Below are 72,089 nucleotides of genomic sequence, written 5' to 3'. Positions count from 1 at the left end.
TAGTTTGAAAACCTCTGTGCTAAATGGAAAGCAGAAATCTGGGGGGCACAAATATGCTTGTTCTCCCTGGGTGCTAAAATGCCTAGTTATGGCGCTGATTTTATATATATGTAAAATATAGCCTATAAATAAAATAACTGACTTACAGCAAAATTTGCTCCTTCTGCTCCCTAGATGGCCTTTTCAACCCTCTCCAATCCTCTATCCTCTCCATTGCAATGAAACTGCTCTCACCAATGTCACTAATGACCACCTGCTAGCTAAATCAGAGAAGCAGTCTGTCTTGATCTTTCTGCTGCTCTTCTCTCATTTCCCATATTTCTCTAGTTTACCTTTTACTGTCTCTTTCTAGATGCCACATATTTTGCTTCTCACTGTCCCAAACCTCAGAACCCTTGTAGAATCCTTCAATATCTCTTGCCTTGATGATTGAAACAATATTCTCTTCAGCCTCCACACATCTCAGCTCTCCCCATTCTATTTTATCCAAAACACCATAGCTAAAATTATGTTCCTCCCCTGCTGTTCCAATCCCATCACTCACTAACCCCATTTGGACCCCTTCACTCCTTTTTTCTCTGTTCCATCATATTAAAGCTACCAAGTCCTCACTGTCAGGGCCCTACATAATATCACCCCAATCTTTATCTAACCTATCCATCCTTCACTCATCACTGTGGTACTACACTATCTTCCAAAGATTGAATAAAGCCGGCAAAGTTTAAAAACAACTTGTCTTTTGTTCTTTATCTCCCATCCCTGAATGTGTAGTAAGAGGATTTTTTTCATCTCCTTTACTCTGATATTGTCTTGTCTTGGTTCAAGAACACAGGAACTGACCTACTGGATCAAACCAACTGGGTCAGACCAGTAGTCCATCTAGATCAGTATCCTGTCTCTGACAGCGACAAATGTGAGTTGCTTCAGAAGTACTGCTCTATCAAGTTAATATTTTTTCTTCTCCTACCCTCACCCCTTATTTTTATATATTTTATTTTCCTCTACTCTTTTCTCCTTGTCGTTCCTTGCTTGGGGAGACTGTTGTGAGGAAGCTAGAATGAAGAGGTGAGTTTTGCCTTCTATCCTGAAGATGGTCATATTGTTATCATTCTAATCTCTTATAGCAGGGTGTTCAACAGCCGTGAGCCATCTGCCAGAAAATCTTCATCTCTTCTCTTGATTTTCAATCTCGTTGACATTTCCATTGCGCCTAATGATAGAATTTGTCAGGGTATTTCCTGATCAAGAGAGGGAGTAATTACAGAGCTATTTTGGGCCCAAATCCTTTGGGCTTTAAAGATCAGGACCAGGATTTTGAATTTAATCTGGACTTCTATGTGGAACAAATGAAATGTGAGAAGCAATAGAATGATATATTGTTTAGCAGGTGTGGTGCCACACTTGAAACCCTCTAAAGCTTCTTCAAAGCCAGTACATTTGTTCCCATTGTACTGATCAAAACTGGGGTCATAAATGGCTGGATCATGTTGGCCAAGTACGTCCCTCAATACAGGACAATAGCTTCTTGGCTCTCTGTAGGTAGAAGGAGGCATCTGTGGAAGCTGTTATTATTTTTTATTATTTATTATTATTTATTTTAATTGTGATATTAACCAATATTGGGTTAACACTTTACAAACACATATATTTTTTTGTCACCGTCCTGCCTGAATTGCTTTTCAGAGCAGGGCACTGGTCTTTCTCTATCTTGAGCAGTGCTGTGTTCATTTGCAGTTTTATATAGAATCACAGAATTGTAGGACTGGAAGGGACCTCAAGAAATCATCTAGTCCAGGCCCCTGCACTCATGGCAGGACTAAGTATTATCTAGACCATCCCTGACAGGTGTTTGTCTAACCTGCCACCCCACCCTGGTTACAACCATGTATAAAATAAATGCTAATAATTTATCAACTTCATTGCCATAAACCTGGTTTTAAAATGTTTTTTCAATGTATTTTCATATTTTTTAAACCCTATGAAATCATTTGTTCACTGTTACTGCATTAGGATACATGATAATTTTATGCTAACATTTTTAGGAAGCATTACTATCCTTCTAGTTATTATTACTATTGCTTATTATTGTTATTATTTATACTTCTGCAGATATTTCCCTTTGTAAATCAATCTTTCCCTTGGACTTCCATTAAAATACATATTTAACATCCTACCAATCTTCATATAATACATACTTATGAAATTCAAAACCTGTTTACTTTAAGCAGAGATCTTGTCAACAGCCAGCACTAGCACCGGTTCAACTAAATCGTTTTAAAATCACATGTTCAGTTAAACCATTGAACTTTCATGGGTAGACAAGCACAGAGAAACTGCTGCTTCTATTATTACAGGTGGAATAGTTTTTTAAATTGGCTGTCAGTTGAAAGGGGCTCTTGGAAATGTTAGTTGCTTAGTACAAATTCCATCTTCAGACATGTGAATGAAGATCTGATTGATTTCACTGAGCGCTGCAAGCATGCACTGAAAGGCAGAATTTGGCCCTGTTCTTTTAAACCTTTTAAAAATATATTTCTCTAATTATTCAAAATCAAATAGGATGCAGAATGGGGACTCTGAAAGACAGAGAATGAAGAAAGATGGCTATTGTTTAAAATCCGTTTTTTACTTTGGGATTTTGGAATTCTGCTATTCAGAGGAAGAACTGTGAAACATCTTTAAATAAGAAAAAGACCCATTCATAAAGTGTTTATGCACATAACTTAAACATGTGACTAGTCTTACTGATTTTTATAGGTCTACTAACATACTTAACATTAGGCATAAGTTTATGTACCTTGTTGAATTGGGGCATAAATCCACGTGCTATTTGGGAATTAAACTTGAATTCTCCATATGGGAAGGGAGAAAGCATTTAGTTATTTTAAATAAACCAATTTGTAAATTCAGTTGGGACTCTACCACTGGTATAAGTAGGTAACCATATTTTTGTAGACTGTACATTTTAAAATATACCCACTTTTTCTTCAGTGCATTGTTAATTTATGTCTTTATTAATTTACTTGTACTGGCTAGTATAACACTTCTAAGTGGGTCACCGACTTCATGAATCTGTCTCTGCTGTCCATTACCAATCCAGAAGATTAGAAATTAATTTTAAAGCACATTAATTAACTGATGTCCAGATATCTCATCCTCTTCCTATATATTTTCTCTGTGTATGTAGACACGTATTAGAGAGGAGTGATGGAGATGATTAATGTTTTTTATGTTTTGCTATTAATAATTTCATCAAACTATGGTATATCTAAATTCTATCAAGGTTAAGTGAACAGTCAATTATCAATATTTTGATAATAGTAATTCAGTTTTTTAATAGTAGCACAATATTCAGTCTGGATTATATGAAATAACTGGCTAATATTGTAATTTCTTGGAATTGTCTCAGTTGTGTGTGGAGAAGGGGGGTTGTTTTGTTTTTGCCTCTACCATAAATATAACTGTACTAACAATGGGCTTGATTCTCAGGTGCAGCTCAATGTACATGATGGATACATAGGTAGTTGTATGCTGTTTTTTTGCATACCCAATCCTGGGGGAAGTCAAGGTCCAAAGTAACCTTGTAATGGCCCCCTAAAGGATGTTACACAAGCAATAATCACAGGAGTATAGAGCACTCTGGCCATACTCCCTTCTGCTTCTGACATGCCATGTTTACCCAGTGGTTTGGGCTCAGGAATGGTTCGTGCAGAGCTGGCTATATTGTCTTTATGCCATGTGGGGATTTCCCTAAATAAGGAGGATAACCAGTTGCTAATTTAAGTTACCTTTAAGTCCCCTTTACAACACCAGAGTCGTGTAAAGGTGATTAGGTGTAGTACAGGATCTCACACAATATTATTAATGACCTTGGAAGATTAGATTAAAGATAAATTAAATTTTAATTTTATAGATCTAATATCTTGCACCCAGTAAAATTAATAGTAAATGTCCTGTTAACGTCAAAAGGAGCAGATTGATCCCCATGTAAATAAATTCCGCATATAAAGCACAGTCCAAACTGAATATCAAATCTTGCAGTCATTTTGCATGACCTGCAGAACACCCACAATTCTCAAGAACTTCAGCGCACAGTGGATGATCAGTATCTCTCGGGATTTGGTAGATTTGTCTGAGTAAGGATTGCAGGATTTGGATTTGGAATGTATGAATTCACAAATACCACAAAATGCACATGAGATAGAATGAATTACATTGAATCACTGTTGTATGTCAATGGGACTTCTCACATGAATGTACATGAGTATCTATAGAAGTAGAGCCACATTTGTAAGTTCAAATACTGTGTCTGGAGACCCTTATGTATTTTTGGCACAACAGAATAAATTAAAAACTGACGGCCAGATTTACTGGTATACTCTGGCTTCTTTGCACTGTCTCCCGCCCTGCAGTGATACTCAGCAGCCATAAACCCTGCTTAACTATCCAGTTAGTCCAAATGTATGGCTGCTTTGTGCTACTGGAGTTGCGCAAAACAGCTAGAGCATACTGATAAATCTCACTCTAGTTTTTAATTAACAAGTAAACAAACATGGTAGGCAGGAGGTGGGAAAAAAGAAAGAGAATTATCCCCATTTTACATATAGGTAAACTGAGGCACATAAAAGTTGCAGGACTTGCCCAAGGTCAAACAACAAGTCAGTGGCAGAATTGGGAATAGCACTCAGGTCTCTGAGTGTTGCTTTATAAACCCCAGAATACACACATTACAGTGAAACCAATGAGATTGTCAGCTGTTCATAGTACACATAGGCCAATTTAGGCACAAAAAATATCTGGATGCACACAGTTTAAACAACTTTTGTGTTAGATTTCCCTAAACTTACATAAGATTTTACATTAACAATTTCCTCTCTTATTGTAGTCATTTTCATCATTCACATAAGTATTATTCCTTATGCTTAAGCATCTGATTATCCTTGTCATATGCCATCTGTGAATTATATTGAATATATTTGTGGTCCAATTTACATGAAAGGTCACTTTCTTGATTTAGTTTTCTCTTATGGCTTACTGCTGACTGACCTTCTTTTCCACTCCATGTGTATTTTCATACCATTATTTAATGGCATTTAAATTCTTTGCAGTTCCTCGTACATTTCATTTAACAGAACTAGTTATCAACAGCAACACCTGGTTTCCAGAATATTACACTTTATTGTTAATTTTGACCTGCTTCGTGTATTGCCAACTGTTATTAAATGGAACAATATTATATTATAATTTATATCACACATATATTGAAGTGAGTTGTAGCTCACAAAAGCTTATGCTCAAATAAATGTGTTAGTCTCTAAGGTGCCACAAGTATTCCTTTTCTTTTTGTGAATACAGACTAACACGGCTGCTACTCTGAAACCATATATTAGATATGTTACTCTGGGGCTGGAAGGGAAGATGAAATACACAAGCTTCTGGGTACACATCAATGTTTAAGGACATAGGCTGGATTGGACAGATAATGGATATCATGGGAGCTCTGTGTTCATATGAATTGCTGAAACTTTCATAGCTATGCTTTTTTTTAAATCTTTTGTTTCACTGACATTTTATTTTATTCTTTTTGGTAGTGACAAATTACAAAATGATATACAGCTTAAAATAACAATTCATACAAAAATCAAATTACAGCCACACTGCTAAACCCACATGCAAAAAATAAAAAGTACCAGCTGGTCAATTATTAAAAATAAAATATATCCCTTCCCAAAGACACTCAACACATATACCCTTCGATCTTCGCAAAGTCAGAGCAAGTAGATGGATTTTGCAGCAAATCCTCAAGGTCAATGGATTTTTCAATATTCAATAACACAATGGCAGGGGTCCTGGAACAATTTGTATAGTGGGGGTGCTGAGAGCCATTGAACCAAACTGTAAACCATGTATATGTTGGAAACCCCTTGAAGCCAGGGGCTTGCAGCACCCCTAGTTCCAGCATTCCCATTATGGATAATGGGAATATTGTAAAAGCATGACATTTGAGTCAACACCTTGACTCAGTAAGGAATAGAACGTCATAATCTGACATGTCTAAAATAATTGTCAATGCAGATGTGTATTTGCACAAGCAAATAAAATTGCATACATACAGGTTTTTTGTTTGTCTGTTTTGGTTTTTTGCAGTTGTAAGTCAGATGCCATATGCAATGCAGCGTAGAGATTTTCTCCCTTGACTGGCAAGAAAGCAGTTAATCACCTTCCCATGTTTGTCTTTACTGCATAGATACTCAGGAGAGGGTGGAGACAACAGTGGAAAAGAAAAGGCCCTCCTCCTAGCACCCTACATAAGGGTTACATTAGGAAGGGGAAGGGGAAGTAAGTAAACTCTTAACAGAACTGAAAATAAGAAGCAGCCTTGAGGCACCTGTTTTTATTTTCTAGTGGAAAACTGGGCTATTTATTTCTGTAAGTCAACATCAGGCCTGCAACTGAAAAGTAGCATTATTAAGAATTATTTTCTTTTGGGGCTTGGCTAGGGTAAATCACATTTTGTCTGGAAGCATGGGCTGTGAAAAATTGAGAAAGCTTCCTCTTGTGTTCGGCCCTTAAAGAGACAGTACTCTTTAGACACCCTTTAGATTACCTGGCAATGAAACTACTTCTGTAAAACACTTATCTTGTCTGATTGTTATTTTTCCCTCCTCATGAACACCTTTACCTCACCAGTTGATGAAAACTTAGCTCAGAGTCTTACAAAATCATTCTGAAAAAAATAATTTTAAGCACATACATATATTGTATGAAAGGAATTTTTTTCCTTACACAATTACCTGCCTAACTGAACATGCAATTGAGTGAAGAGTCTTTAAAAGCCTCTTGACTGCATGAACAAAATAATTTCTGACCTAGAAGAAATAATTCAGTTCAGCAGTACTTAATTTGTAATGAAAGAGGTGCTAGGACTCCAGCATTTTTTTTTTACTTTCATAACTGACGCAGCAAGCCTAGAGGTGCCAGGGTTATGAACTGCTAAGCCTAGAGGTGCTGAGGCTCAGCCGTGGCAAGCCCTGGCACAAATTAAGCACTTACTTCAGGCCGTTGCTTCCCCCTTGTTCACTAATACCCCTGATTCAGTAAGGTACTTAAGCATGTGCTTAAAATTAAGAACATGCATAGTCCCTTTGAAATTAGGGGAACTGCTCAGCCTTGCTGAACTGGGGCCTAGTATAAAGGAACCATAGAAAATAGATATTGAAAAGCACTACAAAGTCCATTCCTTTGCTGGAACATTGTTTGCCACAGTAAATATTTGAAATGATGTAGTTTCTATCACTTCCTTTGAGGAAACCATCACACAGTTTAAAAGATGTGTTTTGTTAATAGTCTCCTGATGCTCAGATTAAGTTTGCTTTTCCCTGATTTCATCCTAATATTTTTAGTTATATATCCCCTTGTTTTTGCACCAGACCATTCATCTTCTTCCTCAAAAATTTGATCTGTCTGAGAAACAAAACAAAGCATGACAGCATTTTTTAACTAAGCTATAATTACCATGCAAAATCAATTATACTTGGAAAAGTAATAAAAAGGGCTAAATTGAAAATGTAACTATATGCTTAAATAGATGACCCAGGCCCACCTTAGTATTTTTCATTAAGCATGTAATTTTGTATATTAATCACCACATACTGAAAGTTTTACAGTACATACTAGAAACCTGTGAGACTCTTTATAAGAATATGAAGGGTTTGAATCTGCAGACCTTAATATGTAAAACCTGTATTGAATTAAATGGAATGTGTGCGCATAAAGGTTGCATAATCAAGCACTGGGAATACATATTTTAGAGTGTGAGTCATACAGTGTGCACAACACAGTATGAAGGAAATAAAAAGGATAAACTACTACCATGTACTCCAGTCTTTCCATAAAGAAAGTTTAAAGATGTGAAAATGACTGAACTGGATTTTAGAGAGAAAAGGTGGGTGAGGTAATGGACCAACTTCTGCTGGTGAGGGAGACAAGCTTTCAAGCTACACAGACCTCTTCTTCAGGTCTGGGAACGGAAATCAGCTAAAAACAAGATCATACATAGCTCTTATGTGGGTGAAACCAGACATTCACTACATCCTCTTGAATGAACTCATACAGGAAAATGATAAAAGACAAAACCACCACATCACCTGTGGGTGAACACTGTTTGTAAAGCAATCAGTATATATCTGACCTATCAGTCCTCAACCTCAAAAGGAAACATGTACAACACTTTCAAAATATGAGCATGGGAGCTTAAATTCATTACTTTGTTAGACATTAAAAAATCATGGTCTTAATAAAGATACTGGATTAATGGCTTATTACAACAATCTGTAACCCACTAATTTCCCTCCCTTTTTGTCCTATGACTACAGGCGTGTTAATGGGCCACCTCTCGTTGAATGATCCCTTAGCATATGAGCTAACAACTTATGCTAAACTATCTGTTCTATCTTGTATTTAGTGGTGACACTCTTAAGGCTAGTCTACACCGGCAATGCTAAAGCGCTGCTAGAGCAGCGCTTTAATGTGGCTGGTGTAGTCGCAGCAGAGTGCTGGGAGAGAGCTCTCCCAGCGCTCTAAAAATACCCACCGCCATGAGAGGGGAGGCTCCCAGTGCTGGTGCATCGTTTACACTAGCGCTTTACAGCGCTGAAACTTGCTGTGCTCAGGGAGGTGTTTTTTCACACCCCTGAGCGAGAAAGTTGCAGCGCTGTAAAGTGCCAGTGTAGACAAGCCCTTGGTACCTTTCCCAGACCTGAAGAAGAGCTCTGTGTAGCTCAAAAGCTTGTCTCTCTCACCAACAGAAGTTGGTCCAATAAAAAAATACTACCTCAACCACCTTGTCTCTCTAGTGGGACCAACATGGCTACAACAACAATGCATAGACTGGATCTGACAACTTGTGATATTGATCTCATGGTGTCTTTGGTAATGTGTTGCACTTATTGTCATTATAGAAATCAACAACATTTGTTTGTCCACCACACTCGACCTACTTCTCTTAACTGCAGCTGTCATTTTTACAATCAAGTAACTATCACTCACTGATAATTGAGAATTCTCAACTGCTATTGACAAATATTTGTTTTTTGTAAGCTCCTCACTTACAGAATGCAAAACATCTTTTTTTTGGACCAGATACACCAAGGGACTTCAGTACCTAAACCCCAATGCTAGGCACCTAAATTCCAGATTTAGGCCACCACATGTGGTTCACAAAATACCCTGCTCAGCTGCAGCTGAACCCTAAATTCACTCAGCACTTAAATTTCTGCTGTAAAAGCTCCTTGGGTGCTTAAATGTCTGCTTCAAAAAAACAAGCACACTGCTCTCTCCAGAGGCCTGTCTCATACCTAAATCCCAGCACAATCCACAAACTGGGGGGTAGATAGGATTGCAACACCTGTCTTTCCCTACAGGGCCTGAGCCATTTGGTATGCTGTGCTCCATGCATGTCTCACTCCACACAAAATGGCTAGCAATGGGCTGGAGGGCCTCCCTTATAATCTTTAGCCCAATGGTTAGGGTACTCACCCACAGAGACCCTAGTTCAATTCTCTGCTTGATGTAAAGAAGGGATTTGAGTGGGCGTGGCCCACTTTTCAGGTGAATGCTCTAATCACTGGACTACAGGATATTCTAATGTTGGTCTTTCTCTCTTGTTGAAGCCATCTGACTTTAATTTAATTAAATATTAATTGGGCCAGAATGAGTAAAAATCACTGTCCAGTGGTTAGGGCATTCACCGGATAGGTGGGAAACAAACCCCTGTTCAAATCTCTTCTCCATATTAAGAAGAGGGGATATTCAACTAGGGTCTCACATGCTGGGTGAGTACCCAAATCACTGGGCTAAAGTTTATAAGGGAGGTCCTCCTCCTCATTGCCATTTTGTGTGGTGTTAGGCAGGTGCCTAACTCATTCTTTCAAGAAACAGCTTAGGAGAAGGGTTCCAAACTGTGGATCACAAGCACAAATAGGAGCCTCCCTATAGCCTAGACTTAGGCACCAAATTCCCTGAGTGGGTGGGCTTACAATGCTCCTTATCAGCATTTCTCAGTGGCTAGTTTAGACGGCTCCTCACTTGCTGTGCTGGCTTTTGTGAATCCCATTCTTAGGTGCCTCTCCCCATGCATTGAATAGGGAGCCCATCTGTCTAACTCAGGCTTTGTGGATACCAGTGTTATTCCAATGATTTTTCTAAGTGCCTACAAGTTAGATGGTGAGGTGCTGAGCATTGCAATGCCTAAGAGGATTTGGATGTCTGCATATACCACTACATGTGAAAAGTCACAGGTGTGTACTAGTACTATGTGGTGATTGTATAGGACTTGAGCCACAATCCACTGAAATCGATGGAAAACCTCCCATAAACAATTCAACCAACTATAAGAGGTCAGAAAATCATGATGGAGCAAACATAACATGCTTGTCTATTTTTGAACTTGGTGATGAAATGCAGCCCCCTTCTCTCTCTATCCAAATTGTGTGTGCATCATGTTGAAAATTCAATCTGAAATCATACGCAAAAATGGGAGGCTGAGTTCCACACTCCCGTCCTTTCTGCTTTTGTGAGAGGCACTTCCTTTCTTTCCTGCATCCCACCTGTCCTCAACGGGGAGGAAAGAGCTCTTTCTCTCCTTCTCCCTTTTGTCACTCTACCACCTTCTTCTTTACTTCCTCTACCCCCTGTAATCACTATCTCCTGTTCTCTCCATGGTTGATTTATTCCTTGTCACCCTATTCCCTCATTTTTCCTCTTTTTTGCCACTGTTCTGCTTGAAGCAGGGAAGCAATGTCCTTGCAAGTGTGTTGCACTGCCTTATCCTCACTCCCCAGAGTGACTCCAGATGGCAAGTCATCTTCTGCCCCATAGGAGACTGTCAGTAGTGCTTTCCCCTTGCTCTGACACTCCTTCCTGTGCTCTATGAATGGGACAGCGACTGTCCTGAGCAAGTGGTACTCTTTCACTCCCCATAAAGTGTGAGCTCTTTGGCTCTGCTGAACAACAGCATATCATCCCTCCTAGCAGCAGCAGACTTGGAAAAGCTATGATTTTAGCTTAAATGAATCATGAGCAGCAAGGGAAAACTGTCCAAAATCACATTACTGCAAGTAATTTGTGAGAGTTGGCTTGGCAAGGCTGTGCTGTCAGCGAAATGAAATTTGGTGTCTGAAATGGGACAACTCAGTGTAAAATGAGAAAAGGCAATGAAGTGCCAGGAGAGAGAGCTTATCAGGTTTGGGTTTAGTTAAACAAAGAAGAATTCAAGGGATATAGCAAATCTAAATGCATTATTTCTGCATCTGTACAGTTAGAATTGCTGTTTTGTGAGCTTTCTGTTTAATCTTAATCTTTTGTACTTTGCTGTGAACTATGTGTTTCTGGCAACTAACAGTTTTGGGTGGTGGTTTGTAGACCCATGTAAACAGACTGAGAACAGGCACGTGGAGCAGAGCCTCCAACCCTGGGCTGCTGCCACCTGCAGGGCTTCCCCAGCTGAACAAGAGAAGCTGCTCTAAGGAAAACTAGCGGTAGGAAAGCTTTCTAGCCTGCCACACCTCCCCTGTGGGTAGGGATGCTGGAAAAATTTGTACAGCGGGGGTGCTGAGAGCCATTGAACCAAACTGTAAACCATGTATGTAATGGAAACCACTTCAAGCCAGGGGGTACAGCAACACCTCCAGCTCCTATGCCTGTGGGAGGCTGTGCAGGGGAGTAGGTGAGCTGGGGGTGGTGGTGGCTGGTGAAGCCTTTATTAAACGGTGTGCCACTACACAAAATCCTGGTGGTCGTGGTGCTGGCAGGGTCAGCAAGCCCAAATGTGGGGTGCACCTTGTGATTTAAAAATGCAGGACCCATTAAAATGCTGCGGCTGCGGGCTTTCTTCATGCAGTGACCGCTTGTAACAATTCACCACTAGCAGTGCCGGGGAGCCCACATTTGGGTAGTTACTAAGGCTGTAAAATGAGGATATGACCCTCCCTACAAACAATGGGCAGGCGGGACTCGGGAGGGGGCTCCTATGATCACCCCCCCCCCAACTATTGCAGGAGCCTCCAGCGGCAGGTGCCAGCCACGCAATAGCTATGGGGCGGGAAGTACTGTTGAGGGGAAGGGGCTGCCCCCTGTGAACGGCTGCTGAGTGCGTGGGGTGTGTGGGGAGGTTGCTGCTACCCCTGCGACCGCGCTATAGGTGGCGGGGCTGAGATCCCCGGCTATTGCCGATAGTGGGGGGGGGGGAGGCGACGCACGCTGCAGGACAAAGCCCCAGCCGGGGGGGCAGGGTGGGTGATGAGGCCGTAGAAGGATACGAGCTACTCAACTCATCTCCCTCCGCCCCGAACTATTTCTTTCCCCAGATGTCACGCAGCATCTGTCCCACCACGCCCCCCCTCAACCGCCGTCGCACGCGCGAGGAGCAGGGGGCGGGGCCGCTGCCGAGAGGCGGGGGAAGAGGCGGGGCTGAGAGGGGAAGGGGCGCGGCTCGAGCGCAGGGGTTGGGGCGGGTCAGGGAGGAGCCGAGCGGACCAGACGGGCTGAGACAGTCACGGACGTCAGGGCTCGGCAGCGAGAACAAGGGAGGGGACGGGGCAGAGACGCGCCGTGCGGGAGCAGCGGCCGGTGGGGAGCGGAGGTGGCCGGGGAAGGTAACCGAGCAGCCGCGGAGGCCCCTGCCCGAGGAGCCGGGCTGGGGGAGCCGGGCGGCGGCTCCTGGTGCAGTCGCCGCCGCTGCGGGAGCCGCCGCCGTTGCTTCCGTCCGACCCTGCGGCAGAGCGAGCGGGGGCTGAGCCTGTGTCTGTAGCTGGGGCTGCCGCTCGAGCCGGGGTAGGGCGAAACCTGGCGTGTGGCCGCGGGGTGTGAGCCCGGGGCCGGGCGGGGAGCTGGGGAGGTTCAGAGGGCCCAGGGGCTTGGACAAGCCGAGCGCACCCGGGAAGGAGGAGGGGCGCGGGGCTGCTGCTGGCTGGGATCTTTGTGCCGGGCGCTGTGTGTTCACAGGCTGTTTCTGCTGCGTGGGGCCGCGGGGAGGGACAGGGCGTGTGTCTCCAGTGTGGTGTGTATGAGACGCAGACGGGGGGAGAGCTCACAGCTGCTCATTTCGACAGTCCTGGTGTAAAAATGTAGCTCGACCAGCCAGGACCTGGTGAAGTGACTCTTTAGCCCTGCCTCTGTATCAGCTGAAATGTAAAGCCCAGCACTGGGGACCTAAAGCAAAGAACCAAAAAAGAAAGAATACTGAACCCAGCCAGAGGGAATAGTACTGATAACAGAAATGTGCTGCAGAAGAATAAACCATAGGTTGTTAGCGGTGGATGTATTAAAATGGGATTCCAAGAGGCTGCTGTGTGCCCTAATGCATACAAATCATGAACAAAGAAGTGTGTAAAGAGAGCTGTGGACAGCACTGGTATGTAAAAATACACCTGGCAGTAGAGAAAGCAAGTAAAAGCATAATCAAATGAACAAATGTTGGTAGGGAAGGACGTTCAGGATAATAGGGTGCATGTGTCTCCTTAGGATCAGTGGGAGGCTTACTTTCCTCCGTGTGGTTTTGAGGTCACTTTAAAGCCAATCAAAGGATGTGAATGTGACTAATGGCAGCTCATACCCACAGCAGAAGTACGAGAACCTTGACTAAACTTATTTCTCCTCAGTAAGTTTGAGATTAACTTTAAGACTTTCAGAAATTGGTACAAATGGGGAATATGAGTTCTTGGTTTTAGCAGATGTATAGTAAAATCATGATGTGATCTCTTGCATCTGGAGTTAAAATCATTGTCTTGTTCTTTATTTCTTAGGTCCAGAGAAGAACTTTGTTTTGACATCTTGCAAGTGAGATCTCTGAGAAAGAGTTGAGGAAGAATTCAAGATCTGGAAGGAAGCACTTGTCCTACATTAAGGAGGTGTTAACATTTTCAGCTCTGCTACATAAGAGACCATAATTTGAAGCACTTCCCTGGTACTTGCCCAGATGTATGAAGTCTGCAAGGTTTGGTATTTATACTGACCAGTTCACAAGAAGTGGTACAGATCTACGTGTTTGCAATATAAATTTTACTTTTTGAAGAAAAAAAATATTCTGTATAGACTCCTCAGAAGCTATATTTTACTGTGGACAGCTTTTTCTCAATGTGAATCCAGAAAGATTAATGTTTGGAATTGAGAGGCATCTAATACATACTGAAAAAAAGTTTTTCAGTTTCTTCAGATGCATTGTCTCCTGTACTCTGGGAACATGCACAACTGTATAAACTACAGGTGTAGTCATGGAATTGTTACCTTTTGAGCCATATGAGAAGTATTATTGAGCCTTTAGTACCAGGCATCGCTTCGCCACGTAAGCAGTTGAACAGCTACACTCTAATCATGATAAAGCATTTGAATGGAATGACTCTGATTGTCTTATAAAGAGGCTGTTCTTTAACAAGAAGGGTTAACTCATTGTCACCCTTTGGCTGGTTCCATGCAGAAGATGGATCCTTATATCCAGACTTTAAGATGTTGAAGGTGTATTTCTGCTTATGACCAATCCCAGGGACAAAGGTCTGCAAAATGGCTCAAACAAGTTTGCTACAAGGGAAGCAGTTTTACTGTAGGGAGTGGGTTTTCCACAAGCTTCAGCACTGCCTTCAGGAGAAAGCTAACTGCAGCAACACTGCTGCCAACAAACCATCTCTTGTAGCAAATTCTGGGAATAATGCTGGTGTTGTCTCGGGGAAAGGAACTGCCTGGGGGGTGTTGTTGGTAGGAGGGCCTGGTAGTGGGAAGACAGCCCTCAGTACTGAATTATTGTGGCCAAGCTCACCTGCAAGTCTACAAAGAGGCTTGCATCGCCAAGCTCTAGCTTTCCACTTCTGCAGGGCCCAAGATTCTGACACACTGTGTGTGGGAGGGTTTATTAGAGGTTTAGTTACCCAAATCTGCCGCAGTGGACTCATCCAGGGATATGAAGACAAACTAAGAGATCCTGCAGTTCAAAGTCTCTTGCAACCTGGGGAATGTGAGAGGAATCCTGCTGAAGCATTTAAAAGGTAAAAATAAAACCATGTTGTGTTTATATAGTGCCTTTCATTCAAAGAGCCTAGAGCACTTACAGACAGGAAAAATATGCTTGTTGATGTTCATGGATTGCTCTCATAGCTTCTAAAATTGTCATGGGGGGAAAAAATCTAACTTCCTGTTCCCATAGCTCACATAAATCTTCTTTTCAAAATATAATTATGGATATAAAAAAATCCAGAGCTATAATTAATATTTTTGGAGGTATAGGGCCTTAGAGAATAGCTACTAAAGCCCATGGGGGAGGGGGAAGGCAGATTATCCCACATCTCCATAGTTCAGAGGAATTGCAAGAATTCTGCAGTATTTGGTACTTGCCACTGTCAGACAGGATAGTGGACAAGGTAGACCTTAAGAATTGCCATCCTGCATCAAACCCCGGCCTGTATCCCACAAGATCAGGTAGGAAAAAGATTAATTTTAACTTAACAATCTCACTTAAATATGCATAGATTGCACTAAATTCATATAACTACTTACAGAATTACCACTTTTTCACGCTATAAGGTGGTACAGAATCATAACTATTCTTTCAGTTGATATTTAAAAAAACTAGGGAATCCATACTCTGTGTAGAAATAACTTTTAAGATGTGGGCATTAATTTTTTTAGCAAAATCATAGAAACTGAATAACTGAGCGAAATCACTAGCTCAGCATTGCAGTATTCATTTTTTGCCATCAGTGCCCCTTGCAATACAAAAATGTGTTCAGCATACTGCTTGAAAGCTTTTTATCCGCAGAAGGAACATTGATGATCATGGTTTGTAAAGCAACTTACGGAAAGATCTTCAGGAGTGTATAATTGATCACAGCACTAGACCCCTCCTTTTTTTGGTATAGCTGCATAAGAGGTTAATTTAATGTAAACAATTAAAATGAAGGGGAAAAAACAGTAAAGGCAGTGACTCAATACAGTATTTGTAGTGGAATACTGGCATTTTTACCACTAGGTCATTAGTATGAAACTTTCCCAAGTTAACAGTAGCTACGTCATGGCTTTCAAGTGGCCTGTGTGAACGTTTTAGTGGTCTCTGAAGTCTAAGTGGATTAATGTCCACATTTCGAAAGTCACTAAAAGAATTTTTCCTTTGTCTCAGCCGAAGAGTTAGCTAAACAGCCACTGAGACTGAAGAACAGTACCTGATCACATTGGCAAAGTGGAATGAGGGAAGCTTGCATTACAGTACCTGTTCTGTTTTTGCCCTGTGGATAAATAGGATTTTAAGTCTCCAGTGCTTTCAAACCAACATTTTTCACAAGCATTAAGTTGATCATACCTTCTTTGCCTTCCTCACCCTCCCCCCCCCCCCCCAGTTAAAGTTTAAAATAGTTACTATTATAAGCTTGTTTAGATTTATAAACAAAATATTTTCCATTCTAGGCTATGAACTTGCAACAGGGTCTGCATGGGCAGAACCCTGCTTCTGCATGGAACCCACTGACTCTGCCCATCAGGGGCTAGTGCTGGTGCCTGATTTAAAGATAGGTATTGGTCACTTTCACTTCTGGTAGCTGTAAACGGAGAAATGGAATTATACTACTAGCACTGGGAGTACTAAGCTGAAGTGTGGATGTGAGAATTTGAGATTGTAAAGGTACTGAAAAACAAAGTTAAAAAGGCGAGAGAGATTAGGAGCTGCAGATGCTTAAAACTATTTATGCATAGTGAACAATATAATTGTAACCCAGAAAAATGAGGCTTTTCAAATGTATTATTTTTTAATTCCTTTTCTTCAAAAAGGTAAAATCAAGTAAACTAATTCATTCAGTTTAGTATATTTACCTTCTTTCTCCCACCCATTTATAATCTTCTGAAACTGTTCCTAAAAGTGGATGCACAATTGAAAGAGAAATGAGATCAAGAGTGTAGGAAAACTTGAGCAGGCCTCCTGATAAATGTCAGTCACTGGATGTAAAACTAAAAGAAGGAATTGCTGCTGGTAGTACTGCTTTTGGGCACTCCTCTTGATAAGCACATTTTCTATCACAAAATAGTTCGGGAATGAACACAGTTGCAGCTGAAGTTCTTTGCTTTAGATTGTCTGTCTTACCTTCACTCCTTGTTGCTGTTTCCTTTAGATGTTCTAGATTCAAAAGACTGTGCAAGGATCAAAGCTTTAAATTTAATTTAATTGCAGAAAATGTCAGATGAAACTATGCTTTTACTTAAAAAAAACAAAAACAAATCTGTGATGCTATCTGTACTTGTTAGAAGTCTAAAGTTTAAAATAAGACTACAACAGTGGCAAAGAGTTTTTTGGAATGAGTACCTGAAGTTAGGTTCATATGTTATTTTTAGACACTCCATTATGACTAAATCGTAGAAGCTTGAAAATTGGACCACTTTATGTAACTTAGTTTGTCTACCTTGGATCACTCTGCTGGTTTAGCTAGTGTGTTATACTTATAAAGTGCTTCTAATATTGATGCAGCTATACTGGCAGACCTGTGCTTTGTGTTGGTATAGTAAACCTACCCCCAGGGGAGAGACATGCCGGCACAGCTGTGTCAGTCAGGGATGACACCTCTTCACATCCCTGACTGAGCTAAATATGCCAGCAGAAGCTTATATTGTAGACCTGGCCTCAGTATGGATTTGAGCCTAACTTTAAGCATCCAGTGTTGAAAAACATGGGCAGTATTAATAAAAAATTACCCTCATGCTTCAAGCACTACATTACTGGTGCAGTATTCATTTTCTTGAAAAATATATTGGTTATTTAAATGACTTGTAAAGTCCTAATTTGGAATAGCAGTTTTTCATATTAGGTTGATCCCGAGTTTTTAAACTTTGAAACTATATAAACTTTCAAAACTATATAGACTGTTTATTTGTGTTTTCAAAGTTTAAATGTGAAATGATTGAAAATAGTCCCTGTTGGCCAAGGGAATGAAGACTAAACATGGTCCTAAGTCAGTGTTCCCTGCTGTTACACTTTCAGTTCTTGTATTGGATTCTCCCAATCCTCTTTGTCTTTTTACTATCTCCCTCCCAGATCTGTGCTTTTTGCCTCCCTGTCCTCTCAGATCACACTTCTGTACATGGTGCTTCACTAGTGAGCTTGCTGTAGCACTAACAGTGAAGCAAATGCAGTTGCCCCTTTCTGCTGCTGAGGGCTCAGGGTATAGACCCAATAATGGAGGGAGGAAAGCAGGAAGGAAGAAGCAAGAGTCTGCCTCTCCTTTTTATCCTATTTCCTTATCCCTCACAGAACACCTCCAATCTCAGCAGAGTAACATGCCTATGCTCTTTCTGCACACACATCTTTTCCACTGGTGCCAGCAGGAGCATTATGACAGTGACAAGATTCTGCTCTGCTGATACCACTAAGTGTTTTATACAAAGGAGCAACTCAGGTACAGATGTAATCTTCTGTGGGATTCCCTTGCTCCTGAAACAAGGTAAAACCCTTATTCTTTGTGGATTTAAAGTGCAGAGCACAGGTTAAATGAAAAGAAAATAGAGTTGAAGGTTGAAAAGGTTGAAGTAAAAGAGACCAGAAACTAATAAAATGAAAGGGAGGAGGGAAGGGGGGAACTAAAATTAAGAGTGCATAATATAGGGAATTTAAAAAGGCCCGAGGGGTGAAAATTAAAGTCAGTGGGAACCTGAATCTTCTAGTATATCTTAATGAAATATTTCCCCTCATGTTAAAATTCAAAGAGGTTTAGAATACTTTTACTACTTACTATATGGTGGTTGTTTGGATGGTCAGTGGCTGTGAGAGGGAAAGATTCAGTGGTCTCAGTGCTCACATGTCCACATTATGCAGCCGCCTTCTTTAACTGGCATAAATTAGCTTATTTACTTGACCATCTCAGCCAGTGTTGGAAGAATAGTTGTTTCCCTAACCATTCAATATTGTCATTCTAGGTCAGGCAGTGACGTACATTGGCAAGGTGGGGTAGTAGGCAAGTTTGTACTTCTTGTAATGCAGGTACAACAGTCACCAGTATACGACCAGACTCCACTGCTGTTAATATAATACTTTTCTCAAGCACTACTGTGTAGGTATTTAAAATGCACCTATCACGATGCTATGTGGATAGTAAATAATACTTTCACTTCTAATGTCCATAAAGTGAGTGGTTATTTATTGAATGTTACAGTGCAATGGTTAGCTGCAACACAAGTTAAAGTTGTGTTTAATGGGAGCTTATCTCTTTCAAAACAAAACATTGAAATGGCAAAAATCAAAACAAAATATAAACTTGGAGTGCTACTTGAATTGTGCATGGTAGTTTGAAACTAATTGATACAGAGTTCATATATCACCATCTTTGGCAATTCTCCTGGCCCCTTACTTTCCTTTGTACCTCTTTTTAAAGAAATTTCAAATACTCTGGGGTCTGTCCTTTGGCCATATTGCTCCTCATATGCTAATTTCTAGAATATCCATTATACAGAAGTAGTGTTTGCCTGTAGTATATTCTATAATATTTTTGCCATAATGGAAAATAGCTGCATCAAAGCAAGCCTGCTGAATCTTCATTTAGGATGGAATTGAAAGTGAGCAGGGGGAGAGAAATTCGTCGACTACACTTATAGCCCAGGAGAAATTTCCGGGAGCTGGGAAAGAGGACAACAAGAATTCAAGTCTTCTAACTTTTTAAATTCCCAGGCAGTTAACTACCTTTGTTATTGACTAAAGCCATGAATACCAAGATATGAGAAGATAAGGGAAGAGCTGCTCCGAGTCTGTGTTGCATGGAATTCTTCATGGAAGTTCCTGTAGCTGATAGGTTGTCATCTGTGCTAAACATAGAGGGTGGTTCTTCATACGCTTGCTTTTAAATAGGGATTAAAATTTCATGGAAGCATAACCTAGTGTGGCATGTCACAGCTCTTCAGGAGGGTTGTCACAGGAGCAATTTCAGCGTCACAGGTTCTCCCTCTGATTCCTATGGAGGTGCAGCTCTTCTTGATTCTGGGGAGGTATCCACTGAGGTATAGCAAAAAAATGTTTTTTAAAGGCAAAACAAGGAAATTAATAAACAGAACTACATTTAGTGACAGTTAAGGTTGCAGCAAGATATACACTATCCACCCAAAAAATTCATAGGCATGAAAATAATGTTAAAGGGAGAGACATCTACATTTTTTCTCATCTTCCCATATTCTAGAGTTCCATAAGGCTTTCACTTCCATTTCCAACAGATATATAAAGACTATATATATTTCTGTTTTGTCAAACATGCATTCTAATGCAAAACCTTAACAGTGTCAGCAGTGTTAAAGCAATAGAACTTCAAGTGCATGAAATGTGTGACCATGTATGCTGATCTGTTTTATACAAAAGCATAGGAGGTCACTGAACATTTTTCGTTAGGTGCAAGTTTGAAGTTGGGGTATATATTGCTTTTGGGAGTCGGAGTTGGAAATGAAAGCTTATGTAATACTGGAGTACATCACTTTGGGCAGCAGTAAATCATACGTCCAGAAGTTGCCATATACAAACTGTCATCATGTGCATGTAAATGTACAGAAGTAACTTCACCTACATTAGTAGCTGTGTTGTTCACTGGAATGACATGTGTTTGAAAAATGTGTAAAAGACTAGGGCTTTTGTGTTTCATGGTCAGAAATTTGATTTAAAATCTTACTCAATCTGTGTATTCAGTCAGCTTTCTTTAGAGACAAAAGTTTACTATATATTATTTTTCCTCCTGTTAGCAATATTGACTCTGCAGTGCTATCAGGGAATGAGCTGGATTTTTTTCTGGCTGCTGTATTGTCAACAAAGTTCCAATTTCAGGATGACTTTTACATCCCTTTTTAAGTGATGAGAACATGCTTTGCTTTCAGATTGAGTTTTACAGGTCTTGCAGTTTGGAAAAAAAAAAATCTACTTATTTACTGAGCAAAAGTGGAGCAGAAGTCCACTGAGAGACCCTAAATATACACCACCACCACAGTCCCTTCTTTTACTGTTGCTTTTCTGAGCATAGTCCCATTTAAAAGCAAATGAGGAAAAATCTTTGGTTTTATTCTTTTATTTATTTATTTTATTGTTCAAGTGTATTAGTATTTTAGTATAACTAGTCAAATGAGAACTATGAAGAAGCTGTTCTTTTTATAATAGTAATTTGAATTTGAATTAGTATGTTTCATTGTTTGGACTGTAGTGTCTTAAATTTATTTATTTGAGGCACCTTGCTAGCATGGTGGAAATATATGAACTAGATTGTGCTTTAGATTGATGGTGCTTACTGTTCAATTTTTAAAATACTGATTGTGTAGATTTTCACCATTGAGGCAACAGCCAGTTCCCTTTTGAATGATTGCTGCCATTTCGGGTTCTTGCTGCTTGAACTTTGACCAGTGGGTGTCTGAAACTATGAAGCTCCACATCACTAGCTGCTGAGGCAAGAGTTTTGTCTAAAGATGATCCTGGCTGCTTTGAAGGGGAGTAGGATGGACCTTAACTATTTTACACCTCTCCAGTGTTTTGGGTCCACCTCCCTAATGCATAACTACAGTGCTGTCTACTTCATGCTGTTTCCCTGCTCTGCTGTTCACAGCTGTCAGCAGTATGAAGTGGACGCTATCTTTGAGAGTTTCACTGATGCTCATAAGTTCAAAATGATGGCTGTGAGAAAGGTCTTAACTTTGAGAGTAAAAGGTGAGGGCATGGCACATTGGTGTTCAAGCTTTTCCTTTTTAATAGAGCTAAGTTTAGTGAAAGACCATACTACCATCAAGGCTGGAAAAAATTACTAGATGTGTATTAGCCAGAGGCCAATATGGAACCAGCTGGACTGTGGTAACCAGCTAGATCTAGTCTGTGGATAGTTGCAATAGCCTAAAGTTAGGCTGCCGTGAAGTAGGAGGATGTTGATTTTTCTAACAGTGTGCTGTCTGCGCTGTGCTCTGTCATCTTTTGTATTTTCCTCTGGAAAAGTCAGGTAACCTGACTCTTCATACCCTGTCTTCTCTTACTTGAGCCTCCTGGCTGCTGCAGTGAGGGTCCACTACGTCCTTCACCCTCCTTCCAGGTCCTGGCTGCTGGAAGACACTACCACAATCATCCCCGGCTTCTGTGTGGGTGGGTTGTTTTGTTTTTTTTTTGGGAGGGGGGGTATTCTCTTTCCCTGTGAATAGCTCCAGGCAGTGTTTGCTGTGATCATAGCTTTCCCAAGCAGCGGCAGAGTGAAATAGTCATGGTTCTTCTCAGCCTTGCTGAGTCCTTTGGGTTCTAAATAGCAGCAATGAAACCGACCTGACTAATTTCGTTCTGCTGCTGTTTAAGAAAGCTCTGAACACATAATAGGCAAATATAAAAGGCCACTCTTTAAAAAGAAAGTATAAAAGTCCACATATGCATGCATGTTTTGTATGTAACAATACTTAAAACAGATATTCTCTTTTCTATAACTCCAGTACCAAAGAGTCAACCATAAAAAAACTCTTGATCCCTGGCTCTGAAATGCTATGCCAAGAACATCCACCTTCATCAAGTGGATATGATAAACTTGAATTTTAAAAATAAACTATCTACAATAAGACCTTCAGTCAAAATAAATCTGCATTGTTTTGAAAAAGTGTAAACATAGCAAATATTTCATCTCTTCCTACATATTAAATAGTTTTTGAAGGCTCTGTCTACTGTTACAACACAGGACCTTCTTCTCTGTTTATAGTAAACTCTGCTATTACCTACAAGATCAAAAGATCTTTTGAGATCTAGCTAAAAATCCAAAACTGACCAAGACTGCCTCAGTGAGAGAAATAAGGAACAAAGCAAAATAAAATAAGCCCATAAAACTAAACTGTAATTGTATCCTCTGTGGATATATACTTTGAAGGCTACAGTATATAAATGCTAAATGTTGTTATAAATCACTAGCTGTCTTAAATTTGTTAACTTATTACTCTCTGCAACAGTTCACATAAACTATCCTGAATACTGTTCTTCTCTGTGCTTAACCAACTGGACTAAATTAGAAATATGTAGTTACATGATCTAGTAATTCACTTCCTGGGTTTTGCACTAAAGAACATAGCATTTGACCCCTAGCTTTAATTATGCAGTAACTTTATTTTAAAGTAGATGTTATTGAAAGCCCAACATAATGCAATGATCAGGACACAGACTGAAGATAACTCCAACGCAGAGGTGAAGAAATAATTCTTTCACTGCAAGGAACCAGCACACAAGATTAAAGGGAAATTGACTAAAGTGGTAGTTCTGACTGAACCTTTTTTAACTTTCTGTTGTAAAATTGCATGTTTCATAAAGAAAATTCTTATTGTTTTAGTATACATCATTTCTCCACTTAACTGTAATGAAACCCTGCCTACTTTGCAATAGGTGGTATACTCCATTTTGAAAGGGTACAAACTAAAACACGACTATTCTGGGTTGCCTGTTAAGTTTTTACTTATCACAATTAATAAAACAGTGTCTTGTGTAAAGAATACTGTACTTCCATGTTCTCACTCTCCAGCTTGATGCTCTAGAGTATTAGAAAGTTAAGTATTAAGTTTAAGTACTTGGTGACATTTCTCTAGAAGCTTTTCTGTTTTAGAACCTCTGGTGATGTAATAGTGTTTATAAAAGTAAGTTGGATTCTTCTCTTTATGTATGGAATCATTGTGAACACATTGAACATAATACCATTTAAGACTTTAACCTATTCAGTTTGAATTGCTCTGAGATAGTTTCCCTTAGGGAATTTTAATTATGACAAGTTATAGACCTTTCTCATCTTGTATTTTAATAGACACCAATGTTTCGTCTTTCATCCACCTAGTGCAATCTTAAATCTTCCATCTTTTCCTGTGAAGTATTTCACAAGTCTAATAGCTCCTGCAGACTAGACTAGACTAGACTAGAACAGACTAGTGTATATTTTAGTGTTTTGAAACCTCTTTCATGTAATCATAAAAAACAAGACTAGTACTCTTATAATGAATTTCTGTCCACTTGCTTTAAGATGACGCTACTTAACTAGTCCTGATTTATTTTTTCCCAACAGCCAGGACTTGTGCCAGTGTTTTGAGAGTTACTTTTTTAATTATTTGTCAGACAGGTGACTCAGTGTTCAAATTCTTTTTTTTTTTTTTTTTTTAAACCACATGAAAGATTTAGAACAGGCTTCTGTGAGCTAGCAGGAATTGAGTATGTAAACACAAGCTCCTAGAACTCTGGGAGAAACTAGCATTTAGAACAGTGTTCTCAAACTGGGGTTTGTGACCCCTCGGGGTCATGAGGTTATTATGTGAGGGGTCACAAGCTGTCAGCCTCTCCCCCAACCCTGCTTCACCTCCAGCATTTATAACAGTGTTAAGTGTTCTTAATTTATAAGGGGGGGGTTGCACTTTGAGCCTTGCTATGTAAAAGGGGTCACCAATACAAGTTTGAGAACCACTGATTTATTGCTGAAAGCAAAAGTGGAGCAATACTCTGAAGGGGACCTAGCTCTTGTCCTGGAATGGATGTTAATGTGTGGAATGGCCATATATCAGGAAGACTGAGAAATCTGCCTGTGAGGTAGTAATAGCTATTAATTCATTCTAAATTAACGATGCTTTGTAACATCCACAAAGATATATTTCCTGCTTGAAGAATTTATTCTCTTTTCCATTTGTCTTTTAGATTAGGAGACCCAGAGGATGGTGATTATTTGTGTCTTTTTAAATAAAAAGTTGGAGTGGTGGTGGGGATGTTTGCATGGGAGGTGGCCTTTGAAGGTGGTGTAAAGGAAGTGGGTTTTTAAGAGGGTGGGATCCTGTCGCTACACTAAGATTCATGGTGTGGGTGGAATGGAAGAAAGCCTTACGATACTATCCTTTGCTTTCAAGGTGTGGCAGGTAGGATGTGATCAAAAGATCAGAGAGACTTGCTGGCATGTAGGTGTGCCACACCTTGAAAGCAAGGACAGGAATCTGTTTGCTTTAACAGGTATTTGATGGGTCCAGTGGGGGCTACTAGGGATTTTCAGAAAGGGGGAGGGTAACTGTGGTCCATGTATGGGTCAAGCAAGAAGATTTTGACAGTTGCATTGTAGATGTACTAGAGGGAGAGCAAGAGAGGAAATAGTGGGACCACACAAGAAGGGTTACAGTCCAAAGATTGTTCTATTGATATGTTCCTTATAAAACAATGAGGAAGGGATGTACATTTTTGGTATTCTATCAGTGATGAGCATGGTATAAATACCTAGATACCACATCATTCTGCTGTGTAGCTTCACAAAGAAGTGTCCTAGGAGACAGCAGGAGAGGGTCTATTCATGGGTATATCAGATGTTGGATGCAGTTGGTGAAAGTTTGTATTCTCACCAAACTCAAGAATATACTAGCTATTCCTTTCACCTCCTCTGCTATATAATTTTTAATGATAAGAAACTTAAAATGACTGGCATTTTAAACCCTGGGGAAGCAAGAAACTTTTTCCAGTGAATTGCCTTAAAATTTAGGGGACGTTATCTTGGGCATGAGGAGTGGCAATGGTGGTACAGGTATATTTCATACTAGCTTTGTCCTTGGAATAGTTAGTATCAGGTAAACTATCCAAGCCATTTCATTAACCTATTGCATACCCAGCAGTATGCCGTAATTTCAAAATCAACTCCATTATAGTATCCTACTATGCTGCTGCTTCCTGTTTGAGCCTTCGCTCTCACCCTTCATCCCACAAAAATGGAACTGTGATTATTTTCCAGAAAACACAAATTAAGGAAAATTCTAACACCTGCATTAATTTGATTCCCAAATATTTTATGCTGACATTTTTCCTTATTTGTTTACTTCGTCTTCCCTTTTTTTAAAGGAAAAACACTCCTGTCTTTGGTGACATAAGACACCCCATTTATAACTTATTTGTTCCTGTATATGGTAAAGGGGGGGGGAAAAGTGGTAGTACAATAACAGCTATCAATTGCCCTGTTCTATTGTAGATAATGCTAAAAATGGATCTTACTAAATAAACTATAGAATACATACCAAAGTTAAGTGTGCAGAGTGGACAGTAGATTCCATACAAGGATGTATGGAAAGTTAATAAAACCTTCATGTAAGGAACTAGCTGCTAGAAATAGAAGGGAGAGAAAGATAAACAAAATAACCACATAGACTGTGTTAGAGCAAAGAAAGAATGGAATATAAAGACTTCTCTGCCGCTAAGGGCTACTGAAATTAAAGATTGAAAGCAATCATTTTGACTCAGTAAATGAGGGGAAAAGATATATATGGTAAAGCAACAAAAAAGGGAATACTCTACCCCAGGTATACAACCAGGTACAAGATGAATTCCAGCAGAACTCTTTCATGTTAACCAGTATTTCTGGAATTGGACTTGTCAAAAGCTTCATTTTACTGTCCAGCCTGTACACTGAAAACCACAGAAGATATGTAATTAGGCATATGGTGGTCTAGACCCAGGCTGCTGTACCAAGGTGGCTGAAGAATCCCATGTCACACAGAAATAGTCTCCATAGCTCCCTGCCTCCTGAGATCAAATATATTGAAAAGACTAATCTAACATTAAACCCAGATTGTTAACCTGCTGTACCATTACTGAGTCACTTCGTGCGTATGCCTTGTGGTAGTGCCTTTTATTACGTGATTACAGAACAATCAGAAGTGTAATTACCTAGAATATAAACTCAAAATACATCTGTCAAGAGTCAGAGTGAAGAGTGTATTCTCCTCTAATAGTTCAGTGCCCCAGCTCCTCAGCCTCACCTCTCCCCACCTTTTCTGTGGTTAATATTTGCTTTGAAAGTCAATATTTATGATCTTCTATATAGAAGTCAGTCTCTGCTTATTGTCTGTCTGGGCAATATATAAATCCAGACTAGTCAGATTTGTCATTTGTTAGTTATGTTTCACAGTTTTGTAAAGTGACCAATCTAGAATGCATAAAGCTGTGGGAACTTGGATTCAGTTTAATGTTAGTATGTTCAACTAGATTCATAGATATTTAGGTCAGAAGGGACCATTATGATCATCTAGTCTGACCTCCTGCACACAGAATTTCACCCACCACTCCTACAAAAAAAACCTCTCACCTATATCTGTGCTATTGAAGTCCTCAAATCGTAGTTTAAAGACTTCGAGGAGCAGAGAATCCTCCAGCAAGTGACCCGTGCCCCATGCTACAGAGGAAGGCGAAAAACCTCCAGGGCCTCTTCCAGTCTGCCTGGAGGAAAATTCCTTCCCGACCCGAAATATGGCGATCAGCTAAACCCTGAGCATATGGGCAAGATTCATCAGCCAGATACTACAGAAAATTCTTTCCTGGGTAACTCGGATCTGAACCCATCTAATAGCCCATCCCAGGCCATTGGGCCTATTTGCCATGAATATTTAATTACCAAAACCATGTTATCCCATCATACCATCTCCTCCATAAACTTATCGAGTTTAATCTTGAAGCCAGATAGATTTTTTTTTTTTTTTTTGCCCCCACTGCTTCCCTCGGAAGGCTATTCCAAAGCTTCACTCCTCTGACGGTTAAAAACCTTTATCTAATTTCTAGTCTAAATTTCCTAGTGGCCAGTTAATATCCATTTGTTCTTGTGTCCACATCGGTACTGAGCTTAAATAATTTCTCTCCCTCTCCGGTATTTATCCCTCTGATATATTTATAGAGAGCAATCATATCTCCCCTCAACCTTCTTTTAGTTAGGCTAAACAAGCCAAGCTCCCTGAGTCTCCTTTCATAAGACAAGTTTTCCATTCCTCGGATCATCCTAGTAGCCCTTCTCTGTACCTGTTCCAGTTTGAATTCATCCTTCTTAAACATGGGAGACCAGAACTGCACACAGTATTCCAGGTGAGGTCTCACCAGTGCCTTGTATAATGGTACTAAAACCTCCTTATCCCTACTGGAAATACCTCTCCTGATGCATCCCAAGACCGCATTAGCTTTTTTCACAGCCATATCACATTGGCGGCTCATAGTCATCCTATGATCAACCAATACTCCAAGGTCCTTTTCCTCCTCCGTTACTTCTAATTGATGTGTCCCTAGCTTATAACTAAAATTCTTATTATTAATCCCTAAATGCATGACCTTACACTTCTCACTATTAAACTTCATCCTATTACTATTACTCCAGTTTACAAGGTCATCCAGATCCTCCTGTAGGGTATCCCTATCCTTCTCTAAATTGGCAATACCTCCCAGCTTTGTATCATCCGCAAACTTTATTAGCATACTCCCACTTTTTGTGCCAAAGTCAGTAATAAAAAGATTAAATAAGATTGGTCCCAAAACTGATCCTTGAGGAACTCCACTGGTAACCTCCCTCCAGCCTGACAGTTCACCTTTCAGTAGGACCCATTGTAGTCTCCCCTTTAACCAGTTCCTTATCCACCTTTCAATTTTCCTATTGATCCCCATCTTATCCAATTTAACTAATAATTCCCCATGTGGCATGGTATCAAATGTCTTACTAAAATCTAGGTAAATTAGATCCACTGCATTTCCTTTGTCTAAAAAAATCTGTTACTTTCTCAAAAAAGGAGATCAGGTTGTTTTGGCACGATCTACCTTTTGTAAAACCATGTTGTATTTTGTCCCATTTACCATTGACTTCAATGTCCTTAACTACCTTCTCCTTCAAAATTTTTTCCAAGAGCTTGCATACTACTGATGTCAAACTAACAGGCCTATAATTACCCGGATCACCTTTTTTTTTCCCTTTCTTAAAAATAGGAACTATGTTAGCAATTCTCCAGTCATACGGTACAACCCCTGAGTTTACAGATTCATTAAAAATTCTTGCTAATGGGCTTGCAATTTCCTGTGCCAATTCCTTTAATATTCTTGGATGAAGATTATCTGGGCCCCCCGATTTAGTCCCATTAAGCAGTTTGAGGTTTCGCTTCTACCTCAAATATGGTAATGTCTACCTCCATATCCTCATTCCCATTTGTCATGCTACCATTATTCCTAAGATCCTCTTTAGTCTTATTAAAGACTGAGGCAAAGTATTTGTTTAGATAACATTGGTTATTGAAGCAGCTCTATTGACTGGGAGCGAAGATTGATTCTGTATGGCTAAGGGAGCTGGCTGTTTACTAGAGGAGAATAAAAAGACCAAATTGTTTAATTTTGGAATGCATTTGGTTACAAAGTTGCTGTAAAACTAACTGCAGTTTTATACATTCTGTTGTATGTCAAAATGAGAGCACTGATTGGTCAACAACTTCTTTTTAATAATCTCATTCTTTTTATAGTGCCTTTTATCAGTAATTTCAAAGTTTTTCCAAAGGAGGTTGTTGTTTTTTCAGTTTTACAGAGTGGGAAACTGGGGGGAACACAGAGAACAGTGACTGTAACTAATTTATGGGTTGGTTTCCAATCATATGATCTTCTAAAAATAAACTGATAGGGCATTTTTGTTCCATGGACTTAACCTATTATTTGTGTTTACTTGATTGCTTTCGAATAAACATTAGATTTTTGAAAAACCTCACAGTTAAAAAATATTTTAGTTAATCCTAATTACCCTGAGCCAGCATGAGAGATTCAAGGGGATATTTAGAAGCTAGTTGAAAACAACCATGAAAGAAAAAGTAATGATAATTTAGTGTAAATTATTTTAGTCATCTGAGGTATAGATTTAATTTGTGCAACAAAATCAGTGCCACTGTGGAAGATCCAGGAAAAAAGGGGCTGGAAATCAAAGTGACAGGTTATGTAAAGTGATCATATTACACATCCACCATAAAGCAAACATGTCCTGCTTGTAAATATAAGAAGATAAGCAACCTACTCCAGCCCTCTAACGGGCACGAGGAAAGAATTTTCAGCTACGATGTGGTTACTATAGTCATATTTTAGTTGTTTTCTCTTCCTTTTTCTACTTATAATATGTAATCTGGTTACTTGCAAAATACTCCCTATGGCCCTACCACTACAAGAAAGCATATGTTTCCCTAAATTCTACTTCCTGTGAGCTCCACTAAATTTTATGCTGTGCTTCTAGAAATCATCACTGGAAGTTCTCAGTCATTAATGGTGTTTAGGACAACTGAGAATGGGGCCTCATTTTGCGAGAAGCTAAATTAATTATTTGCATCAGTCTTCACTGCAGAGGATGTGGGGGAGAGATCTACACCTGAGCCATCCTTTTAGGTGACAGATCTGAGGAACTGTCCCAGATTGAGGTGTCGGTAAAGGAGGATTTGAAACAAATTGATAAACTAAACAGTAATAAGTCACCAGGACAAAATGGTATTCACCCAAGCGTTCTGAAGGAACTCGGGTACGATGTTGCAGAACTACACGCTCTGGTTTGTAAATCAGCCTCCGTGCTAGATGAGTGGAGGATACTAATTTAATGCCAATTTTTTAGGAAGGCTCCAGAAGCGATCTTGGCAATGACAGGCCCGTAAATCTATCTTCAGTATCAGGCAGATTAGGTGAAACCATCAGGAAGAACAGAATTATCAGACAGATAGATGAACACAGCATGTTGGGGAAGAGTCAACACAGCTTTGAAAAGGAAAATCATGCTTCACCAATCCATTAGAATTCCTTGAGAGGGTTAACAAGCACATGGGAAGAATAATCCAATGGAAATAGTGTACCTGGACTTTCAGAAAACCTTTAACCGTGTCTGACACCAAAGGCTTGTAAGCAGTCAGCTAAGACGGAAGGTCCTCATGGACCAGTAACTAGATAGGAAACAAATGGTAGAAATAAGTGGTCAGTGGGGTTCTACAAGGATCTGTAAGGGGACCAGTGCTCTTCAACATATTCATAAATGATCTGGAAAAGCGGGTAAACAGTGAGGTAGCAAAATTTGCAGATGATACAAAATTACTCAAGATAAGTCCAAAGATGACTGGGAAGAGTTACAGAGGAATCTCACAAATTGGGTGACTGGGCAGGTAAATGGCAGATGAAATTCAGTGTTGATATGTGAAAAGTAATGCATATTGGAAAATGTGCCAACTATACACACAAAATGGTGGATTCTAGATTCGCTGTTACCTCTCAAGGAAGAGATCTTGGAGTCGTCATGGATAGTTCTCTGAAAACATCTGCTCGATGTGCAGCATCAGTCAAAAAAGCTAATAAAATGTTATGAACCATTAGGAAAGGGATAGATAATAAGACCAAAAATATCATAATGCTGCTCTATGAATCCATGGCATGCCCATACCTTGAATACTATGTGCAGTACTGGTTGCCCCATCTCAAAAAAGATATATTGGGAAATGGACAACAAAATTGATTAGGGGTATGGAACAACTTCCCTATGAAGAGAGATTAAAAGGATAAGGACAGTTCATCTTAGAAAAAGATGAGTAAAAGGGAGATAAAACTGAGGTCTATAAAATCATGAAGGGTGTGGAGAAAGTGAACTAGGAAGTGGTTTTTATCCCTTCACATAACACAACAAGGGGTCACCGAATGCAATAGGCAGCAGTTTAAAACAAACATGAGGAATTACTTCTTCAAACACACACAGTGAAACTGTGGACCTCATTTCCAGGGGATGTTGTGAAGGCCAAAAGTATAACTGGGTTCAAAAAAGAATTAGATAAATTCATGGAGGACAGGTCCATCAATGGCTATTAGGCAAGAAGGTCAGGGATGCAACATCATGCTTTGAGTGTCCCTAAACCTCTGACTGCCAGAAGCTGGGATTGGATGACGGGTTGGATCACTTAATAAATTGCCCTGTTCTGTTCATTCCTTCTGAAGCATCTGTCACTGTCCACTATTGGAAGACAGGATTCTGGGCTAGATGACCCGTTGATTTGACCCAGTATGACCATTCTTGTGTTTTTATGTATTGTGCTTTCCTTTGGGCTAACTGGAAATTTGGCATATCTCTAAGTAAGTAAAATATTATCATTTAACTTAGTTGTAATGTTTGCCTACAGCAGATGTAGCAATGGATTTTACCAGTGCAAAAACAAAATAATTGCTGAGAGAAACCTTAAAGCCACAACTATAACCATAGCCAAAATAAATGCACACAGAGAGATTTCCTCCCAATGGCCTACAGTCTACAAGAAATTACAAACCTGGCTTTGTTTTATAGCTATATTGCATGCGTGTTGAGGGAATTGTATACCAGCAGCCAAACAGAAAAAGTTTTGCTCTGTAACTTTAGCTGGTATGTGCTTAGTGATTTTGGGGGGCTAGATCCACTGAGGGAATTTAGCTTAGCATTACAGTAGCCAAGTTTAGGCACCTTACTGCCTAGTGGAATCCTTAGTCCTAAATTAGCTTCTTCAGGTATGGAATGTTTTAGACACCTAAGAGTGGGATTCACAAAAGCCAGCAAGCTGAGCAGGGAGCCATCAGGAAATGGTGAGGAGAGCCAAAAGTTGCTGAGTGCCTAACTCTTCTCAGGATTCCCAGCTGTGAACCCTCTCCTGTGTTTAGGCACCTAACCCAAATTCACTTTTCCATGTTGTATAAATAATTAAATACTCATTGGCTAGAGAGAGTGAGAATACCCTAACTGCTGGCTATAGAGTCATTCACCTAGAATGTGGGAGACCCAAGTTCGAGTCCCTGTTCCAGTGAATATTAATTTTTTGTACAAAGTGCAACAGTTTCAACAGGGGGGATTGAGAAAGACCCACCACAGATACCCTATAACTAAATTTGTTGATTAGATTTTTATCTAAATATTGATATCATTGTACACGTGCAAACTGATGGAAAAATATTTCCAGAGATGAATAAAATTTACAAATACCAAAGAAAGAAAAATGCTACTTGAGAACTTATTAAAGTTTGAATTAAGGCTACTTACTTTGTATATTTTGACATGGGATGTTGAAAATTTGTTTAAACGATTATACAGTTTTAACTTTTTGAATCTCAATATCTACTGTCATTAAATAATATTGTCTGACTCTCTGTAATTTTATGCTGCTAAGAAAATTTAAATAGTTAAATAAAAATTGGGGGGGTAGAACTTAAAAGCAGATATGATCAAATATTTTAAAAAATAAAAAATGAAACTCTGCCAAGCTTACCTATAACCCAGTTCTTTAGGGACTTTCCTGAGAGGTAGAAGACAGACAAAAATGGATTCGAACCTCCCATCCTCGGTGAGGTCTCTAACCGCTAGGATAAAAGTTTTTTGGTGGTTCGAAACCTTGGGTCAAGTGCTGTAGCTATCTATGGAAATCTCACATTGGTACCTTCTTTGCGTTTTGTTAAATCTGCAGTGAAAGTGTTCTTAAAATAAACAACACATGCTGGGTCATCATCCGGGACTGTTATAACATGAAATATATGACAGAATGTGGGTAAAACAGAGCAGGGGACATACAGTTCTCCCCCAAGGAGTTCAGTCACAAGTTTAATTAACATTTTTTTTTAACGAGCATCATCCGCATGGAAGCATGTCCTCTGGAATGGAGGCCGAAGCATGAAGGGGCATACGAATGTTTAGCATATTTGGCACTTGCAATGCCAGCTACAAAAGAGCCGTGCAAATGCCTGTTCTCACTTTCAGGTGACGTTGTAAATAAGAAAAGGGCAGCATTATCTCCTGTAAATGTAAACAAACTTCTTTGTCTTAGCAATTGACTGAACAAGGAGTAGGACTGAGTGGACTTGTAGGCTTTGAAGTTTAACATTGTTTTCTTTTGAGTGCAGTTACATAACAAAAAAAAAATCTACATTTGTAAGTTGCACTTTCAGGATAAAGAGATTACACTACAGTACTTGTATGAGGTGAATTGAAAAAATACTATTTTGTTTATCATTTTTACAATGCAAATATTTGTAATGAAAATAATATACACTTGGATTTCAGTTACAACACAGAATACAATATATATGAAAATGTAGAAGAACATCCAAAATATTTAATAAATTACAATTGGTATTCTATTGTTTAACAGTGCGATTAAAACTGCGATTAATTTTTTTTTAGTTAATCACATGAGTTAACTGCGATTAATCGACAGCCCTAGTAATTATATACATTTGCACACTAGGTTTTGAGAAGTTGTATTAATTCTGCATTGAATTAATGAATTTTTAATATGCACTTAATTTTTTTCAAGTGCATAAGTTATGTAGAAGTAAAAATGAATAGTTTCTGAAATCTGAGTATTGCATTCATGAATGTTCTCTGAAAATTCAGCCACCATCTTACTGCATCTCTGTTTTGAAAGTGTGTGTAATGTCTAGGGATCATATTTTTCCCCTGCCAAAACTCTTCTTAGGTCACTTTAGTACAATTACACATTCTCTTTCTTCCAGACATATTACTGTGTCTGCATTGACCTGAAACGAGAAGGGATGAAGAATCACAGTTCATTCCTCTTGAAAAACAGAATAAATTGTTTTTAAAAAAAGCCTGTTTTTCAGGCATTATTTCACTCTGTGAACAGCTTTCTGATTGAAGAATCTATTGCATAGGCCTGAGGTCATCACACTGATAGAAGAGGAGGTTAGCAAGTGGTTTGGAAGCTCATTTGAAAAGAGAGGGTAATAAATGGTTCCTTTACTACTTGCTCTTCTTCTGCTATGATCCTTTAACCTTGGAGGACTGGTTGCAACTCACGCTGTAATTCATCACTTTTTTTTTCTGGTGGAATTTAAATTAGGTTAAGATTCAGAAATAAAATAATGTTTATCAAACAAAATAAGTGAAGACTTCTCCCTCCTCCCAAACATGCAACTTGATAATTCTATTTAGTTGTGTTCACAATAAGTGAATATTAAAAAGGAAACTATGAGAAACCCAGATACACTTGTACTGTGTCTTGAAAAGATCACTTCCATTTTTCTTTTTGTTTTTTTATGTTGCTTTGAATTAGAATAGGGTTTTTTATCATTTAAAAACTGGAGTCATCACTATCAATTAATTTCAGATATGGCACATTACTTTGAAATGTAAAACTAACTTCACACAGAGAACTACATGAAATGAAAAATTGTTTTGATAGAAAAAGATCCAGTGCAAAAATTTCATCCACCAATGAAACATACATAAATAACTGACAGGGAAGAGGCAGTATTTTGGGACAGAGGTAGTAGAATATGGGTATCTGTCTTCTTTGTCTGGGAGCTTGGCATCCCTTAAAGCAATAATTTTGATCCTCTGGCTACTTTAATTTCTTTTCTGTAAATTGGTAGCTGTTTTACGCTTCCAACGTATTCAAAAGTTACTTACTTTATTTGGAAGTAACATTTGGGCAACTAAATGCTTCTGAAAGGGCAGCTGAGTTTTTGGTGGATAGGAAGGGTTAGAGAAGTTGTTCCACATAATCCCTGGGAACCTGATAAAAGGTAGGGGAGAATTAAAAGTTAATTTAATGTTAAATACACTGAAAGTATGAGAGAAAAAGGTGTATACTGTATAATCTTGTACTACTTGCTTTTCTGTAGGAGTATTTTTGGTAGTGCAGTGCACTGTCACACATTGAAATCTGGTGGAACATGCTACCACACTGTGCAGGAACTGATGCTTCTTTCACAGCCTCTCTTTTTCTCATCCCTCTCCTCCCCCCGCCATACCTTCTCAAGAGGAAAACCACTTCAGTACTGCTAAGGGAGACTCTTCACATCTGAAAAGAGGGCAGTGTTTCCCCATTAGTGGGGAGGAGTTTGCTATATTTTAATTTGACCACATGGCAACTAATCATTAAATTTTAGTTAAAACGTTTACAAGTTAAATTCATTTAGTAAAACAAATGAAAGGATCTACCTTTTGAAACTGGACTTATAATAGTCATATGACTTATTTACCTAGGGGATGTACCAAAAGAGCAAACCTACAAAAATATGTAAACATCTAATCGATCTCGGTACTTACATGATCCTAACCCATCACAGTGATATATCTCAGCATCCTGTTCAGAATTTTTTCACTGTAAAATTGAATTGTCAAAAGACCTCTGGGTAAAATTGTCAAAAGCAGTTTAGGCACTTAAGTGCTTCAGTTCCATTGGTAATCAGTAGATCTTAAGCTCCTACATCATTCAGGTGCTTGGAAATTTTTAACCTATGTCTTTGTGATGTAGAATGGAAGTGCTGAATAAATAGTTACATTCTAGCAATTATGAAGTATAGTTTGTGTACTATTGACTGTAAACAAATACACACAAATGCAAAGGTAGACTGTATTTTAAAGTGGAGTATACATGGTTTTTTAATAATGCCATTCAGTATGAGAACAATGTTAAATACATTTACATCTGGGTGCCTTAGATGTTTTTAGAGTATTTATTATTTACAATATATTTAGGCCTGAATCCTACAATTGGATCCACTAATGTGGACCCTTGCACGCTCAGGAATCATTGTTGCGAATTCAGTTCCACAACCTTGGGATCTTTGCCTCTTGAGTAGGAATGAAAAAACTACAATTTCATTATCCCAAGGAAATGCACCACCAAAATGACTATAGCACACCTGGATTAAATTATTTTTGGTCTTGACAGCATGAAATACAAATATAGGATCATGGTTCTTTATAAAACTAAACTTTTTGTAAAGTATATAACACTGACAACTTTGAAGGCTCAGGTATGCTTTTTTTCTTATTTGAGACTTTTCACCATCATCACTCACGCGTAGTTTGTGATAAAAAGTACTTAATATTAGTTGGTACACAATGTTAGTGAACTTTCTAAACTTTGAACAGAGAAACGTAGTTTGTAAGCTAAAATTCTTCTAAGGGCCCTTGAAGAATGTATATGCTTTTCATAAAATTGTAATTTACTGATGTTGCCAGAACACTAGCACTGCTTAGTCAAGATGAACATCACTAATTGATCAGATTGCCTTTATTCAGAATACCTTTATTTAATAAAAACCTTAGTCTACGTCAGTATGTTCTCAATTAAAAGTAACCGTCTAAAATCCTTTCCTCAGATAGTTTTAAAAATGGTAGTGTACTTTTAAAAGGTTGTCACTTTGACATGAATGACTATTACAATAACTTGTGTGTTGCGCAATATATTTAGAATATTGATTTTTTATTTTGTTTTGTTTAATAATTCTTACAGGTGCATTCTGCTTCCACTTTTGGGGATGAAGCCCCCCCAGCAGAGCCTCTTTCTGCTTGTAGATTCAATTGATGAGGGTTGTAATGTTGCAGAAGGTGAACAGACTTCTACAGGCATATCTGGAACTATTGCAGAGCTTTTAGCTGATCACTACGAGTTCTTCCCTCCTTGGTTGCTCCTCCTCTGCTCTGCTCGTAAGCAGAGTAAAACTGTGACAAAAATGTTTACAGGTGAGTACAAGCAATTGTGAATTGTTAGCTACCTATGCACTGTAACAAACATAATTTTACAGGAACCTTACTGATGGTTGAAAGTGCAAAGTATACATTTTATTGCTCTAAATTTGTTGCCAAAGAGTTAAAAACCTTGACAATCCTAAGCATATATTCCTATGTTGGGGGTTTTCTCTAGTGCTGATCTGCAGGTAATATATAGTATCAAAGTACTTCATTGGTAAATTAGATCTGCCAGGTAAGGTTGGCACAAAGCTGTCTTTCTTCTTTTTCTGGTCTTAAAAAGCTATGTCATGATTTTGTAAGTGTAGCGGTGGTATGTATAGAGTATATGTTCCCCCCTCATATACCTTCCCCTATACACACAGACTGCAAGAGTCTCTGAGATTTTTTTCATCTAACATCAAGATGTCATCTTATTTGAGAAAGCAGGGGCTAAACTTTGCAAGCTAAGTGCATGGGTGTAACTGAGTGCAAAATTAGGTCTTGGGAGTATATTTCTTGGCAAAGGTTATACAGTAAAGAATCTCCTACAACTTGTTCATCCAGTCCTTGCTGTGTCATAAGATCATTTTATCAGTGTGATGCTATTGTTACTGGGAGTTTCTTGAAGTTTAATAAAGGGAAGCACCAAGACTGCATTCCAGGCCTGTGTATAACGCCTGTGTGTTTTAAGGCAACAATTGGAACGAAAATGTGATTATGGAATATAGCCCCAAATCTCTGATAAGCTTATTAGTTTTCACAGTGGCCAAAGGATAATGTGATAACTGCATTTTGAAATCAGGTACTATATTAATCAGTGGCAAATATGAAAATGGTATTTGGGAGACTATGAGAACTAAAATTAAGAGAAGCTTTGGGTGGCTTCTTAGAGTTTCTTTGGGTGTATGTGTGGGAATAGTTTTTCAAACCTTGGCTGCTTAGATATTTAGCCATTGTCCAAAAAAGCAGAGAAAAACTACTTTCAGAGCAATTTTATTTCCATTCTTTTGACTCACACTGTGTTGCAGATTAGTCCTGAAAAATTGCTGTTCTGTTGTCTTCGAAGTATATTTCCAGATGGAGTTTCTAACAAGAAAAATCAGCAGAACTAATGTATAAGCTTTGAAATAAATGTCATTTGAATGAATTAGCTTCTCATTTCCTCAGAGGGTGGTTTGATGAATAACATAATAAGGAAGTTAGCTTGAAATGTTGCAACTCTGTGGAACCATTAAAATCTTTTCTTCTCTGGCATCTCTGGCTGTTACGTATAGCCAGAGAGAATGAAACCCAACATAATGACAAAACTTGAAATGAATGTGAGTATATTTGGAGAAGATTGTATCTCCACCAGAGAAGAATATTATAACTCTTAATAAATTGTCCAGTTTGTCACTAGCTAGAGTATTTATTATACCCGCTGCAGCACTCAGTGTTCATGTAGGGTCTGGTGTGGGCAGAAGGGGGTGGTTGAAGCTCCCTGAAGCTCCAGATATATAGCAATTCTGAGTAGTAAAACTAGGATATCCTGTGACATGAGTAGTAAAACTAAGTAATAAACACAAGTAGTAAAACTAAGATATCCTGCGACACGAGTAATACTTTCTGAGAAGTAAAACTAAGATATCCTGCAACATGATATGAAACATCAGCGATGGATCCATGCCCATCAACTCCAGAAGCACTGTCAGTCTTAGAGTGACATCTTGTGTCTTGGCTTCAGGAAGGCAGCGCACCTTCCTGTGGTCCACCTGTCCCTTTCAGAAAGTTCTTTCAATTCTTCTGAATATTGAATCCCTAACAAGTATAGTCTGTCTTTCTTGGATGTTGGAGATCTGTGTTCAAGCTTGATTTTCATACAGGTGTAGCCAAGCTGCCATCCACAGTTGTGTCCTGTACATCTCTCCATTCCCTTGGACCATCTGGCTCTTGAGAGGTTGTCTCTTCCACAGTTGTCATGTTGAGAACATGCTATTGATTGGAAACTTCTAGCTGTGTAGAATTCCTCCTGGTCCTCCTTTGGTGGCCACTGCCTTCCCTTTTTTGTCCATCTCCAGCCACGTAGAATGCTGCCGTGACCTTTTGCCTCTGGTGATTACAAACTGCCAGGACTCCTCTGTGTGTGTGTCTGTCTCGCCAGTTCCTTTTTTCCTTGAACCTGGTATACTGATATTTCTCAACCCTGGCTGTTTAGGAAGTCCTCAGCTTCTCTCATTCTCAGTAACATCTTTACTTGCCTCTCCAATCTAAGAAACTTTTTCTCCAGCACAACCACCAACTTGTACTTCATGAACAGGAAGTTCAAGATCTTACATGGGGAATAAATATTTTAATAGTGGGCTCTTCTTCAGGTGTTCAGAAGGGTATTCCGGGCATCACAGCAAAATGCCAGCTGGAACAGATTGTTTAGCTGGGAATACCTTGTTTCCAGATCTGAAAAAGAGCTCTGTGTGGCTCAAAAGCTTGTCTCACTCACCAACCGAAGTTGGTCCAATAAAATATATTACCACGCCCACCTTGTCTCTCTGGCTCCTTAGATTATTTAAGCACACTCTCACTGAGTATCTAGGAAACTGAAATGTCACATGATATGTTTTCATTTTCTTACAGGCTTTCTGTCTTGGTAAACATTTTCTGAGGTGGTTTTTCTAATTGTTGTAGCACAGATTGAACCCCCTGCCTACCTTTGTAGCCTGAATTTATCTTTTGTCTCTAAAAGAAATAACCTAACCAGTGTTGCCACACTTGCTTCTATCTGTCTTTTGTCTGTTAAATTTTGTTTGGTAATTTGTTCAGTGCCCAGCTTAGTATGTTGTTTGAAATAAACAATTACCTAATGCTAATTCTTTCCCAATGGTATGATGATTTAGAACTTTGTGGAAGATACTGTTTATCTTTCTTATTCTTACTTAGTGTGCTTTAGCCTCTTGCAGCCTTCTCAACATTCAAGGGAAGTTGTCAACCTGTAGGTCATTCAGTTAATTAAAAAATCAGTTTTGAAGCTGAGTATTCTCTTGGACATTATTCTACCACATGGTCTGTGTATTGGGAGTGTGTATTTGTGCATATTCGGACAGAGAAAGGTGAAACAAAAAACAATGGAACCAACCCATTTTTAATGTTATTGCAACGTGGTACAAGTACATTAGACTTATCCCTACATCACTTCGCTAAAAATTAAAGTGAATGTCCCCTGACACTTTTACACAATTGGCTATCCACAAAGTGCCTAGATTGTGCATACAAACCCTTATGCTGAATATATGTCAGGGTTGTGTGCTCAAACCCCAACTTGTGCATGGTCATAGCAGTATTTACATTTTAAATTGGGAATACAGAGTTTCTTGAGCAAGCACATTTGAAGTTTTTGCCCTTAGTCTCCAACTACTAGTATTTGTCTGTTTTTATTTTGTTTCACAATTCTCCCACCCATGTACATTTTCTGCTCTACTGTACCTCAGAGGTAGCCCCAAGTGATGGAGAGTTAGGCCTTAGGGCATTTTATCTACCTTCAGATCTACCAAGGTAGAGTGGTGGGTTTCGGTTTCCTTTTGAGTAATTGGAAGCAGCACCAATGAGAATTGATGGAATTCAGAATTGTGAACAAAGGTATCTATCTTGAACTTCACAGTAGTGATAGAAGATTAAGTGGTATTGGCAATGGGCTGGGGAGGCTTGGGTGGGGACATCATCAATAAGTGGACTTGGTGAATTCAAGGGGGTTGGGGACACCAAAGTTTGGTGAGTAAAGGGGAGGCAGTAGATTGGTATACGGGGGGTACTGGTGCAAAAAATTTCTGGAGAAGATACGTTTGGGTTGGGGACTCAGGAAGTGATCGTGGGCCTGGGGAAGTGAGGAGTGAGCAGATTTGTGGGCAAGAGGCTATAAGGATACAGATGGTGGACATGACATGAGTGGAACTTTGAAGGGCATAAAGGTGTGGCAATAGCTATGCTGAGTCATATGGGGCAAGGGGAATTGAGGGAAAATGGACTGAAGTAGAGGCTTGAGAAGTGAAAAAGAATATGGGTCCTTGGAAGAGAGGGAACACCAGCAGTTCCTCATAACTGATCTGCCCTCACTTGGAGCAGTGACTCCCTTCAATGGGGAGTCAATGTCAGTTCACTGAGTGGAAAAGTCAGGGAAGAGGCAGTGTTCCCCTGCCTACTTCTCTTGTGCATGCCACCAGTAGCTTTCCCCACATGGCTGCTCACCCTTCTCATGTAGTCAACATTCCACTTGTCCCCATGCATTCTCCCTGCTCCCATAATGCTCATCACCTCTCAGGTGCACCTCCCCTATAGTCTAATTATGAATATCTAACTACTGGGCAAGTGAATGGCAGTACTAAACATAGTCTTTTCACTATACTTACTGGGGTTGTTAGGAATTTTTAGCATTTCTTTTACAGATTCTGTAGTATGTTTTTAGGTCTTTCTAATGTGCTTGGTGCTGAAATTTGCATAGACCATAATAGGCTAAAAATGTTTTTGTGTATTTACTTTCCAAAGCAAAAAAAGGACTTCATCTGATAAGTGATAGAGGATTTTTTTTCGCTTTAAAATGAAGTTAACTGGTAAAAATATGGTGGCTGGCCTTCTAAAAATAAACTGCTTTGTTAAACGTGGCATTTGGCAGGTAATTAATCCATGATATCTATATAAGATTCCAGGACTGTCACTGTATGTCACTCTGAAGTCTAAAATGTCTGAGTCAGTGTGAAGCAATGGAAACAGGTATACGCATGGTTGAAAGCTTTTTTTGTTGAGAATATCACCAGCTTCAATCATCACTGGGATTTGTGGTCTGTTACCATCCCATTTTTAAGTTCTTAGCCATTTTTGGCCTTTTTTTACATGTGTGACTTTATTAATTACACCTATGCAATAGCATAGGCTTTCAGTTACTTAATAGACTTAATAACTATAGGTACTTTAAAACAAGGCAGTTTTATTTAAAGATACTTGGCATTGAGAAGCCAATAGTTACTGTTACTTTTCAAAACCTTTTACTTTGCCATTTAATTATTTAATATTTCTGCTCACAGATAAGTTGCTAACTGTTGTTTCAAAGAGCCAGATTTCTAGGTATGTATTTACTTAATTTTTGTTTTTTAGACTTTAGGTAGAAAACAACTATCCCTACATTTAGATCACAGTTGTGACAAAAGAACTAAGAGACGCAAGATAACTATAATTATTCAACAAGTTTTACTAAATGAAACATATTTTTTCCAGTATTCAGATCAACAGTTTTTTCAAATACAAATTGGCTTTTTGTTAACATTATTTGTTAGATAACAAACATGTATTATATTCAGAGTAGTGTAATGGTTTTCAGACCTGTCTGAGTTAGCAGCCAAAGAAAGAATAGCTTATTGTCACAGAGAGCAATTATATGAATTCAAAGCAATTTGGACCCTATTTCTAGCTATATTTGAATAAAAAATGTTGAGATGGCTCAAATAATGACAGTCCTCCATTTCCACTCCTTCATCACGCCCAACCTCCGTCCCCATTTAGGTTCTGGTTTTTATAAATTAGAATACATAAAATCATTTAGAAATTATTAGAAAGCTTGGAATTTTAGAAAACTGACGCAAGGAGAAATCTATGGGTAGCAGAGTTAAGAACAATAAGAAGGAGTATTTTAAATACATTAGGAACAAAAAGAATCCTAACCATGATATTGGCCCATAACTAGATGGAAATGGTAGAATTATTAATAATAATGCATAAGAGGCAGAAGTGTTTAATAAATGTGTCTGTTCTGTATTTGAGGGTGAAGGAACCGATTATGTATTCATATGATCTGACGATGATGAAACACTTTCCATCCCAGCATGTTAAACAGCAGCTACTAACGTTAGACATTTTTAAATCAGCTGGTTCGAATAACTTGAATTCAGAAGTTTCAAAAGAGTTAGCCAAGAAGCTCTCTAGACCATTAATGTTGCTTTTCAGTAACTTATGGAACACTGGGGAGGTTCCACAAGACTCGAAGAAAGCTAATGTTGTGCTAATATTTTAAAAGGTAAATGGGGTGACCCAAGTAGTGATAGGCCTGTTAGTCTGACATTGAGCCAGGGTGAGATAATGGAACGGCTGATACGAGACTCAATTAATAAAGAATTAAAGGAGTGTAGTATAATTAATGCCTATTAACATGGGCTTTTGGAAAATAGATTGTGTCTAACTCGATATTTCTTTGATGAGATTACAAGTTTGGTTGATAATGATAATGGTGTTGATGTAGTAAATTTCTGTATGGTATTTGACTTGGTATCACTTAATAGTTTGCTTAAAGAATGAAAATGAAACAACATTGACATGACACACAGTACATTAATTAAACATTGGCTGACAGTTCTGAATATAATTGTAAATGGGGAATCATCACTGAGCAGGTGTTTCTAGTTGGGTCCTGCTTAGATTGGTTCTTGGCCCTATACTGTTTAACATTTTTATTAATGACCTAAAAGAGAACATAAAATCATTACTGATAAAGTTTGCAGATGAGACAAAAATTGGTGAAGTGGTAAATAATGAGGATGTCTCACTGATACATAGTGATCTGGATCGCTTGGTAAGCTGAGCACAAGCAATCAATAATATATTTTAATACGGCTAAATATAAAGTTATACATCTAGAAAAAAATAATGTAAGACAGATTTATAGGATAGGGAGAGACTCTCTTGGGAAGCAGTGATCCTGAAAAAGATTTGGGGGTTATGGTGGTTAATTAGCTGAACATGAGCGCTTAGTGCAACACTGTGGCCAAAAAGGCCAATGCAATCCTTGGATGCATAAACAGGGAAATCTCAAGTAGGAGCAGAGAGGGTTTTTTACATCTTTATGTGGCATTGATGTAACTGATTCTGGAATAATGTGTCTAGTTCTTGTGTCCACAATTGAAGAAGGTTGCTGATAAATTGGAGAGGTTTCAGAGAAGAGATACAAGAAAGAGTAGAAGATTGAAAAGCATGTTTTATAGCTAGGGCCCTTTGGGAATCATGATTTTTATTTTTTAGAAAATTCACAACAGTGTAAATGGCAAAGTATTAAATTTCATGGCGTTTGCAGGGAATTAATTTTGCAAGTAATGTTAGTAACGTGAAAGATCCAAGCAACAGAGGCTTCCCAAGATGACTCCTAGGGAAAAAAAGACCCTAAAAAGCTTGATTTGTTTGGCAGGAAGATCTATTCCTCAGCTGGTCTCCAGATGCATATTTACAATTACCAGGCAGTATTCTTAAACTACAGATATATGAACTGGGGCAAGGTGTTGCCATGCATTGAGAACCTTCCACAAGATCAGAGGGAGGAGCTAAGATCCCTGGTATCTAAGGTGCAGTTAGTGGCCAAAACATCTCTGCAGGCTTCTCTTTCTAAAACATATCTGAATCCATCCCTTCCTCTGCACCGCTGTGGTTCATGCAAAGTTTCTACCTCCCCTGGAATACTGCAAGATTGTTCGCTCTTCAGTTTATCCAGCATTTTGGTTCAGATGTTTGGGTCATCATTAAAAAGTTCTGAAGTTTATCTGAACGTCTTCAGGCCTAAAAATCTAGGGAGCATAAGCTTTGTAATACATTTTCTGCTACTTCCTGGTTCTGGTTGGGTAGGATGTTGAGAATAGCCTGACTTCCAGTATTTTATTCCTTCCAGTTGTGATCCTGGCTAAAATTAGGAAATGAAAAGGTGCTTAGCAATTGAGGAGAATTATGTAAAAATTATAATCAAGTTTTACTGAAGTTCAAAAGTTCAACTTGTTTGTCTGACTCTAACTACTTTGTCTATCCTACTCCTAAATTCCACTAATAAAATCGATTGTCCCTTGTGGAGCTGAGGTTTCCTCTTTCAGTCATCCAAAGAAAATTGATAAAAGCAGCAGAAAGCCCATGCTATTGCATGGATGTAACTCCTAAATCCCTGTGTTTTTTTTAAAAAAAAGCTGAGAAGTAAAAAATTAGATGGTAACAGGCCATGAATCTCAGTGGTGATTGAACCTGGTGCTGTTCTGAACAGAAAGAGCTCTCAGACATGCTTGTAGCGGTTTTCATTGCTTGCCACTGACTCAATGGTCGTTCTAGGCTTCTGAGTGATGTTTGGAGTTATTACATGTGCTGATTGTGTTCTGTGGGTGGTTGTGTTGATTGGTGCCTGTGTTGTGGTGGGAGAGTTGTGTGAATTTCTGCATGTGATCAAATGATGGGGGTGAGGTGAGGTGCTCTGTGTGTTTGAGTTATTGTGTATGCTGGTTGTGTTGTGTGTATTGTTTTGAAGAACTGTGGCAGTTGAGCCAAGTAATTCACCGTCTGTGCAGTCTTCCTTATACAACCAATAAAACTGTTGCATGCAAAATTAGCTGTGGAATAAGTGTGATAAATGGTTGAGTTATCTCTGACATAATGATGGTCTAGGACTTGTCATGGGCATAGATGCTTGCTATCTCCTTGCTGTCTCACTGGTGTAATTTATAAAGTCAAAATGGGTGAGAACTTAAAAATTGGATGGTAACAAATAGTGGATTTCACTGTGTGAAATTGTACAGTTTGATTATAAAACATCTTTTGTCTCATATATCTGTGTAGATGTGAACTTTTTGTACTCTTATACTAAAATTTTTAAACTTTTACTTAAAGGCTTGGAAGCTAAAATTGGGGGAAATGTTCACCAGTGGGTAAGATTTTTAGTTAGCTATTTGATGTTTGCCTCCTCTTCTTGCACTTTTGCACAGGTTGATATCATGGAATATAATATATTAACTAACATGAAGTTCTGTATGCATTTGTAAAAACTCCCTAATATTGTTTTACGTAAGCAATTAGTAATCAATAGTTCTTACAGGTTGGGAGGAGTAAGATGTTCTAAAGAGCCTGTGTTCTCTTTATAAAGTTTTAAGGAATAAATAAATATTTATGCAGTGACAGAGGGTGATGAAAGCAACAAAATTCAAAGTTGAGGCTTCTCTAACTCATTCTGTTATATTTTGATATTGCAGGTGTGTCTGGTGAGTGTGATGGAATGTGGAATGTATAGTCTCCTGCACATGCTTAGGCAGAAACGTTAAATGCAGTGTTTCAGTTTTCAAGAGGATGATATTCTGTGAATCACACAGCTCCTTATGAGGAGGTTATGCATAAAAGTTCAGATAAATACCTAATTGAATCCTTCTGAGATCAGCAGTGTAAATTATTCATAGCTAAAATATTGTATTTCTCTTCCATCATAAATATTTAAGAAGCTTTGAGTTAAGTGAAGGAGGGATATGTGTATGTAATATATATACACACAGTATTTGGTTTAAATTTTTCTTTAATAAAATGATTAAGATAAATATTTGAGAGGAAAAAATATGGTATTTAACACAATTTGTTTGTTCAGAATGTATATTTGTTGTACTGACCTTTGAAAGGGGTCCTTTTACTCTTAAAGTATCTGTATAGCGAAGATACTCTTGTTTTGTTTTGAATGACCCAAGACCTCAGTGAGATGCCAAGAATTACATTTGTAACTGAACTGTTTATAGAGCTGCCAGGGAACTTAATAAATCAGGGAAATCCATATTGGACAGAAAATGATGTGTTGTAAGAAACATCTGAACAATGCAAAAGCAGGGTCATGGGACTGTGAGTTGTGTCTGCTGCTCTCCTGTTTTGCTGAGCTCAAGAAGGTAATGGGAATGTATCTGAAACAAAATTAACTTTTTCATAATGTTTTGATGCTTCTCATCCATGATAGCCTAATGGAAGTGGCTTATTTTGTCTGATGTGGTTGGAAAGCAAGTTTGCAGGATTTTTGTTTAGACACGTAAAATACCTTCCTTTTAGATAAATGTTTAGAAAATATCACAGCTTTGTCTAATTTAGTCCTTCAGTCTGAGCTAGCAATGGAAATTTTAGAACCTCAATTCTTGTAATTCTAACTTTTTGTGTATAAAGCTTTTTACAAAGGGAAATGGAGAGCATGTAGTTTGAGACAAGACTAGAAGAGCTCAGCAAAAAGAAAGCTGAGAGTGGATATGACTGTGCTTTATAAAGACATTTGACGGGGAATGGTAAACACCAGGGCAGGGAGGGTAAAGAGCTACGTAAATTGAAGGATACTGTTGGCACAAGAAACGAATGGATATAAATTGGTTGGGAGCAAATTCATGATGGAAATGACAAGAAATTGTCTGACCATCAGGAGGGGTCAGGTTCTGAAACAGCCTCCCAATAGAAGTTGTGGGGCAAGTAACATAATTAGTTTTGAGAGAGCTGAACAAATTTATGAATGGAATTGTACGATGGGGTGGCTCATGATGATGTGGGCAGGGCTCAGCAGCCCTGGTGGTCCCTTCTGCTTTACATCTTATGTTCCAAAAAGCTCATACTTCAGGGCTTCAGTTGGTCGCCTGTAAGGATCAAGAAGGGATTTCTCCTGGCCCCTGATGTATTCTGGTGGGTGTTTTTCTTTTTCCTCTGAAGCATCAGAGATGCCCATGGCTGGAGATGGGACACTGGATGGGGTGGGTCAGTGCTCTGAGGTGGGTCCAAGCGTGTTCTCTCAGCTGGATGGTTCTTGCTTACATACCGAGGTCTAACTGATTTCTTTATGTAGAGTTGGGAAGGAATTTTCCCACAAGTCAGATTGGCTGTGACCCTTAGGGTTTTTTCACCTTCCCCTGCATCATGGAGTGCTGGTCACTTGCTGAGATTATCTGGGCATATTTAATTTAATCATTTTGCTGCCATTGCAGGAGACTCTGGCACTGGTTGCACCCCTGTCCTTCCTGTTCTCTGCCTGTGACATATAATAGTCTAGTTTCCTGTTGGCTGTAATTCTTTGGTCTAATTTTGGTTGCCGGTTTTACTGTGTGCGGGTGGTGTTGGTGTCCTGTGATGTTAGATAATCTGATGTTTCCTCCTGGCTTTAAACTCTGACTTTTTTCAGTTATTTTTCAGAATGGCATTTATATATGATAAAGAGGATGACATAGTCTGAGCTTCAATTTAAAATACCTAAATCTCTATGGAAGTATGGGGTTAAGATCCTGACAGAGACAGCTCAGTCCATCATTCTTCCAAGGCCATCAATTTAAGTATTTTGCAGTCTGCTTCCTTATGACACTTCTAAAAAAAAAAAAAATGGGGTGGAATCGGGAGGATCCTTTCTGCTTTGTTTGGAGGTGAAAGATATTCCTGTTCCTTTATCGAGAGTAAGGGTTTTAGTCTGATTATTTTGGCCAGAAATATCCCTCCCTCATTATAGCACTGTGATGATGCAGGCTGTGTGCTGGCTTGCTGCCACCCTCCACTCTAGAAATAGCTGCATTTCATGTCGGTATGTGTAGTTACATCCAGTCCTAAGCTCCAAAAGGTATGAAACTGCATCCCTAAGCTATACTACATTCTTTCTTCAGCAATATTAACAGAATTGTTCACTAAACTCTAGTCAGTATTACTTACGCAACCCCAATGAAGGTAATTGGGGTTGCACAGGTACCACGGAGGGCCTAATATGGGATGCGGAACCTTTAGTGAGGGTCCTTGAAAAGTCTTAAGTCTTAGATTCCAGGTTGAATTTGCAGCTAGAACAAAATTTGTAAACGGAGTATTTAGATCTGGAAGTCATGTTAAACACAAACATAGATCCAAACAATGCCATTTTTCATAGTATCACTTCAAACTATTAGTTCTGTGGAATAATGGTCAAAACTGGATTGAACTGGTTACCACATGATTGCTTCTCCCCCAAGATAAATTGCGGTTTGATGACCACTTTTGGTTTCAAAAATAAAGTTTTTAAGGCAGATTAGCTGACTCTAAGAAAATGGTTGCAAGTTGTTACTGTGGATGGATGAGGTTACTGTCTCTCTCTGGAATGGTGAGGTACAATTGTGGCCTAGAATTATTTTTTTTTTTACTCAGCAACTTAAATTGCTGTTTTTGTGACTTCTAGTGTTTCTTAGAGTTCTGTAGCTTCCAGAAAAATGGTATGCAAGCATTGTTATGTTTTATTGTTAAGAAAAAAAACTGGATCTGTGGCAAATACAAAACTTGGCACTCTCAAGGCTGATGTTTCAAATGACAGAGATCGATTGTGTGCTACATGTAACTGAATTTTTTTATACACTACATTCTATCCATCTGCTACATTCTGGGAATAGGCAGGCTACTAAAACTTCCAAGAGTCCAGTTTTGACATATTTCCAAGTATAGCATTCTTGTATGTATAATAATTTCCCTTCTTCCTCTTAAGAACAGAGAGGAAGACAAAGGGACCACATGACATTGAGGAAACCTGGTTCGTTGTACTGCTGAAGAAGTTGGAAATTGATCTCCGTTACAACCTTCATTTGCAGAATCATATACTGTGCAATTTACAGGATTAAAAGGATATTTAAATAGCTCTCTGATAGTGTCTGCTTTCAATATTTTGAAGGCTGTTAAGGGAGATTAAGTTGATCACGCTATCAGCAGTAAATTGTATTTATTTTTAACTTGGAAATTCTCCATCATTATGCATTTGTTGTTAACCATAATTTCCTCTAATGTGAGTGAATTATCCTTTTCTACAGTATATAACTATAATATTGTTCCAAATCAAAATAGCTGCATAAATTTCAAACAAGAATTGAGTAAAATATTAAAATGGTATGCTTAATTCTCTCTGAAATGTACAGTGTATTCAACTCTCAGCATTAGAGTATTTTAAAATTTTAATGTTCAGAGGGCAATACTAGTAATTACTATTGTTCTTACCTGCCTGGATCATTTTTTAAGATTCAGATTAGTCCATTTTAAAGAGGTTTTTAGTACTTGTGTTGAAATTTATTTTTGCTAGATACAGAAATCAGTCAGCACTTTAAAGAACACGGTTATTTAGGTAATACAGAATAGTGGGGAAGTACTGAAATCCTCACCCCAGTGTTTAGCAACTTTTAAAAAGGCTAATAGCTTACTATGTTTTAATGAGGAAGATAAATAAGTAGTAATACTGTTATTCTGTTAGGTACTTTTTTAGATCCTACTTGTACTTTTACACTTACACAAGGTCATCATCTCAGATATCCTGGGCCTGCAAAGATTTAAGCACAGGAATAGTCATAGGTTCATAGAGTTTTTAAGGCATCGTCTAGTCTGACGTGCTGTATATCATAGACAATTTAATTTCACCCAGTTACTCCTGTATGAGCTCAATAATTTGTTTTTCACTAAGCCATGTCTTCCAAAAAGACACCATCTTGATCTGAAGATATCAAAAGGTGGGGAATCCCATAGTAGTTTGTTTCAATGGTTATCGCTGTCACTGTTTATAAAAAAAAAAAAAAAAAGCCTGATTTCTAATTGAAATGTGTTTGGCTTCAGTTGATTGCCATTGATTCTTGTCGTGCTTTCATCCACTAGATTAAAGAGCCTTTTAGAACTTGGTACTTTCTCCCTGGTATGTGTGGACTGTAATTGAGTCACCTCTCATTCTTCTTTTGATAAATTAAACAGATTTAAGTTTCTCAGGGCAAGTCTATACCACAACGCTACATCGGCACAGCTATAGTATGTGTGGTGAAGATGCATAATTACTCCACCTCTGAGAGAGGCGGAAGCTATGTCGGCAGGAGATGCTCTCCCACCAACATAGTGCTGGTGTGACCAGTGCTTAGGACAATGTAGCTTGTGTTGCTCAAGGGGTGACTTTTTCACATGTATTTTCTTTGAATGTGCCCAAGTTACCAAGTGAGTCACATCACTCTGTATGACTGACATCATTATTTAACACTCCACCGGTCTTTGTTATCTGCAAATTTTATCAACAGTGATGTTATGTTTACTTTCAGATCATTGATGAAAATGTTGAATAGGATTGGGCCTAGTATTGATCCCTGTAGAACCGCACTAGAAACATTTCATTTGATTATGATTCCTCATTGACAATTTTTTGAGATCTGTCAAATGGCTGGTTTTTAATCTATTTCACGTGTGCTCTGTCAGTACTGTGGAGTACTTATTTATTTTTAATCAGAATGTTTTGTGTGGTGCTAAGTCAAAAATGTACGTATATTATATCTACGCAGTTACCTTTATCAGCTAAATTTGTAATCTCATCAAAGAATGAAATAAGGTTTGTTTGCAGTGTTGATGGGCATTAATTGTATTTCTAACCTTTAATTCTTTATCAATTGAACCCCATATCAGATATTCCATTATTTTGCCCAGAATTGATGTCAGGCTAACTTGCTTATTAGAATCTGGGTCATCATGCTTACCTTTTTAAATATTGGCACGTTACACCAAGATTTATTAAAAATATTAGTGGGCCAGAAATCTCCTCGGCCAAATCTTCTTAGGACTCTTGGGTGCAAGTTATCCAGTCCTACTGATTTTTAAATGATTATGCCTCGTAAATGAAGTGTAACATCCTCCTCAGTTAATGAACTGGAAACTACTTCATCATCTTCATATAATATGAATTCATCATTGTATCTGTTGACTTCAGTATGCTCCGAGTACCCCTTGACTTTAGTAGGGCTACTCGTTTGCTTAAGTCATTGTGGTATCACAATTTTTTGCCTTGAAGAGTTTCAGTGTAGGTTTGTGGGAGGTGAGGGGAACAGATCTAAAGAATCTAAACTAAACAAAGTCTTTCTTGTTCAAAAAGCAGCGTCAAGTGACCTAATAGAAAATCCCCAAATTATGCAACAGATTAATCATGATTAATTATGGACTTCTAAGAGGTTGAAAAATTAAATGTCATAATCTGAAAGTTAAGGAAGTTTGAGTAAATGGAAATTTGGGCAGAACTCTTTCACACAAAGGATAATAAGTATATTAAAATTATTGAGTAGATGATTGTGAAGCCAAGATTAGATTTCAACTTTCAAATGAATTAAAGAGTATTCTTAAAAAGCGAGAAGTGGAGTCAAGATGAACCAAAGGCTGAGCTGTTGGGCTAGATGGTCCGTCAAACAAACAAACAAAGACAACTATGTTCCTAAATATCTCATATTCCTAATATAGAATGTGTTTTTATGTTAAGGGTGCAGATCAGTTTTTTTTACTATTTCCGATTATTTATTTATGTACTGTCAGCGTGCTTGGCATTGTTTGACAGTGTCTCAGTCCCTGTCCCATGGTCCAGTTCAGTTTTGTTTACTAATGTACATTTCTCTTTTTGCTGGAATATGAAAAAATATGCTTCTTTATATATTATAGCACAGTTCTCAGCTACTGTTATTAGTTTAGATATTTATCATTGAATTTCAGATATACTGTGTTAATACATACATCATTTCTCCTGTTTCCCAAACTTCCTGTCCAAAAGCCTTCTTTTTCTTTTGTAATATTGAACAACCAAAACCAGTAGAAAACTAAACCACAGAATTGTTCATTGACCTTTATCTTTCTTGTCTCTTTTTAATAGGTTTTCGAAAAATAAGTCTAGATGATCTCCGAAAGGCATATATTGTGAAAGATGTGCAGCAGTATATTCTCCATCGTTTAGATCAAGAAGAAGCACTGAGACAACATCTCACAAAAGAAACTGCAGAAATGCTGAACCAGCTTCACATCAAAAGCAGTGGTTGCTTTTTATATCTAGAACGTGTCCTAGATGGAGTTGTGGAAAATTTTATCATGCTAAGAGAGATCCGTGACATTCCTGGAACACTAAATGGCCTATATCTCTGGCTTTGTCAGAGGCTTTTTGTAAGAAAACAGTTTGCAAAGGTCCAGCCAATTCTGAATGTAATTCTTGCAGCTTGTAGGCCATTGACTACAATAGAATTGTATCATGCAGTGTGGACCAAAAACATGACATTGACTATGGAAGACTTTCAACGCAAACTAGATGTTCTGTCAAAAGTTCTTGTTGATGGGCTAGGAAATACTAAAATTTTATTTCATTACAGTTTTGCAGAATGGCTGCTGGATGTAAAGCACTGTACACAGAAATATTTATGTAATGCAGCAGAGGGACACAGAATGTTAGCAATGAGTTACACCTGTCGAGCAAAGGATTTGACACCATTAGAGGCCCAAGAATTTGCTTTGCATCTAATTAATTCAAATTTGCAGTTAGAGACTTCTGAGTTGGCTTTGTGGATGATATGGAATGGCACACCAGTCAAAGACTCTTTGTCCACTTTAATCCCGAAAGAGCAGGAAGTACTACAGCTGCTAGTAAAAGCTGGTGCTCATGTCAACAGTGAAGATGACCGTACATCTTGCATTGTACGACAAGCTCTGGAAAGAGAAGATTCCATTCGTACCCTGTTAGATAATGGGGCATCAGTAAATCAGTGTGATTCAAATGGGAGAACACTGTTAGCTAATGCTGCGTATAGTGGTAATCTTGATGTTGTTAACTTACTTGTTTCTAGAGGAGCAGATTTAGAAATAGAAGATACTCATGGGCAGACAGCACTTACTTTAGCTGCTCGACAAGGACATACCAAGGTTGTCAATTGTTTGATTGGATGTGGGGCTAATGTAAATCACACTGATCATGATGGCTGGACAGCACTACGATCTGCAGCTTGGGGTGGACACACCGAGGTGGTTTCTGCACTCCTTTACGCTGGAGTCAAAGTGGATTGTGCAGATGCTGACAGTAGAACAGCCTTGAGAGCAGCGGCATGGGGAGGACATGAAGATATAGTGCTGAATCTGCTACAACATGGAGCTGAAGTCAACAAAGCTGATAATGAAGGTAGAACGGCTTTGATTGCAGCAGCATACATGGGACATAAAGAGATTGTGGAGCACCTCCTTGACCATGGTGCAGAGGTAAATCATGAGGATGTGGATGGAAGGACTGCTCTGTCTGTTGCTGCACTTTGTGTACCTGCTAGTAAGGGGCATGCTTCAGTGGTTAGCCTTTTAATTGACCGTGGTGCTGAAGTAGATCATTGTGACAAAGATGGTATGACTCCACTGCTGGTAGCTGCCTACGAAGGACATGTAGATGTTGTTGACTTACTTCTAGAAGGAGGAGCTGATGTGGATCACACTGACAATAATGGTCGTACACCCCTTCTGGCAGCAGCTTCTATGGGCCATGCTTCAGTTGTAAATACTCTTTTATTTTGGGGTGCTGCTGTGGATAGCATTGATAGTGAAGGGCGAACAGTTCTTAGTATAGCCTCTGCCCAAGGTAATGTTGAAGTAGTACGGACTCTGCTGGACAGAGGACTAGATGAAAATCATAGAGATGATGCAGGATGGACACCTTTGCACATGGCAGCTTTTGAAGGTCACAGGTTGATATGTGAAGCACTTATAGAACAAGGTGCTAGAACAAATGAAATTGATAATGATGGACGTATACCTTTCATACTGGCTGCACAAGAAGGTCACTATGATTGTGTACAGATATTACTGGAAAATAAATCTAACATTGATCAGAGAGGCTACGATGGGAGAAATTCTCTCCGAGTTGCTGCTTTAGAAGGTCATAGAGATATAGTTGAACTACTTTTCAGCCATGGAGCAGATGTAAACTACAAAGATGCTGATGGCCGGCCAACACTTTACATCTTGGCATTAGAAAACCAGCTTACAATGGCTGAGTATTTTTTAGAAAATGGTGCAAATGTAGAAGCAAGCGATGCAGAAGGGAGGACAGCACTCCATGTTTCCTGCTGGCAGGGCCATTTGGAGATGGTGCAGATACTGATAACATACCATGCTGATGTGAACGCTGCAGACAATGAGAAGCGGTCTGCTTTGCAATCTGCTGCTTGGCAAGGCCATGTGAAAGTAGTTAGGCTTTTGATTGAGCATGGAGCCTTAGTTGACCACACCTGTAATCAAGGTGCTACTGCGCTCTGCATTGCAGCACAAGAAGGACACATTGATGTTGTGCAGATATTACTGGAGCATGGTGCTGATCCGAATCATGCAGATCAATTTGGACGTACTGCTATGCGTGTTGCAGCAAAAAATGGACATTCTCAGATTATTAAATTACTGGAAAAATATGGTGCATCTAGTCTAAATGGCTGCACTCCATCACCAGTCCACACAATGGAGCAAAAACCCTTGCAATCAGTCTCTTCAAAAATGCAGTCATTAACAATAAAATCAAATAGTTCAGGGAGCACTGGTGGAGGAGATATGCAGCCTACTATGCGTGGTTTGTCTAATGGGCCTGCTCATGCTTTCAGTTCTCCCTCAGAATCTCCAGATTCTACAGTGGACCGCCAGAAGTCGTCTTTATCAAATAATTCCCTGAAAAGTTCCAAAAACTCTTCTCTGCGTACTACATCATCTACAGCAACTGCTCAGACAGTGCCTATTGATAGTTTCCATAGTATGTCATTTACAGAACAAATACAGCAGCATTCACTGCCTCGTAGCAGAAGCAGGCAGTCAATTGTTTCTCCTTCTTCCACAACTCATTCCTTAAGTCAGAATCATAATTCACCAAGTAGTGAATTTGAATGGAGCCAAGTAAAACCCAGTTTGAAATCAACTAAAGCAAACAAAGGGGGGAAAACAGAAAACTCCAGCAAATCTGGATCTGCTGGGAAAAAAATCAAGCAGAGCAGCTCCTCCCAGTCAAAAGTTTTAGAATATGAAATGACTCAGTTTGATAAACGAATACCTGTTGCTAAATCTGGGACCAGTGTGCCACTTAAATCAATGCCAGCAGAGTCACAGTGCAAAATTTTGGTCCCTCCATCTCAGCAAGAAGTTTGTCGACCTCAGCAACAGTTCCTAATTCACCAACAGAGTGGGGAACAGAAGAAGCGAAATGGAATAATGACAAACCCAAATTATCACCTTCAAAGCAATCAGGTTTTTCTTGGTAGGGTTTCCGTCCCACGAACAGGACAGGAGAGAGGACTTCAGGAAGTTTTGGAAGGCTATCCTTCAGAGACAGAACTAAGCCTTAAGCAAGCCTTAAAACTTCAGCTTGAGGGAACTGACCCAAGCTTCAACTACAAGAAAGAAACACCACTGTAATAGGTAAACCACTTATCACATAGGACTTGTCTGCATGGTGCATTAGTGTGCACCAGCTGGGGTGTAAGTGCTAGTGGACACCATTGTATTGCACGGTCCACGTAGACCCTGCTGGCGTACACTAAAAATTCCTTAGTGCATGTTGACATAGTCCCAAATAGTATTATGTCGCTGCACACTGGGGAGCTTTTAATGCACGCCAGCAGGGTCCACATGCATCGCTTGCGACACACTGGTATTCACTAGAACTTGTATCTTAGCCGGTACACAATAATGCACCATATAGACAACCCATAGACAAAATATGTGCATTTTAAATAAAATATAACTAGTGCAAATTTTTTAAAGAATCACAAATTTTCAATAAAAATTGTGAAGTGTCAGATTTTTTTCACATGTGCTCATTGGATTTCTGCATTATCAAATGTTTTTCAAAACATCAGCATAAAACAATTGGATGATCAGTACACTTTCTTGTAAATTGATATAAAGCTAAAGGCAAGGTGTTGCTCCAGTACTTTTGATAAGTAGCTGAATTAGTAGCATGTTTCATACAGACTTGATTCACGGCATTATTTTCAACTAAAAGGATAACATTAAAATACCTTGCTGTATTTTCAGTGCTATGCTGAAATTCATTTGTTTACATGTACACTCTTCAAGAAACTGTAAAATATTCTTTCAAGTTACTAGAATAAGTTCTCTACAACTTTAAATTGAAATATTTAATGTGGCTATATCCTGCAGTGAGAGAAATACAGAACAATGCCTCTTTAAAGGAGATGGGATTCTAAATGGCCTTCATGCATCTCATTCTAGATTATTGGACTAGTTTTCTGAGTGTGGGAATTGTGTATTCATACAAAAGTTCTTAAGTATAATCTAAGACTCCAAATTAAATTAATTTTGGTTTCTCACTCTCTACGTAATACATTTTCAACCAGAAATTCTGCAGCTTTCAATCGCTTTTTTTCCCTACAGAAATTATCCAGGAGTTAGTTAAATAGTTAATTCACTCTCCTCCAACCCTTATACCTGCTACATCCTGATGAAGTTTGAGGGTTTTTTAAGGTATTTTGACTTTATTAATAATGATCCCAATAAACATTTGAGTTTCAGAGGAGCAGCATCTTTTTGAAATGGAAAAGCTTCATATACATTGCTTATTTCCCATAATATTTCTTTTGTTCATTTACATTAACATTAGAATGCTGACAGACCAGATTTGTTCCTTTTAAAACAAAAATGTTCTTGTTAGCTGGCTTAATCTTGCAGCAAGTCAACAAGGATTTTTTTTGTGAACGGTTGCTTATTAATTTTGTGTCAGTTACCTGATGGTGAGACATTCATACATCTTGCTCTAGCAAAAGAAAGAAGAGGGTTTTTATCCCAGGCTGCCTTGGAGTGTAGAAGTCATTTTCACCCACATGTCTGTCCCTTCCTACTATTCCTAGGCTACAAGTTTAGTTCCTGAGGTTTATTGTAAAGGGAAGAAAGCCAAAGTATTATACAAAATCCTAAGCTGCTTCCCGAAATGTTTGATGCAACTCTAATGCTAACCAGTTAAAACAACTTGATGGCTCAGACAAAGGCCATTCAGAGCTTGCCTCTATATAAAACTTTAGTATTACTATCTATCTTCAATTATATAGCAACTATAGCTGCAACCTTGTTTCTAGTAGATGTCTTGGGGTAAAATTTTCAAAAGCACCTACGTTACTTAGGTTCCTAAATCTCATTAGAAGTCAACAGGACTTAGACTCCAAAGTATGCTAGTCATTTTTGAAAATGGGACTTAGGTTCCTAAGGCACTTTTGTGTGTTTGAAAATTTTACCCCTGATGCATATAATATTTTATAAAGTTAACATGCTGCATAATCAGTTCCTTTATTTCATAACTCTTCAATAATGTGAGCACCCCAAACACTGTCTTTAAATAATAACTAAGTGAAATGAAATTCAAACAACATGATGGAACTGTGGAAGCTGTGTCAAGGACTCCACCAAACTGAATCCACCAGAACAAAACTCTGCAGGAGTGTAGATACAATCATTCAATTTGCTAACTCTTTAGAATTGTGTGACTTAAATAGATTTAAAATACAAAAAAAGTTTGTGAAATAACCCCATGTATAATATTATAACTGTATGTTGATTCTGTTCATTTAGCTCTTTTTCCATTTAACACCTGCCCACCTGCATAGTGTTAAAGTGAAATATGACTAAAGAGCAGCTTTTGCATTTTTAATCCTTTTTTACAGCTATGTTTTTTAAATGTAAATTTGCATATCAGTTGTGGAGACAGCTGCATGGTGCAGCCTCAAAACTGTCTTTTACTTCGAAGTCTTCTCTATTTCTTTGCCACATCCAAATTAAAAAAAAAAAAATTCCACTAACCAGCAAAACAGAGATGGAATACTTCTTGAAATTCAGCTCAGTGCCTGCCCCAAAAAATATTTCACAGATTAATCTTGATTATTTTGAGTGAATTACCTATGGAACATCATGTTAGAAAATATTACTTCATCATGTAGAATTTTATTGCCAATCTAATATCCAAGGATTTCCAGGAATGGAACTCCAGCTGTCACCTCTTGTTGCCTTTTTTTGGCAATATTTTCAAAAGTTTCCATAGGTATTCGAGCCATATGAGTGCCACGATGGATGGTGAATGCAATTGTGTATTTTTGTTTTTAAAGAAAATCTTTGTTTCAAGACTCATATTTCTAAATATCTTTAGTTAGAAACTGTGTGTGTAGTTGTCTTTCTGTATATAATGTATGTATATGTAGTATTCCCAAATTTAACTTTTTAATTTTGCACTTTTAGGCCAATTCCATGATGCTATGAACAGAAGAGTTTCTGCCTGGAATGGTTTAATCAGCTGCCTGGGATGAAAGCATATAATGCTTGGTAGTCCACCTAGAAAACTAAGAATGTGATTACCACAGTACAATTACCTTAATTACTGTAATGTGCCTAAATTTTAAGGCTGCCTTCTCAGTGTAACTCTCTGTGCTTCAGAAGTTTATTTTGTGTACTTTGTACGTAATACACAGAATAAGCACTTTTTTTCTTAATTGCAGAATAATATATGCTGTGTTTCCCTGACAACACCTGAGAAATTGTAAGAGCAAGGATTTTTGATATCCTATTCCAGAAGGCTTGATAAATGTGCATGTGCCACAATGAACTATATATGGGAGGACAGTGCTTTTTGTATTTATTTTATTTTCCTGTGGCAAAAGAAGCTAAACATACAGTTTATACCATATTTGCATTGCTATAATGTATGGTCATTTTCCTGTGTATTTCAAAAGTTCTCTCAAGAAAAACAAATCTGGTAACAGTATTTGATGAACTTACAGTACTTGTATGTTCTGTCTGTAAAATTACTTTGTTCAATGGTAGAGTTGCAAGATTATAACCATACACCACACCTCTGGGATTTTTTTGTAATAAAATCTAATTTCTACAATTACAGCTTGATATCTGGATGTACAGACTGGCTACCACTGAAAACGATAGAGCTATGCATGTGTATCCAAGGGCAAAACATAGTCCATACTAAATAGTCTAGTATGTTAAAAAAAAAAAAAACTGGATTAATTTCAATATTAGGTGCTTAAGTGTAATGTGCTAAAATTTAAGGCCTGATTCTGCTTTGACTTACACCTCCATAAGAACTCAGGAATAACTCCATTAAAGTAAGTGAATTTACACGTGTGTAATATTTGTGCAAGCAAACAAAAACAGGTCCATTGTATGTAACAGTGTACACTATGAAATTTTCTCCATTTACAAGGGATGAACATGCACAACTCTAACTCCATCGCTCATGAGTCATAAAAATGATTAACACCTGAAAATATAAAGTATATTGCACCATTCACTATTGCATAGTCTGACTCTAGATAATAAAAGTTAACATTTTCTACATAAGTATTTCCTTTAAAGACATGAATTCAACTTTTCTCATATTGTAATTCTGTGCATTCCCTGAATAGTGTGATCCAAAGTCATGATGATAATCTATTTATAAATTTAGATAAATGGCCCTTGGATGCATATACATTGTATATTCCGGGACACGGAAGATCTCGATAGGTTACTACTGTGGTGAACAGTCATCAGAACATAATTAAATTTGATTTTTTTAATTAATGAACCGCCTTCTTATTCACTCATATTATCAAATGTAAAAAGAAAATCTTTCATAGGCATATGATGTGTAGTAAAATGTAATGTTAGAAGTTGACACCATAGCAATATTGATAATTCTGAAGTGAATGTTTTGAGTATTTAATTTTTTGTCCCTGTGGGATATTTATAAAATAAACACAATGGAACTCTTGCAGAATAGCCTTAAGAATGTTAATGGTTCAGTAAAGAGAGAGTACCAGAAAGTTTCAGCAGACTTATTATGAACCTTAAGTATAGTGCATTTGCAATACTGTGCAAGAACACAACTTTCTCTTTTCTATTGGGTGTATGTTTTGTTCTGTAGAAAGATATCCCAGAAGGCTTACCTTTTCTACTACTTGATTGTCGTTTGGATTATATTTATTTAATTTTATTGTTTTGTTTTGTTTTTTGTTACAAAGTGCACATTGGGTCAGAGGGCCCATTTCACAATGGGCTACAGTTTCCAGACAGCTTCAGGTTTTTGTATGAATAATATTTACATTTGAAACAGTTGGTGGGTAAACTCCACATATAAATCAACTGAAAGACCTGTTGAAAAGTTACTTTCAGAATCAAAATAACAGTTCCTGCAGCTTTTCAGTATTGCTTTGGAATAGAGCATGAATTACACTGTTAAAATACTTTGATGAGGGTGTGAGACATTCCGCATTGCTTTTGTGTGTGATTTTAATATTATACCTTATGTGGTCTGTACCATGCTAAGAAAGTAAAACTAATATCCCCCAAATGTTAGCAATTCAATTTGGACTTTTAAAATGTTGGGTGATGTCCTGCTGTCTGTACAATCACACAGAAGTCAGTGGGGTTGCACACTTGTAACTCAGACCAGAATTTAGCCTGTCAAATATTTCTCTGTTTCAGATCTTGTTTTCATAAGCCACTATGCGACTAGTCCTGTCTCCTCCTCCTCACATTTCATGCAGTCTCTCCAACAACCATCTCCAGAAGTGATCACAAATTCATGATGGGAAAGCTAGAGAAAAGACTGTCTTGTGAACATTAACATCAATACCATATACTTGTGGAGAAAGTCTTCAAAAGAGAAAAGTATTTAAATTTGTCAGAACTAAAAAGGTATTGAGGTACAGTGATGCCCTTTTGTCCTCCTTGTGATCAGTATTGAAAGTATTACCATTGATTTAAAAATAAAAGGCAGTTTCCCTCATTAATCAGCTATGCAAGTGTGTGTTATGCTTAATATCCTCCATCTGATCTGTTCAGTTAACTTTGTTTGCAGATAGACTTTTTTTTTTTTTCCCCTCCCTGGATTGGGTTGTATATAGCCTATAATGTACATTGAATGAATTTCACATTGTAAAATTTTTATTTTATTCCTTGTATTATATTAAGCAAAAAACCCTATGTATATGAAAGTGCATAATAAATATATTTGCTTTTCAGCAGCTATCTGTTTTATTTTACAACCTCCCTTCTTGGGACATTTCAGGAAAAGGTTCTTAAAAATTAGGAAAACTTGACTAGCATTTGTTAAGCATCTAATAAAACCTAATGAAAATTAGAATATGATTTAGAAAGGTCGTAAGCATTTGAGGCAAGCATTTTCAAAACTGGATGCCCGAAGTTAGCTCCTAAATCCATATTTAGAGACCTGTTTATTTCCTGATATTTCAAAAATGCTGAGTTCTCAGCAGCTTCCACTGACTTCAGATTTAGTATTTCACATTCTTACGAGGCCTTGAAACCAGCAGGAATAAAAAACTTCTCCTTCGAGACGTGTTGCCCATGTCCATTTTTGTTCCAGTGTGTGCATGCCCAGTGCACCAGAGTCAGAGATATTTTTTCTTAAGTGGTGCCCATAAGGGGAAACACATGCATCCTCAGCAGTCTTGTGCTGCTACACAATGCTATGAAGGGTGGAGACACCTTTGATCACCCTCAGTTCCTTCTTACAGGACATATCCCAACATAAAGGGGAAGAAGAATGGAATGGATATGTGCAACACATCTCAACAGTTACAGAACAGGTTAGTAACCATTTTTTCTTCAAATGATGGCACATCCATTTCACTTAAAGTCACCCCGAGCAGTTAAGTCTGGAGACGTGTTTTGGAATCTATCTGAACAATGACTATAGATCCAAATTTGGCAAAGTCCTTTGAACATCCAAGGCATTTAGCCTCTCTTCAACCCTATGAGAGCAGGGTTAGGAAAGAATGTAAGTAAGTATATGGCTTGATTGAGGTGGAATTGTGAAACTGCTTTAGTCAGGAATTTCAAATGCAGACATAAATATACCTTATCCTTATTAAAGCAAAAAAAAAAGTGTAAAGAGGGTCATCTACCAACACTCGTAACTCCATTACCCTTCTTACAGATAAAATTGGTACCAAAAATGCTACTTTCATAGAGAGATAAAGTAAGGAGCAAGGAGCCATGGGTTTAAAGGGTGGAGTTGTTAACTCTGCCAGCATCAGATTCAGGTTCCAGGGAGGAATGGGATTCTTGACATGGGGATATAACCTGTCTAGACCTGTTAAGAATCTGATAGACATAGGGTTGGAAAATACTGAGTGGTTCACAACTGATGATTGGAAAGTGGAGGTCGCTGCCAGATGAACTCTGATGGAACTAACCAATAGACCCTGCTGTTTCAGGTTAAACACATCCAAAACATGTTGGATAGAGGCCAGGACTGGTGAAACACCTCTCTGCTTTCACCTTATGAAGAATAGTGTTCACTTCATCAGGTAAGCATACCTAGTACATGGCTACCTGCTGTTCAGAAATGTTTTGCACATTTGGAGAACACTCTGTCTCGAGGAATTAACCATGGAGCAGACAGGCCATGAGACGGAATAGACGGGTTGGGGTGTAACATCTGTGGCCCTGGGAGATCTTCTTGTGATCTTGAAGTAGTGTCATAGGAGCCCTAGGCAGAGAGGCTCAGCAGACCGGATAACCAATGGTAGCGAGGCCAAACTGGTGCTAGCATGATCCTGCTTGAGTTTGGATAACATCTTGGGTAGGATAAGAATAGAAGGGTAGGCATTCAGAAGCTTGTCTCTCCAAGAGAGAGTAGGAAAGCATCCATCAGGGAGCCCAGAACGAGAATTGAAGTTTTATCCAGCCAATAAGATTTGCTAGTTAAAGATACAAAATTTTAGCCCAGCTACGGAATAAATCTTCCTACCAAAACTGTCTAGTCTCTTTGCATCTTTGTTCTTTGGGATAGGAGGTCATTCCTGTTGTGCTTTTTCATTCATGGTGAGACATCTAAGGAACCACTCTGAGGGGCACATTTGCCACTCTGCTTAGAGAAAAATCTCTGACTCTGATGCATTGGGCATGCACACACCTGAAGTAGAGTGAACATGTGCAATCACTCAAAGAAGAACTTCATTGTACTTTCTTTCAAGATGACCTATACCATTACATCTGTCAGGAAGGCTAGCAAACTAAACACCCCAATTACTATAATTCCCTTATATCTGAAAAGGTTTTTTTGGGGGGGAAAATATATTTTTTCATATATCCTTTTCCCCAAGAGTGTTCCAGTTATTTCATATCTCTGTGCCAATGAAGTGATTGCATAGACATGATTTTACCCAAATCAGAATTTCCAGGAACAAAATCTGCATTTGTTGAGCACAAAAAGGGCTATGAATTTTTACTAGGGTAAGCTAAAATCTTTTGAAGAACAGTGCGTGGCTTGTTTAAAGGCCTAGCAAAGGGATCAAAACTTCAGAGTACTATGTCTAGGTGTATTTGTGATTTTCTTTGTTCTTTTTGTTATATAAAAGCACATTTTCTCTTGAGGCCAAGTCATGTTGCTACATGAGCATATTTTTGCATCCCACTTGAACACAGGCTTTCTTCTTCCAGTGAGGCCACCAAAAGAGGAGTTCTTCAGGGTGTTGCTTAATGTAGGCCTGCCCTAGGGTAGTCCTTGCTACATCAACTCTTTGTACATTTACAATGGAAGAAGAGATGGTCAACAAGAAAGAATTTCCAGTAATTGTCATAACCTCTTCTTCCACTCTAATTGTATTCTGCTCCCTTCTTTAGAATCAAAATTATGTATATTAGTGTGGGAAATTTCTGAGTGTCAAGGAAGAACTCTGCTATTTATCTGCCTTCTGTCATTAACAGTTTAGGTTTGCCTCCTTGTTTCCTGGTAAGCACTCATTCCAGTCCTTGTACTTATGACTTTGTTGGTTAGTAGGATTAGGAGGGAAAAAAGGGCAAACATAATTACTGTAAGTAGTTTTTCATTCACCTTTTGTATACTATTTCTGTGGTTTTCCTTCTCTAATCATTGACCCACTTTTGGTATGCTCTTTATGCCAAGGAATAACAGCATATGCATTGGATTAGTTCACTATTTTTCACAAAGACAGCAAAGTATTTCCTGTGAATTAATCTCTAAAGACTTTGATGTTCCACAGTCACAATTTTTTCCCAATAATCATAATAATATTTAAACCAAAGTATTGAACACCTGTTTTTAATCTTTGATCCTGAGGAATATGTAAAGTCATATTAAATTAATGCTTCAAATCTTCTATACAATCTTTAGGACAGTTTTGCTTGTGGGTTGCGTGTATTTTCCAAAAGGCATTTGGGACTAGTTGGCAGAGTAAACTAATGCAAAGCTTTTCAACTGAAGGCCCCGTGAGAGAATCATAGAATCATAGAAGATTAGAGTTGGAAGAAACCTCAGGAGGTCATCTAGTTCAACCCCCTGCTCAAAGCAGGACCAACCCCAACTAAATCATCCCAGCCAGGGCTTTGTCAAGCCTGACCTTAAAAATATCTAAGGAAGGAGATTCCACCACCTCCCTAGGTAACGCATTCCAGTGTTTCACCACCCTCCTAGTGAAAAAGTTTTTCCTAACATCCAACCTAAACCTCCCCCACTGCAACTTGAGACCATTATTCCTTGTTCTGTCATCAGCTACCACTGAGAACAGTCTGATCCATCCTCTTTGGAACCTCCTTTCAGTTAGTTGAAAGCAGCTATCAAATCCCCCCTCACTCTTCTCTTCTGCAGACTAAATAAGCCCAGTTCCTTCAGCCTCTCCTCATGTGCCCCAGCCCCCTAATAATTTTGTTGCCCTCCGCTGGACTTTCTCCAATTTGTCCACATTCTTTCTGTAGTAGGGGCCCCAAAACTGGATGCAGTACTCCAGATGTGGCCTCACCAGTGCCAAATAGACAGCAGTAAGAAGTTGGCATTGATCTAAACTGTAACTTTTCTACACTGGAGAGAGTTCCAGTGTCAGAAATAGAGTAGACTGAAAAATCCTACGATTGTGCCAATAGTTTTATTAAAGGATTCTCAGAAATTCTGTGCAGATCATATCAACCAATTGACCTTTATCATGAAGATTTAATTTATTTAGGTCCCAGAAAGACCTTTCCCTTTTATTATTGTAGGTTTACAATAGACAAGATAAATCTTGAAATTGAGGTACATTTTATGCTACAGAAATTAAACTTTAAAAAATTCTTGCACTATACTTTTTTGTCTTCTGTACTTCTATTAAGCTTTGTGCCCTGCAATTGGAGCTTTGCAAGTTAAAAGGGCGCGGAGTGCTTCTGAAGTTACTTCCTGTCTGTGCTATTGGTTGTTCCTTCCCTCCCTTCTCTACTAGAGATGTGGGGGAAACCATTTTGCTGATTTTCTGCACATTGTGTGTCTGCGCTCTCCTGAGGGCTGCTCTAAACTCCTCCAGTTGCTCCAACCATGCCACTACAATGTGCCTTCACAATGTGCTCCAGTCATGCTATATTCCTCCTCTCCACCTGCAATGCCCCCTAGCCTGGTGTAGGAGCTGGCTATGCCATCTCTATGCCTGAATGGGACTCCTCAGCTGGGGAGATGGGCCTATGTTCTGCTTCTTTTGTGCTGCCAAAGCAGGACACTTTCTTTCAAAACAAAGGTTTCAGAGTAACAGCCGTGTTAGTCTTATTCGCAAAAGGAAAAGGAGTACTTGTGGCACCTTAGAGACTAACCAATTTATTTGAGCATAAGCGTTCGTGAGCTACAGCTCACTTCATCGGATGCATACAGTATACATCCGATGAAGTGAGCAGTAGCTCACGAAAGCTTATGCTCAAATAAATTGGTTAGTCTCTAAGGTGCCACAAGTACTCCTTTTCTTTTTTTCAAAACAAAGCAACAGTAGTAAGAAATTGTTCAAACTTTGGCACAATCTTATCTTCTGAAATGCCATGGGCTCCCTTGCCAAAAATTCACTGGTGACACACTGTTGTATAACTTATTTTCAACAGTCTCAATAAATACATCCCTAAGATGTCTACATAAACAAACGCTTGGATGAAAAAGGGCAGTCTCAAACTAAAAATGAGAAAGACTTTAGGGTATTCCTAAACTGCCATCAGGGAGATGTGATTGCAGTTGATGTAGGCATACCCAAGCTATCTTTAATCAAAACGAGCTCGAGTAGCAATACAGTGCTATAGCAGTGGCAGCACTGTTCAGCCTCTCCAGTGTGTACCCAGGGTCCTTGTACTTAGGAGGCTAGCCTGTGCTGCTGTTCATGCTGCCGTGGCTAGACTGCTGTTGTTATGTGAGCTAGCTTTGATCTCTCCAGATCAAAGCTAGCTCTGGTATGTCTACAGGAGCTGCAGCCACCTTTAGACATAACCTAAAGTGATGCTGGTTAGAGGGGGGAAATATTTTGAAGAACTAGCCAGGACATTGACCTCCTTTTGACTGCAGCACCAGGGGGAGGAAGGAATACCTCAGTAAACTCACCTTCAGAAAGTACTGTAACTGCTTTTTGTGTCAAGAGTGTCATGGCTAATACATCAGAGTTTCATTTATTATCACAAACTGGAGACTGTCCCTCAAAGCAGCACACTTATGAAGAAGTGCTATGCTATGCCTGAGGAAATTACTGGCAAAGGTACGTTATTACATGATTGTCCATTATGGAGATTCCTCTGCTGCAGCTACAACTGACCTCTGTTAGACAGGAAACTAGTCTAGATGGACCATTAGTTAGATCTGACATACTACTCCTCTATTTGCAAATGGTGTCAATTCATAGATTTTTTTTTTTTTTAAGGCAAGAAATCTGACTTCTCACATAACACAGGCCATAGAACTTCAGCCAATAATTTGTGCTTACTTTAAACCTACAGGTAAATTCTGGCTGGATTATGTAAAGATTTAGGGAATAGGAATTTCAAGTTGCCTATGGGTGATCACAGTAAGGCAAAATAAGACTGTTACCCTGATATATTACAATTTTTAAAGGAAACTGCTATTCCAAGCATTTGTCATAGCTTCATTCAAACCTTTCTAGTTTGAATTGCTATTTGATTTAAAAATTAAAATTGTATTTCTAATTGCACATTGACTGGCATAACTAGCAAAGCATAAGTACTTTCAGTTGAGGAGTACCACTAATGTATTCAGAAATATAATCATTCTGCATGCAAGACATGAATTTATTCCAAAGGCAAACACATAAAGAATAGGGAGGACTTACATTCCTTACAAGTTTCAGGACTTAAAAGTTCCTGAAGATGACATATATCATTCATTTTCTACGTCAGAACCCTTCACAGAAAGTGAAAGTCTTTCTCTGACTACTCAAAAGGAAAAGGAGTACTTGTGGCACCTTAGAGACTAACCAATTTATTTGAGCATAAGCTTTCATGAGCTACAGCTCACTTCATCTGACTACTATGTCTCATGGCAGCAACCACATATGTCACACCCTCTGAGAGACTAAAGATGAGGCCTCTTCAACACGTGGTAGCAAGAAATTTTCAAACTTGCAGTTTATGGCATGAACCTGGTAACAAATTCCAAACAAGGTTATGGAAACTCTTTTGTGGTAGAAGGATCAGTCACATGGCGAGGGGAATTCAAATCAGTCCATCCTCTCCTTCCATGATGATTACCACAAATGCCTCAAAAACAGTCTGGAGTGCACATCTCAACAATCTGGTAACATGACGTCTGTAGAACCAGCAAGAGTGTAATCTGTATATCAGTGTTCTTGTGTTAAGGGCAATACAATTATCACTAAAATCTTTCCTACCTCAGTCAAGGGGCAGCTGAGTCAGGTGACCAAAAACAATATGACAGCAATGTATTATGTAAACAAGAAAGGAGGAGCATGCTCTTCCCAGCTTTGCAAGGAGGCAATGAGGCAAGGAGACTTTGCAAGTGGTGTATTATTCACAAGGTTGATGTGATAATTCATGTACCAGGAGCCCTTAATCAGCAGACCGATTCCTCCCACATGAATGGCCCTTGAACATGTAATCAGGGAAATTTTTGCTCTGAAGCACACTCCAAATATTGATCTTTTTGCTACAAGGTTCAGTGCAAAATGCCCTCTTTTTTTGTTCAACAGGTTCAGCCCCGTACCCTCTCTCAGATGCTTTCCTCCTCAATCAGAATATGAATCTGATGTACACCTTCTCACCTTTTCCCTTAATATTGAAGGTCATAAGGAATTTCAGCCAGGGTAATTCTGCTCACTTTTGCTTGGCTGAGTTACACGGACTTGCTCCTTCTTTCAAAGAGAAACTTCAAAGTACTGCCTCTGTCACCAGACCTACTCTGACAGCAGCATGGGAGGGTGTATGAGCCAGATCCATCTTTGCTACATCTAGCAGCAATAGATCCTTGACAGAATTAGAGAAATCTTTCTCTGAAGATGTACAACATGTATTACTAAATGTGAAAAGACTGACTACTAGAAAATGTTATGAGTTGAAATGGAAAAGATTTTTCTATGGGATGCTAATAGGGATATTGATCTTGTGCCAGCTCCTATACAATTCATTTTAGAGTACTTGTTGCTTCTGAAGGACCAAGATTTTTATTTTAAGTCACTCAGGTACATTTAGCCACAATTGCACCTGTAGATGGTAAATCAGTATTCTCTCATCTGATTGTTAAGAGATTTATGAAAGGTTTACTAAATCTGTATTCTCCAAAAACAAAGCCTGTTCCAACCTTGAAATTAAACTTAGTGCTTTCGCAAATTATATCACCTCCATTTCATAGATTCATAGATACGAAGGTCAGAAGGGACCATTATGATCATCTAGTCCAACCTCCTGCACAATGCAGGCCACAGAATCTCACCCACCCACTCCTGCAAAAAACCTCTCACCTATGTCTGAGCTATTGAAGTCCTCAAAACGTGGTTTAAAGACTTCAAGGAGCAGAGAATCCTCCAGCAAGTGACCCATGACCCATGCTATAGAGGAAGGCGAAAAACCTCCAGGGCCTCTTCCAATCTGCCCTGGAGGAAAATTCCTTCCTGACCCCAAATATGGCGATCAGCTAAACCCTGAGCATATGGGCAAGATTCACCAGCCAGATACCCAGGAAAGAATTTTCTGTAGTAACTCAGATCCCACCCCATCTAACATCCCATCACAGACCATTGGGCCTATTTACCATGAATATTTAAAGATCAATTAATTACCAAAAGCATGTTATCCCATCATACCATCTCCTCCATAAACTTACCGAGTTTAATCTTAAAGCCAGATAGGTCTTTTGCCCCCACTGCTTCCCTTGGAAGGCTATTCCAAAACTTCACTCCTTTGATGGTTAGAAACCTTCATCTAATTTCAAGTCTAAACTTCCCAATGACCAGTTAATATTCATTTGTTCTTGTGTCCACATTGGTACTGAGCTTAAATAATTCCTCTCCCTCTCCGGTATTTATCCATCTGATATAGAGAGCAATCATATCTCCCCTCAACCTTCTTTTGGTTAGGCTAAACAAGCCAAGCTCCTTTCATAAGACAGGTTTTCCATTCCTCAGATCATCATAGTAGCCTTTCTCTGTACCTGTTCCAGTTTGAATTCTTCCTTCTTAAACATGGGAGACCAGAACTGCACACAATATTCCGCAAGAGGTCTCACCAGTGCCTTGTATAACGGTACTAACACCTCCTTATCTCTACTGGAAATACCTCACCTGATGCATCCTAAGACCGCATTACCTTTCTACATGGCCATATCACATTGGCGGCTCATAGTCATCCTGTGATCAACCAGTACTCCAAGGTCCTTCTCCTCCTCCGTTACTTCTAATTGATGCGTCCCCAGCTTATAACTAAAATTCTTGTTATTAATCCTGAAATGCATAACCTTACATTCTCACTATTAAATTGTATCCTATTACTATTACTCCAGTTTACAAGGTCATCCAAATCTTTCTGTATGATTTCCCAGTCTCTCTCTAAATTGGCAATACCGCCCAGCTTTGTATCATCCGCAAACTTTATTAGCACACTCCCACTTTTTGTGCCGAGGTCAGTAATAAAAAGATTAAGTAAGATTGGTCCCAAACCTGATCGCTGAGGAACTCCACCGGTAACCTCCCTCCAGCCTGACAGTTCACCTTTCAGTAGGACCCGTTGTAGCCTCCCCTTTAACCAATTCCTTATCCACCTTTCAATTTTCATATTGATCCCCATCTTTTCCAATTTGACTAATAATTCCCCATGTGGCACGGTATCAAACGCCTTACTGAAATCTAGGTAAATTAGATCCACTGCGTTTCCTTTGTCTAAAAAAATCTGTTACTTTCTCAAAGAAGGAGATCAGGTTGGTTTGGCACAATCTACCTTTTGTAAAACCATGTTGTATTTTGTCCCATTTACCATTGACTTCAATGTCCTTAACTACTTTCTCCTTCAAATTTTTTTCCAAGACCTTGCACACTACAGATGTCAAACTAACAGGCCTATAGTTACCCAGATCACTTTTTCCCTTTCTTAAAAATAGGAACTATGTTAGCAATTCTCCAATCATATGGTACAACCCCTGAGTTTACAGATTCATTAAAAATTCTTGCTAATGGGCTTGCAATTTCATGTGCCAATTCCTTTAATATTCTTGGATGAAGATTATCTGGGCCCCCCCGATTTAGTCCCATTAAGCTGTTCGGTTTCGCTTCTACCTCAGTTATGGTAATATCTACCTCCATATCCTCATTCCCATTTGTCATGCTACCATTATCCCTAAGATCCTCATTAGCCTTATTAAAGACTGAGGCACAGTATTTGTTCAGATATTGAGCCATGCCTAGATTATCCTTGACCTCCACTCCAATCTCAGTGTTTAGCGGTCCCACTTCTTCTTTCTTTGTTTTCTTCTTATTTATATGGCTATAGAACCTTTTACTATTGGTTTTAATTCCCTTTGCAAGGTCCAACTCTACTTGACTTTTAGCCTGTCTCACTTTATCCCCACATGTTCTGACCTCAATAAGGTAGCTTTCCTTGCTGATCCCTCCCATCTTCCACTCCCTGTATGCTTTCTGCTTTTTCTTAATCACCTCTCTGAGATGCTTGCTCATCCAGCTTGGTCTGCAACTCCTGCCTATGAATTTTTTTCCCCTTTCTTGGGATGCAGGCTTCCAATAGCTTCTGCAGCTTTGATTTGAAGTAATCCCAGGCCTCATCTGCCTTTAGATCCTTAAGTTCTTCAATCCAATCCACTACCCTAACTAATTTCCTTAATTTTTGAAAGTCAGCCCTTTTGAAATCAAAAACCCTAGTTGCAGATTTATTTTTGTTAATCCTTCCTTTCAGTTTGAACTGAATTAGCTCATGATCACTTGAACCAAGGTTGTCCCCTACAACCATTTCTTCTATGAGGTCCTCACTACTCACCAAAACCAAATCTAAAATGGCATCCCCTCTAGTCGGTTCAGCAACTAC

General features: G+C 38.7%; 1 protein-coding gene across 2 annotated transcripts; it reads left to right on the top strand.

Moving 5' to 3' along the window:
- The first annotated feature begins 12,549 nt into the window (after positions 1-12,549).
- On the top strand, positions 12,550-61,760 carry ANKRD50 (ankyrin repeat domain containing 50). Of its 2 annotated transcripts, XM_074950832.1 has the most exons (5): positions 12,550-12,653; positions 13,803-15,035; positions 37,021-37,250; positions 52,645-56,192; positions 59,019-61,760. In XM_074950832.1, exons 2-4 carry the CDS (start codon positions 14,557-14,559, stop codon positions 56,187-56,189), a joined length of 4,254 nt encoding a protein of 1,417 aa, XP_074806933.1. In that variant the 5' UTR covers positions 12,550-12,653; positions 13,803-14,556; the 3' UTR covers positions 56,190-56,192; positions 59,019-61,760. The 2 variants fall into 2 exon arrangements, with proteins under 2 accessions (XP_074806933.1, XP_074806934.1); XM_074950833.1 differs by lacking the exons at positions 12,550-12,653; positions 37,021-37,250 and having other exon boundaries at positions 14,950-15,035; positions 59,019-61,759.
- Positions 61,761-72,089: the final 10,329 nt, after the last annotated feature.

Source organism: Natator depressus, chromosome 4, assembly GCF_965152275.1.
Source record: "Natator depressus isolate rNatDep1 chromosome 4, rNatDep2.hap1, whole genome shotgun sequence".
Lineage (NCBI taxonomy): Eukaryota > Metazoa > Chordata > Testudines > Cheloniidae > Natator > Natator depressus.
The sequence above is the reverse complement of the archived record's forward strand: the minus strand, read 5'-3'. Positions and strand labels throughout refer to the sequence as shown.

Excerpts from the sequence above, each read along its gene's own strand:
- ANKRD50 (XM_074950832.1), top strand. The coding sequence starts at position 14,557 with ATGGCTCAAACAAGTTTGCTACAAGGGAAGCAGTTTTACTGTAGGGAG. Across the intron at positions 15,036-37,020 it reads CCTGCTGAAGCATTTAAAAG|GTGCATTCTGCTTCCACTTT; the intron begins GTAAAAATAAAA and ends TAATTCTTACAG. Across the intron at positions 37,251-52,644 it reads TGTGACAAAAATGTTTACAG|GTTTTCGAAAAATAAGTCTA; the intron begins GTGAGTACAAGC and ends TCTTTTTAATAG.